This window comes from Ambystoma mexicanum, chromosome 4p, assembly GCF_040938575.1.
Source record: "Ambystoma mexicanum isolate Mex_15411 chromosome 4p, UKY_AmexF1_1, whole genome shotgun sequence".
In the NCBI taxonomy this organism is placed as follows: Eukaryota; Metazoa; Chordata; class Amphibia; order Caudata; family Ambystomatidae; genus Ambystoma; species Ambystoma mexicanum.
In genome coordinates, this window is record NC_090927.1 from 784628808 (window position 1) to 784700896 (window position 72089).

The following is a 72089-nucleotide window of genomic DNA, read 5'->3' on the forward strand; positions in this document are numbered from 1 at the left end:
AAATTTGTTACAGGGAATGCCACCAGTGATTATGTCATTAATTTTTATAAGACTGACTTCCATGAATGCAATCTAGAGTTGCATAGAAATATGTTCCTTGAACTTATACAGAGGGCTAAGACTCTGGTTATGTGTTTTCAGGATGTCCTTGACTTGTTCCAAGGTGAAAGGGGTCGTCCTATGCGCAATTTGTTCCCAGAACTGGCACGACTGCTTCAGATTGCAGTAACCATCCCTGTATCCTCTTGTTCTTCGGAGCTTTCATTTTCATGCCTTCGGCGCATCAAACCATACCTGAGAGCTACAATGGGCCAAGCTCGATTAAATGCTGTTGCTTTGCTACATGGACACAAATATGAAGCTGCACATTTGGATGTTGAGGCCATTGCAGATGAATTTATTGTCCGTAAAAATACATTTAGCCTGGGGAAGGTGCTGCAATGAAAACAGTTCGCCTGTTCTCCTCTACAGCAGCACTATTGTAAGTTTGAATTGTTGATGCTTTGCTGAACTATGGGACCACACACGTCTTGCTTGGTAGTTTCTAATCGGTAAACGTCTTTACTTCTCGTTGCTCTTGAATTGGGAACTTTTTTTTGGTGGAGGTGGTGGTACTCCACCTTGCAGCTGTACCTTCTGTTTAGCAATCATTTCATTCTCCCATGTTGCTCTGCCTTTTGAGAGAGGGCTACTACAACCTGGATGATTATAGAGGGGTGGAGTAGGGGCAGTGATGGCTAACTGGAATGCAACTTGAAGGCTTAAATCTCCTTCATTCTTGACTTTAGTATATGCAGTACATGCTAGCCAATGACCCTACCCCCGCGTGCCGTTGCATTAAGTTGGCGACTATATGCACATTTTCGGTCATGTAACTGCCAGTGATGTCACTTCCTGTATTTGGGCCCCTCCCCCCCCCGGGAAATTCATAAGTCGGCTCCCCTGTGAGTACCTGCATACAAATTCTTTCCATGTGCTAATGTCTTACTGGCCTCCCTAAAACAAGGCTGTGCCCAAGCCCTACGCTCTTGGGTACATAGGCAGAGGCCTATGGCCTCCGCCCATACGCCCAATAGCCTACTCCTTCATCACACCCACTAAAATGCAATATAGACATGCATGCTACCATTTGGCCAGATACCTTTCCCGACTACCAGTACGTATGGGTACACTAACAAACTCACACAACACTACATTCTCCAACCTACTTCCAACCAGTGGCCAAACTGTTACATGCAATAGCCCTAGCCATGCACACAATCCAGTACACCTTTACAGGCAAAACACCATCATACATCAACTGCAAATACCCTCATATTTTCCAATTCACACCCCATCCCCAATGCACTCTACCTGTACTCAATGCACTCTTTCTACATATGTGTGCAATTCACACACCATTATCACAGTCCTCTCATACATGCCTACATGGCATTTCAGGTATTGTGCCGAACACCTATGCTACTCTTTGTACATGTGTGCAATCCACATACCAATATCACAGTACTCCCATACATTACAGCATTTCGTTGTGGTTTTATTGCCAACAGCCCACTCCTTCGCCACACCCACTGCAAAGCAATGGAGCCATTCATGGAAACATGTGAGCACTTATCTTTCCTACTTCCAACCAGTAGCCACCCTGTTATGTCCAAGGGCCCCAGCCATGCACACAAGCCATTAGGGGTTTTGCAGGCACAACACAACATAGCACTCTGACTGCAAATATCCTCATTATCTCCAGTGCACTCCCCATCCCCAATGGAGGCTGCCTGCACTCACCGAAAAATTATAGTGACCACTACAACTGCCAACCGATACAGTATATGTGAGTACCTCTATACAAATTCCTTCCATGTGCAAATGTCGGACTGCCCTTCCTACACCAAGGCTGTGCCCAAGGCCTAGACTCTTGGGTACATAGGCGGAGTCCTACAGCCTCCACCCATGCACCCAAAAATCCACACCTTCAACACACTCAGTAAAATGCAATCGAGGCATGCATGGTACCATCTGGCCACATACCTTTCCTGACTACCGGAACGTATGGGTACACCAACGACCTCACACAACGCTGCAAGCAAGCAAACATCTTGCCACAAAACCACCGCCGCAAAACAACGTAAACACACTAAGTCAACATAGCCACTGGCAGCCGTGTGCTACAGCAGAAAGCATTGCCACTAGCTTTTCTTCGCTCTCTTTAACCCAGCCAAACCTCGCCCAACTTTTCAGGGGAGCAGCCAGTCAGCCAGCCTGACAACAGAGGAGGAGACGGGGGACACTGTCCTTGCGCTGCATTGCCCCTGCCGGCCACGAACGGCCAAGCCTTATCTAAGGGGTGCACTCGGGGGGATCCTACCCCGAGAGCAGTTCGGGGTGACATTCGGCCCTGGCGCCGTTGGAAATGTGGGGGCGGAGCCATGCAAAAATGTACCTACCCTACCGCTGGGCCTGCTAGTCTCATGCAAACGCTAGGCCCGGCCAAGGAGTCTGCAGCAGAGCGTGGCTGAGTCAGCAGGAGAGCTGATCAGTGGTCTTCCAGCGGACCCTTTCGGGGCATCGCTTCTCGGCCTTTGGGCAAAGAGAGTGCAGGGACTCCCTTCGTAGTCTGGCTTGTCCAGTCCGGAGAGACTCTTTGCAGCTGAACCCCACAGGCCCACGGATCTGGGGGTGGGCTACTGATCCTGCTTTGAAAGGTCTGGAACTTTCGTTACTCGGCTTGGGACCTTGTTCCGCATAGAGGTGGAAGCAGTCACCCCCTCTCCCTGAGGAGGGGGTTGGCTAGCACCATCATTTGGATTTCGTTTGGGAGGATTGGAGCAGTGCGCTTCAGGCCTTTCCGTCATTATGGCTGCACCACCACGGACCATACAGTTCAGCAGGAAGTTCTCGAGGTGAAGGATTTTGACTATGTTCTCAAGAATGTTCGTTTTGATGCTCTACAAGTGGAGAAGAACACGGTTTATTGCATGCAGGAGCACAGGTATGCCAATACCTATGATTTCACCTTTGTAGATGCGGCCTCTTCCATCAGTGCTCATGAAACCTACAAGGTGGAAAAAAAGAAGAATAATGTTTTGAAGGGTATACTGGTTGAACTTTATGTTCGTCAGACGGTGCCTTTGACAGTCCACATGTATAACCCGTTTGTGTCTGCAGATAAGATCAGCAACTGTCTAATAACATATTGTGATGAGGTGAAAGGTGGTCATGAACAAAAAAAATATGTTTGGCTACTTTAATGGCAATAGAAGGTTTGTAGTTGTGTTGAAGAAAAACACAGCAGGAATATGAGGACTGTTACCCCCAGGGGTTTTCAAGATAAATGATCAAAATGGGTACCTTAATTACCCCAATCAGAGTTTTTTGCAGGAAATTTGGACATGTGAAGCAAAATTGTCCAAAGGATAAATGTCGGAATTGCGGTAGCACTGAGCATAAGTTTGCGAATTGTGATAAGCCTTTGCGATGTAGCCATTGCTATGGACTATCCGACTACTCCCCGTACATATGCACAAGCGGCAGGTGGGGATGATGTTTACAAGGAGTATCACGAAAGATCCGCACGTCTGACTGACACATTGGAGAAATTGAGAGAAAGGGAGGATACGGTTGAAGAGGCAGTAGATGTGTCACCTGATCTGAGGAAAGAGGAAGTCTTAGAAATAGTACGAGAAATGGTGAAGTGATGGCCGAGAGGCCCTGAGAAGGGTGGTAAAGGTGTGTCGTGTTTATCTGAGAATGATGAGGTTGGCTGAGCGTTTTATACATCTTTGTGAAACAAGAGATGTCCTTGGTACGCCAGCAGAGTTGGCTTTAGAATATCATGATTTTCGGCAGTCTTCAGCCAGCACTGTTATTTCAGAGGCAGGTGTTGTGTTGCAAGAGGATGTTACACCTGTTGGAATGGATTTGGAATCTGGAATGTCTCTGGAAGGTGAGATTCCATCTATATTGTCCTCTGGTGACAGGGATGTGAAAGAGAATATGGAGTTCATGAAGAGTGAGAGTACATCTTCTTTGGGAATTGATGTATTATTATTACCGGCTCAGATTTCAGTTCCTTCTCTTCCGTTGCCACCACGAGTCAAGGAACAATCAGAGCGGGACAGAGTTACTGTTTTGCAGACCAATAAATGTATGGGTAAAGCAGAGGTGGCCTGAAGTACCATTGTGAGTTCCAAGAAGGGTAAGATTAAAGGTGTTAGTTCGGATTTGGCTGAACCACGTGTCCTCATTAGTACACAGGATGTAGATACTTCGAACATTTATATTTTGCAGAGTGATTCTTTGGACCCTGTGGATTCACAAGTTCTTGTGAAAAATAGTCCTCTTACAGATTCTTCATCAGAACCAGAGAGTGAGGAAGAGGAGGTTCGGCCTTTTCAAAGAGGCTCAAGGCGTCAGCGGAGGAAACCAAAAGCAGACCGGAGTCGGTCCGTGCTCAGAGAAGCAAGGTTATCTTTAAAACCAAACCAATGATGGAGCCTCTTAAAGCTGCTACCTTGAGAGTTGCGACCCTCAATGTGCGAGGGATTACCTTGTGATGAGTTTTGTTTGCAGGAATGTGCTATGTCTTGGGATGTTTCTAATGCTAAGTAGAGTGCGGACTGGACGAGAGTCTATCTTTCCGGTCGGGCTCCAACGTGAACAGAAACGCAGGCACTGCTGTGTTGCTGAATTCTCACTTGATGTCTGATGTTAGACTTGTGGAGTTGATTTCAGGTTGAGTCCTCCGAGTGTCTTTTAATTGGCATAATATTCACCACCGGCTGATTAGTGTGTATGATGATGTACACAAACAGGACCAGATTTCTTTGTTCCAGTCGTTGCAGACTTTTTGTGCAGGAGGTGCTCCTTTGATAGTCATGGGTGACTTCAATTGTATTTTGCAATCTGCAGGTAGGGTGCGGGGAGGTGTTCCGGTTGGTACAGGGAACCAGGATATCTCGTCCAAAGTCTTGAAGGAGTTGAAGATTTGTACCTTATAGACACTCATGCAGTTCACAATGCTCCAGGTTCTGTGTTCACTTATCGTGAAAATAATGGTTTGGTCCAATCTCAGATTGACTTTATTTTTGTATCTAAGGCGTTCACTACGAGCGTTACGGAGGTGGTGCCTACCCTTTATTCGGATCACCATCTGGCGATTTCCACTGTAATGTTGCCATCTTATTTACCGAGTGGTCGTAATTCATGGACGTTAAATGTTCAGTTGTTAAAAGATGAGGAAACGTACACCCGCTTTCACCTCCTGCTTCGGGAGTGGGTGTTGCAGCGCAATTTTTACCCTTCTGTCCAAGATTGGTGGGAAGATATTAAGAGGAGAACAAAAAGGTTTTTCATTAGCAGTGGTCAAGAGGCTGCGAGGAAACGCAACTCTGTATATAAAATGTTGGTGGGTTCCCAACAGACATTACATCAGTTGCAGGATATGGGGGTGGAAGTTCAGGATGAATTGGATGCTGTAAAAAGGGACATACAAGGATGGATACATAAGGGGAAGTCTATTTTTAATTCCAGAGTTAAGAATTTTGAAGAGGATGAAAAATGTTCAAAGCTGCGTATTATCAGAAGGTAGTGCCAACTGAGTTTTTTGACACACAGGGGGTGGTGCAGGACACAACACAGGGGATGTTGGCAGTCACGCATGCTTTTTATTCTGATTTGTATTTACCAAAGGTGTTGGATGAAGAGCAGGTGGAATCCTTTAGGGCCACCGAACAAGATAAATTGGAGGCAGTTCAAAAGGTCACAATACTGGAGCCTTTTACTTTAGAGGAAGTGCAAGTTGCGGTGATGGCTGCTGCACAAGTGAAGGCCCCGGGTAGCGATGGTCTCCCGTGTGAGTGGTATACCACTTTTTGGGATATTTTGGGTCCAGTGGTCTTGGAAGTTTTGGATGTTTATTTTGAATCAGGCAATTTGGTCTCCAGTATGCAACAAGGTATCCTTACCCTTTTATACAAAAAAGGTGACAAAACGGACATCAGGAATTGGCGGCCAATACTTTGTTAAATATGGATTATAAAATGTTGGCAAATGTTATTGCTAATCGCCTTAGGGCTGTAATTCAGAGCCTGGTGCATGCTAACCAGACTTGCGCAGTCCCGGGTGAAAGTTTATTGGTTGTCCGGGATTCAGTGCAGTCAGCTATTGACCGAGGGACATCCTTGGGGGTTCTTGGGTTAGATTTTGAGAAGGCTTATGACCAGTTTCTCATAAGTTCATGTTGAGTATTTTGAAGAAAATGGGTTGTCCTGTTCGTTTTTTGAGTATTGTTTCCACACTCTATGCAGGAGTTTTTAGTCAAATCCGGATTAATGGAGTATTGACGGGTAGAGTGCCGATTTTGTCAGGAGTGAGGCAAGGTTGTCCTTTGTCAGCCTTGTTATATGTTTGTGCGATAGAGCCCCTGCATATTAGACTTCATGACTATCCAGGGATAGTGGGAGCTCCAATCCCGGGGACACCAATCCAGGCAAAGACTATTGGGTATATGGATGACGTTACTGCTTTATGCAGAGATGCTCAATCAATCGGGTGTTGGTACAAACAGAATTGTTTTGTCGAGCTATAGGTTTTAAGTTAAACACTCGCAAGTGTGAGTTACTGACTGTAGGCTCATGGGATAACTTGCTTCTTTGCCCCGTTTGCAGAGCTGTAGAAGGGATGAAAGTGCTAGGTGTAGTCTTTAATGAACGTATGGATGGGGCGGAGCAGTGGTTGGCTGCAACAAAAAGAGTGGAAAAAAAGGTTGGTTTGTGGGCTCTACGGAGTCTGTCAATTGAAGGGAAGATACTGCTGATGAAAGCAGTGCTCCTGCCTATTTTACTTTTTTTGGCTTTAGTTTCTCCCCCCCCCCATGGTACGACAAACCCAGCAGTTACAAAGACTTTTCTTTTTTTTATGGTGCTCGAAAATGGATCGAGTGAAAAGGAGTACCATGTATAAACCTAAGACATTTGGGGGTAGAGGGGTTCCAAACTTGGAACTTTTTCTTAAAGGGCATTATGTTGGTTTTTGTGTAAATACTTTAAAGCATTCAGCATCGTTGGCAGCACCCTTGGTAAGGTACGCATCGGCAAATATACTGGAAAGATTTCTTGTTATTTCACGCAGCAATGTGTTGCCAAAAGCATTGATATTACCAACCTTTCATCACTGTTTTGATCCATTCTTGCCCTTGGTGTCTCCTATAGAGTTGTTGCACACAAAATGGATGGTCCCCAAAGATATTTTGATGGCGCTCCATTTGAAAGATATGCCTGAACCGGTGGGTAATCTGGGGGGGGGGGGCAAGGTTGTTGAGGGTGTGGGAGAGTTTTTCATCTGCTAAAGTGACTAACGTGCAAAAGGATATCAATTGGTTGATTTTGGTGGACGCATTGGCACTGAAAGCTTTTATGCATCAGAGGCAGTTGGTCAGGTCAGCAGTGTGTCCAAGGGAGGGTTGCTCACATGATGAGACGACCTTCCATTTCATGTGGCAGTGTGGTTTTTTAGCACAAGTGTATGATTTGTTCCAGCCCTTGATTTTTGCCGTAACAGGGGCGCAGTTTTGAAATGGCGCTCATTGGGTTTCAGTGGAGGAGGAAAAAGTTAAATAGACTTTTCGACCAGATTACCTCATCCATAAAGGAAGCCTTACTGAAGACTATATCGTTTCTGGTTTGGCAGCATAAATCCATTTCCCCGCAGGAGTGTGCTAAATTGGCGTTGTGTTTTTTGTATAAGTATTTTTTCATAGATGCCAAGCGCAGCAGCTTTGGCAGCAGGGCAATTGGCAAGCATTGACATCCTAGAATCTGGGATAGTGTGAGTTTATGCACATATTTTTTCACAGTTTTTTTCTACAAATGTATTTTTGATTAGTGAACATTTTAGCGTTTGATTGGCTTTTTTTGATTTGTTGTTGGTTTTGTAATTTTTTTTTCAAAATTGGAGGATTGGGACAGGTAAAGGGGTGATGTGGAGACCGTAAAAAAAAAGAAAACAAAAACACTTATTATTGTCTTGATGCCAAAGACAAGGGAAAGGAGGAGGCACAAATACTTTGGCAACAAGACAATTGGAGAACGCTAACCATTTGAATAATCTGGGTTCGATTTTTATTCCAGTTTACCAATTTTTCTTTTTCCGATGATGGAAGATTGCCACCTTACAATACTTTAATTTTTTTTATTTTTATTTTATTTCTTTATACGGTTTATGCAAACCTTTAGACGAAAACAAACAAACGCACAGTGATAGCCCCCCTGCACATCTTAATGTTCGCCTTTAAGGATGGTCCTTCTCACTGCGTATACTTTAAGCTTTGAAACAAACTTTAAAATGGAGAAAATACCAAGAACAATCCCACCAGCAACTGAATTGAGACACTCAATCAGAATAACAGTAGATCATAATATAAGTCAAGAAAAAGACTGACTACATAGTCAAAACCGTCTTAATTGAAACCTTGAAAATAGAAAAAAGTAAGTTAGTCTGCATTCAGGAGCATATGAATGCCAATACATATGACATTACATTCATAGATAAAGCTGCAGCCATAACGGCGCATGAAAACTCAAAATTACCAAACCCCACACTAAATGGGGTTAAAGTAGAACTTTGCCATGTGAGACAGGACACACCACTAACTGTACATATGTACAACCCTTTTGTTTCTGTAGAGGCAATAACTACCTGGTTAAGCATATACTGTGAGGAAGTAAAAGTAGGTTTTTCCATTGAAAAATAAATACAACTTCTTCAATGGGAACAGCAGATTCACAGTAATATTAAGAAAAGATGCCAACGGCATAGAAGGACTAAAACACCCTCCCGCCATGTTTAAGTTTAATAAACATAAAGGGTATTTATATTACCCCAGTCAACCCTTATTCTGTAGATTTTACAGACATTTTTGACACGTCAAGCAATATTGCCCCAAAGATGCATGTCAAAACTGCGCAAGCAGCGAGCACAAAGTGGCTTCATGTGACAAAACTTTACACTGCAATGATTGTAACCAGGATGGGAACTATATGGACATCTGCCCAAAACGAAAATTGCCCTACGTCCTACGCACAAACAGTCCAAAAAAATGGGCGAGCTCAGCGCAGATGAATTGGAAAATATGCATGTGGATATAGACATCAGTGAAATCATAAACAGTGGCAGAGATCCACAAGATTACTTACAACCAGAAGCAGATATGAAAGAGGAACAAGCGGGTCCGTCAACGCGGGACCACAAGATGCTGGGGCCAAGAAAAATCATGGAGCTAATAAACACGGACAAAGCAGCCGCGAATAAAAGAATGGAGAAGAATGCTGAGGCAGAGCACACGATGGTTGCGAGTGCACACCAATGCTCATATCCTCCCAGCACGCCACCTGGGGACGGAAATGAGAATGCACTTGCCGGCACAGGACAGAGAGCCACAATGAGTGCAGATGAACAAGGGGGACACAGCAATATGCCCTCTACAGGTGAAAGCACTCAAATCAGGAGCGAAAACTTTTCAAATGCGAAAATGTCCGCATTTGTCATAAAAAACATATGGAGCATGAGCGGAACACAGAAAGGAGAAATAAACCTGCAAAGCAGCACACCGCAACTCATGGTGTCCCCGTTTGACACGCAGAGTGGGAACAGTGCAAGCAGTGAGCACGTAATATCTGACACACAAGAGGAACTACAAAAACACGCTTTAAGCAGTGACGTGATTTTAAATCACCTAACGAACAGAAATAGCTCAAGCACACAAAGGGGCATTGTCCACTGCAGTACCACATCCTAGTGCACAACCGTTCCTAACACCACAGGACTTTGGATACAATGCACCAGGGAGCGACAGGACACCACCTTTACCCAGACTAGGAGGGAAAACAGGTGGAAGAAACTGTTGTCACGCAAGAGTTTTAACAAACAAGCTTGTAAACCACACCAGGCTTGTCTGACCTACAGCAAGTTGTGGAAGCTGGAGAAGCTTTAGCCATAAAGACAAAACAAATATTAGTGGAGAACAAAGATGAAGAGGGCTGGACAGTACTAGCAAGAAAAAAAACACAAAGAAAATGATAGCAGCAAGAAGAACACACCCACATACACAGAGAGCACCACAGTCAGCTCACTTGATAAAGAAGCATCCAACATGTCATGAACACCTGTAGAATGCCTCAGTGACTCAGAGAACTCAGAGGAAATAGAACAAACAGGCAGTTTACATAGAACACCTACAGTGTTCAGAAAAATGGAAAAGTTAGCAACAAGAGTCAGAAGCCGATCCAGAACAAGAGAGGCTAGAGCAACACTCCAAAAAATAATAATGGGGGTACAGAAAATACCAACACTAAATGTAAGAGGAATAAATAATATCACTAAGCAACTAGCTTAATTTGCTTACCTAACCACAATTCCTTGTTATATCATTTGTTTACAGGAATGTGGTTTAAACTGGGATGTAACTAACAAAGGATGGAGCAAAGATTGGATGTGCAGACCATCTATCTGCTCTGGCTCCAATATAAACAAGAATGCAGGCACAGCAGTCTTGTTCAATTTACGCGCGGCCACTGATATTAGACATGCAGAATTAACTCCAGGCCGGATACTGCAAGTAAACTTCTCATGGGTAAACTTCTCATGGTACGGTATCCAACATACTCATAAGTGTATATGCAGATGCAAAAAAAACAAGAACGCTTAACCCTGTTACAAGGATTACGCAATTTCTGTACTGGAAATTCCCCTTCGATTTTTGCTGGGGATTTCAATTGCACAATAAATAGGATAGAGTATGAAAAGGCACCCCAGCTGTTTCAGCAAACTGGGACCCATCGTCCAAAATCCTGAAAAGTATTGTTGAAGATCTCAATCTAACCAATAGACACGCATCTCGCAACGTACCAGGGTCGGCCCTAACATATAGGGCAGACAACGGTTTGGTACAATCTCAAATAGATTTCATCTTTACATCCAAAAACTTTGAAATAGTCAAAACTGAAGTGAAAGCAAACCTTTTTTCAGACCACCACTTAATAACAACGGAAGTAACTTTAAAAGAGTACCCTCCAAAACAACAAAACGCTTGGTCACTAAACGTAAACCTATTACAAGACAAAACAATGACAGGTTTAGACCACTGCTTAAAGACTGGGTATCACAGCACATTACTCTCGAATAGACAAGAGTGGTGGGAGGATATTAAGGAAAGAAGTAGAGAGTTTTTTTTTTTTTTAAAAGTGGCAGTATAGCTGTGAGACAGCGAAATGAAGCATACAAAGCTTTGCTAGGCAAACAAACACTACACCTACTCCAGGAAATGGGAGTAGATGTCCTAAATGAACTAGAAAAAGTAAAAAACGAAATTCAGGCATGGATGCATAAGAAAGGGAGAACCATCATCTTCAACTCAAGAGTGAAAGATTTTGAAGAAAACGAGAAATGCACTCACTTTTTCTTCAAAGCAGCACAACATCAGAAGGTTTTACCTACTGAGTTTAGAAACTCACAAGAAGTAACAAGGGACACAGTATCAGGAATGCTTGAAATAGTGCAAACCTTTTACTCACCAAAGCCATTGGACGAACAGCTGATAAAATAGCCAACTGGCTTCTCACTTATTGTGATAAAATTAGGAGGTGATCAAGAACTGAAAAAATCAATTCGGAATCTTTAAATGGCTATAGGTTTAATGTCATGCTAAAGAAAAATCCTTCAGGGATTGGAGCTTATGTCACCCTCCTAGTGTATTCACAATTAATGAGCAGAATGGATATTTATATTGTCCTAACCAGCCCATGTTTTGCTGCAATTTTGGACATGTAAAACAAAACTACCCCAAGGACAAATGTAGAAATTGCAGCAAGAAAGACCACAAGGAAGCTCGATGTGACAAACCATTCAGATGCAAAAATTGCAATTAAGAGGGTCATATCACTATGGAGTGTCCTGAAACTCACCAGACGTATGCTCAAAAAGCAGCTGGGGCTGCTAATATGTTTGCCGATGCAAACACTGATAAAAGGCCTTCTTACAGCACTCCCAGCAATTTTCGTGCAAGTTCCAGCACAGAAAATGGTCCTAGGAAATTGAAAAAGAAAAACTAAAACATGAGGCTTTACTCAAGGCACAGGAAATACTAAACAGATGGCCAACAGGCCCTGCATCAAAAAACACCTCACCTGTTCAAAACAGGAAGAAGCTGCAATGTTCAGTAAGGAAACAAACAGGAAATAGAGCAGTGCATACCTTTTGCATCCGATTATGCAAATTCGCCTGCACTACCCAAAAATCATGGGGAAAAATGGGAAAAGCAGACACTTTTCAGGAGGGTTTCTCTCTAGGAAAGATACTGCAAATTATGTACAACCATAACTACTTATCTTAATTCCTCTATTGCACGTAATCTTTTGCTTTCACAGGTGTTGTATTTTTACCCAGATTTTATGCACATTTCTACAACAATGGAAGGCAGAGTCCTTTTTTGGTTTTTGAAAGGGTAGATAGCTTAGACACAAATGGAGAATGTACAAAGGACAATACCTCCTGCTACTGAACTACGGAATTCCATAAGAATTACTGTTGAGCTCAAATACAGTAAAGAAAAAGATTTTGACTACGTAGTCAAAACTATTCTTTTTGAAGTGTTAAAAGTCCAAAGAGACACTTTATTCTGTATTCAAGAACACAGAAGCGCTAATACATATGATTTCACCTTTACTGAAGAGCCAGCTGCAATCACAGCACATGAAAACTCGAAAAATGCACATCCAGCCCTGACCGATGTAAAGGTTGAGTTATGTCATGTGCGCCAAGAAACCCCATTAACTATGCACATGTATAATCCCTTTGTCACAGCAGAGGCAATAGCAAATTGGTTAGGTTTGTACTGTGAGCAGGTTAAAGGAGGCACCCCATTTAAAAATTAATATTTTTAATGGGAGCAGACGTTTTACAGTAGTCTTAAAGAAAGACCCAAATAGTATTGGGGGGTCTGAAACATCCACCAGCAATGGTGGACTTCAACAAACATAAGGGATATTTGTACTACCCGAACCAACCTCTTTTTTGTAGGTTCAGTAGGAGTTTTGGCCACCTAAAGCAATAGTGCCCCAAGGACGCTTGCAGGAATTGTGCAAGCAGAGAGCATCAGACCAACATGTGTGACAAGCCCTTTCTGTGCGAGGACTGCGGTCTGTGTGGTCACAAGACATTTGCCCGAACAGGAAACCCACATATGCACAAAAAGTGCGAAAACCGAGTGAAATCATCGCGGACGATTTAAATATTAGCAACAATGAGATGGATCTGGGAGAAGCGGCTAATCGAGCCAATGAGCAGCAGGGAGAAGATCAGGACAAAGACATCTCAAACGGAGATGAGGGAACCTCAGCCCGTGATCCAGTAGGCCCCAAACGACTGGAGGAGGTGCGTCACGCAAAGAAAAACAAAATGACGGCCGCGTCGAATAAAAATGCACAAATACCGGTAGAAATGAGAGAAGACACCACACTTATTGACATCATAAAGCGGGCAGCAGAGTAGACTGTCCAAGTTCTCAATATCGAGGCACAAGCACAGGAAGACACACGCTGTGTAAGTGCGCCCCTAAGATATGATGAAAGTAGTGCAGCGGATGCAGCTTTGCCCAGTTTTTTAACAAAGGGGAAAAGCGTACATACGCCAAGCGTGGACACAGGAAAAGGGAGCATTGGACACTCAAAGGAGGCGCACCCTACAGGCGAAACCATACATGAAAAAAAAGTAAAACAAAACAATGCGGATGCGAGTCAAAAACACGGCAAAATGCAAGATTTGCAGAGTGGGCAAGAAAAAAATAGTAAGATGCAAAAAATCAAAAGACTCAGCAAACTGACTCGCAGAGCAGAGAAAAGGTCTCACCAATCACACCGCTGCTCATGGTATAACCATTTGATACCATCACTGCCAAAAGCATGCAGAACTCGCTAATAGTGGTGGAGACACAGCTTGATTCCCAGGAAATGGAACAAGAGTCTTGCACAGGAGGAGCAGAGGTGGAGTACGCTTACGCAGACCCAGAGTCATATTCCACTCCTGTTTTATCCACTGTAGAAGACATGATCCAAGAGACAACGCCAGAGGAGCAATCAGTAGAAGCCCTCAGGTTGTCTCTCACACCAGAAAAACTAACGTACAGAAAGCTGTGCAGGCCGCAAACTAACAATCACAGAGTACAGACACAAAAACACGGGGGCTGAGAGGTGGTCGGAGGTCTCCAAATCCAAAAAACTTAAGAAAAAAAGTGTAAAGGCCAAATCCAATACACTTATGGGGGGGTAAAAACTAGTTCGCTGTGTTACAAACACAAACCACAGAGGGGGCAGAGGACACATCCTTTTCTCAGAGCGAAAGGCTAAGCGACTCATCCTCTTTATCTTCTGACGAAGATGGTACAGATAGTTTACATAGGACTCCTATTCCCTTGAGAAAATGGAAAAGGAAGCCAATAGAGTGAGAAGCCGCTCTAGACCAAAAGACAGGAAGGAAAAGAGAACAACATCCATCAAGAAATTCTAATGGGGGTCTTAAAAATAGCGACTATCAATACAAGAGGCATTAATAGCATATCAAAACGCTTAGCCTTATTTGCCTATTTGGCAGCACTGCCGTATGACATCCTTTGCCTGCAGGAATGCGGACTGGAATAGGATGTAACAAATGCAAAATGGTGCAAAGACTGGACTAAAGGACCTTCCATCTGGCCAGGGTCCAATATAAACAAGAATGCGGGCACGGCAGTCTTGTTTAACTCCCAAAAAAATGTCAGACATAGGACATGTGGAATTGATTCCTGTAAGGATCCTCCAAGTGTCATTTAAATGGCACGATATCCAGCATCGAATTCTAAGTGTATATGCAGAGGCAAAAAAACCAGAGCGCGTGTCTCCGTTTAAAAACCTGCGCATATTTTTCACAGGGATCAATCCTCTTATCATTTTAGGAGATTTCAACTGCACTTTGTGTCCAGAAGACAGTAAGAAGTGGAACCCCAGCTGCAGCAGCAAACCGGGACCCTTCATCTAAAATTTTAAAATGAATCATTGAAGATTTCAAATTGACGGATACACACACAGTAAATAATGCACCATGGACAGTGCTAACTTACAGAGATAAAACAGGTTCAGTACAATCCAGAATAGACTTTATCCTGGCGCCAAACCATTTTAAAGTCAGCAAAACTGAGGTCATAGGAACTTTGTTGTCAGACCACAGCTTAATATTGGCAGAATTGTCCTTAGAGAATTATCCACCAAGGATTAAACACTCTTGGTCGCTAAATGTCAATTTGTTGCAAGATGAGGACTTATGTAATAAATGTAGGCCTTTGTTGCAGGAGTGGGTCTCGCAACAAGCCTTGTACCCTACCACACAGGAATGGTGGGAGGATATAAAAGAAAGGACTAAAGAGTGCTTCACAAAAAGCAGGCAAATAGCAGCTAGGCAAAAGAATAAAGACTATAGAATGTTGCTGGGAAGACAGCAAAACCTATATAGGCTCCAGGAAATCGGTATAGATATAGAAGAAGACTTGGACAGTCAAAAACGAGATCCAAAAATGGATGCATGAAAAAGGAAAAACTATCATTTTTAACTCCAGGGTGAAAGACTTTGAAGAGAATGAAAAATGCATCAGATTTTTCTTCAAAGCAGCACAGAATCGGAGGGTTATACCCACTGAGTTCAGAGACTCCAAAGAGGTGTTGCAAAACACAACACAGGGAATGTTGAATGTCACACATGACTTCTACAAAGACCTGTACACACCAAAACAGTTGGATGAGGAACAAGTAGAGGCTTTCAGGAGCCCCGTTCAAGACAACCTAGACGCAGATCAAAAAGAGGACATGACTGCACCGTTCACTCTTGAAGATGTGCGCAAAGCAACATACGCAGCGGCGAAGGGTAAGACACCGGGTAGCAATGGGTTACCTAGTGAGTGGTACACCACCTTCTGGGATACGCTGGGGCCAGCAATTCCAGAAGTGATTAACGCTTGTTTCCAAACACAGGACTTGACACCTACTATGAAGCAAGGGGTCATCACTCTATTGCACAAAAAGGGTGACAAAGCAGATGTAATGAACTGGAGACCCATCACACTGCTCAATGCGGATTACAAAATATTAGCAAAAATCATAGCTAATTGCTTAAGAGCAGTAGCACCAGTGTTTGTACATGCAGACCAGACGTGTGCAGTAGCTGGTCGTCGCATTCACGAAAGCCTGCTGATTGTAAGAGATGCCACACAATCAGCAAAGGACAGAGGAATTTCCTTGGGAGTCTTGGGGCTAGACTTTGGAAAGGTATATGATAGAGTCTCTCACCCGTTCAAGTTAAACATTCTGGAAAAAATGGGATCCCCGAAACCCTTTTTAGGGTTTAGAAGTATATTGTACTCCAGAGTCTTTAGTCAGGTCAGAATCAACAGTGAACTGACCGGTCATATACCAATACTCTCGGGTGTCAGACAAAGGTGCCCGTTGTCAGCTCTCCTGTACATTTGTGCGATCGAGCCGTTACACATACGCCTCAGAGCGCACAACGAAATAAAAGGGGCACCAGTCCCGGGCACGCCCATACAGGCCAAGACCGTCGGCTATATGGACGACGTCACGGCTTTGTGTACAAATGCCCGATCAGATTTAAGCTAAACACTCACAAATTTGAGTTAATGACAGTTGGAACATGGGACAACCTAGCACATTGCCCGGTTAACAAAACGACAGAAAAAAATCAAAGTCCTAGGCCTAGTATTCAATCAATAAATGGATGGGGCAGAACAGTGGGCCAACATAACACAGAAAGTGGATAAGAAAATAAACTTCTGGGCGATGAGGAGCTTTACATTAGAGGGGAAGGTTCTGCTGATGAAAGCAGTAATTTTAGCTCTTTTACTATTCTTAGCGTTAATGTTTCCCCCGAACCACAGACCGATTCAGAAGGTCCAGAGAACATTTTTCAACTTCTTGTGGAGATCGAAAATGGACCGAGTACTAAAGTCCACAATGTACAAACTAAAGACTCTGGGGGCGAAGAGGCGTCCCAAATTTGGATCAATTTCTCACCGGCCATTATGTGGGATTTCTAATAAACACAATGGCCCTCATTACGACCCTGGTGGAAAGTAACTGACCTGACCGCCATAGCGTAAATAGCGTTTCCGCCATTGCACGATGGAGTAAAGTGCGGCTAATTCTGACCCATCGGGCACGAGCATTACGCCATGGCGGAAGTGCAAAGTCCGCGATGGCGGAAATGTCCCCAAAACGCCCCTCACCGCCGTCGTACGGCGCCCTAGGTGCAATTCCGCCACCCATCATAGCGGTCACCGTAATGAGCGGTAATCGCAAAATACGGTGACCGTAAATATACGGAAACGGAAGTAAAAACATGGGGCCGGAACGGGAAACAGCACGCCGTACACCTATAAAATCAGAATCCCAACAAAACCATTAAAAATCCGACCCTGAGACACATCCCAACCCGTTAGCCACCCTAGTTAAAACAATCAAAATGGGAAAAGTTGCTAAAAAAGCGTGCAACCGCAAGCGGCAGGTCCACTTCTCCCATGAGGAACTCACCGTGCTCACAGAGACCCTCCAGGAGAATGCTGCCGTCGTCTTCGACGCAAATGACCAGGACGGCACTTGCGAACAAGAAGGCCATATGGGCCCTGGTGGCACAGCGGGTAAGTGTGGTGGGGACCGCACCCCGCAACCCACAGCAATGCAGAAAGCGATGGGACGACTTGCGCATACGGAGCATACTATCAGCCAACCGTAACATTGCCACAGCTACCGGGGGAGGATCGGAATCACCCATCAAGTTGACCCCCTGGGAAGAAATCTGTGCCTCCACCATTGGAATGGAGAGTATAGAGGGAGTCGGAGGGATGGAGAAAGGAGTGCAGACATCCGAAGAATCAGGTAGGTGGGCCAAATAAAACAATGCTAAATCCACAATGTCCAATCATGTGAAGTACCATGTGTCCACATAGTGCAACAGAAACACATGTCCAGGAGAACGTCCACATACATTGGCCTGATAGCGCACTTTAAAAGTCACATTAAATACATAAATAATTAAAAATCCTAAAAACACCCTCTACACGTGCAGCATGCACACCCTAACTGCAGGCTGCAAAACAACTGCATCCTCAATCCACACAAAAATGAAACCACCTCCAAGGCCCTGACCCAAATCACCCTCAGGTACCACCCCAATGCATGTGATACATTGCCATTCCAATTTCCACAGACCCATAAATAACGCTCGCCCTCCTTTACTCCACCACAGGGTCCGATTCAAACGACGAGCTTCAGGACACCCCTACCAGCACACCTGCAAAGAGGGCCAAGACCAACGGCCAAAGACCCTCCACCTCAGCTGCACGGATCAAGACACGGCAGCAGCACAAATCAAGTGGCAGCACACAGGAGGGGACTTCAACAGGCACCCCAGCAGCCAGCATGCCCACAACAGCAGCACCACAGGTCCCCCCAATGGATGCCACAGAAGGCACTGCTTCTGGTGGCAGCAGCACCATAGGTGACACTGCATTAATGCCAGCATGCTCCGACACAGAAAACGGTGCTGTCGATGTAGGACCCATCCATGACCTGTCTCAATCCCCCTGTTTGTTTCATCCCGTACACCATGAGGATACCACGCAGGGGCACCCACAAGACGACTGGCCATCCCCCACAAGCCCTGTGGCAAGGCAACATGAGGTGATCAGCCCCTCTGTGACACCACCGCAAATGGGCATGGCCCAGCAGAGGCAACAGTCCCTCGACCAGGTGATCGTGCAACAGCAGCAACTGGCCACGCTCCTCAAGGAGCATGCTGATGAATGTGGGGGTTCTAAGGCAGCCATAGAAACATCTACTGAGACACTTAGGGCACAAATGGAGCGAAGTACAGAGACACTAAGGGTACAAATGGAGAGAAGTACAGAGACACTAAGGGTACAAATGGAGAGAAGTACAGAGACACTAAGGGTACAAATGGAGAGAAGCACCGAGAGCCTGAGGGGGGAACTGCATGCGACGTCCAAAGACGTATGTGGTGAACTTGCCGCTATGCGCCGTGTGCTCACTGAGCTCTCACAAACCCTTAGGGACATGCATGGACGTGAGCAGGCAGAGACATCATCCGTTGCAAGTTCCGTCCAGGGCAGCCCCCAACTTAGATCTGGGAGGAACCTGCGCTCCACAGGCAGGGGTGCCCCCGATACCCGGAGAGGGGGCTTGCAATAGCGTCTGCCCACTGACAATGAACATCTTTGGACACTGGTGTTCGGGGGGGGGAGGTAGGAGGGTGGAGGGGGGGTGTTGGGCTTTCTTGGGTGGCGGGTCGATGGGGTGTGTAATATAATTTCACATATGCTATAAACATTTCATAATCATCCAATGAGATGTGTGGACATTGATCTTTGTGTACGAGGCCTTTATAGGCGTACAGTCCACATTGTGCATGTTCCAGACACACACAGTGCCACAAGTCCCGTGTCCATGTATCAGCCACCAGGCGTGAGTGCTAGAAGCATGAATCTATGATATTCTGACGAATTTCACGGGCCTCCTGTGCCTCGCGGACTCCTTGAGGTGCTGCCACATCCCCACCCTCATCATGACCATCTTCAGGTGCTTGCAGTTCTGCGTCAGGGGGCATGGGCACATTTCTACGTACGCACATGTTGTGTAGCATGACACATGCCATGACCATCTTTGCAACCTTCTCATGGCGGTACAGGAGTGCCCCGCCAGACCTGCTGAGGCAGCGGAAACGAGCCTTCAGTAGGCCGAATGCCTGTTCTATGACTACACGGGTACGTGAGTGGGCATGGTTGTAGTCCTCCTCATGCTGGTTCTGTGGGTTCCGGAGTGGTGTAAGGAGCCATCTCTTCAGTGGATACCCGGCATCACCTGTATGTGGACAATAAAGGATGTTTGTGGAATGACATTGCTACGTACGCACCCCCCTCCCCCTTCCTGCCATGTCATTGCCGCATCACATACCCCACATTATCATGCATGAAATGAGACTCACCGAGTAGCCAGGATCTGTTCCCTGCGTGTCGCTCCATGTAGCGTGGTATTGTAGAGTTCCTCAAGACCATAGAATCATGGGTTGATCCAGGAAATCGGGTACAACAATGTGTAAAGATCCTATTGGAGTCACACACCATTTGTACATTAAGAGAATGATATTGTTTCTGGTTGCGGTACTGGACCTCCATGGCATGTGGGACAACCAATTCCACATGGGTGCAGTTGATGGCACCAATGCAACCCGGTATGCCGGCAAGTGCATGGAATCCCACTTTTGTGTTTGTAATCTCCTGCTCCGAGCGTGGTAAAGAGATGTAGTCGTCTGCGTGCTTCAGGAGGGCATCGAGCACTTGCAATAGTGTCCGTGACAACAGTGGCTGTGAAATGCCATGCAACTGTACGACTGTGTGCTGGTATGTGCCTGTGGCCAGGAAGTGGAGTACAGACACCACCTTCAGTAGGGGTGGGATGGCGGTTGGGCTATCTATCATGCTGACAAGGTCAGCATGTGTCATGTTCACAATGGCGGTTATGGTGTCCCGGTCCAAACGGTAGAGGGTGTGGATCTGCTCAGCAGTGAGGTTGAACGGATGAGCTCGGAGGCGTGGGATTGCGGGCTGCCTGTGTGGTGGTAGTGGCTGTGCTGGTGGGCCTTGCTGGCCCTGCCTTGCCCTCCTCCTCCTCCTGCGTCTCCTCTGTGCGGCCGGTTGTTGTAGTAGTTGGTGTTCGTCTTCTTCTTGAAGTTGGAGTACTTCCAGTGCTATCAGGTCCCCCAGGGCCAACATCGCTAGTCCTGCCGGTAGCATTTTGGAGTGGGTGTGGTTGTGGGAGGGGGTTGGGTGTGCAATTTATGTGTTTTCAGGCTGTATAGCCTCCACCTGTGGTGATTCATTCCACCTGTGCCAGCTGCAATCCCCTTTGGGCGAGCACGTCCCGCACACAACGCTGCAATTTGACGCATGGCATCTTGCTATTACAATCATGTATTTAATCCAGATGGCAGTGAAATATTGGTTTATATGTTCATTCTGCTATGGTCCCATTGTTTCACATACTATCTTTGCAGTCGCGAACAAACTTGTGAAGGGTCAGTGGAATGTAGTACTCGATTAACGGTGGACCCTCATGCAGCACTGTACCGAGGTACACCGGACGGCGGGGCGTCCCATTTGTGAGTGAAGCCAGTTGCCATTTTCACACACTGCCGCACTACATGGATGAATTTGTGATTTCTAGCGGTCACAGATGCCTTTTCGACGTGATGTTGCAAATGAGGAATTCGAAGGACAGCGCTTTCGGTTTACAGCTAGCGGCGAGGAGACGCCCACAGGTCTGACTGCAAATATAACGTTCTATTGTTTAATGTCCTTGGGACAGGGGCCATGGCGAGAATGCAATGATTGATATGAATAGTATGGGATGCGCAATAGCGTAGTGGACGATAAGGCAGGACGTTCCCAAATACATGTTACTTCACAACACTAGAATTCCGGGCTGGAGCACAGTGGATTTTGCAGACTGCATTACGCACAGACTCAATGGAAATTTCAAATGTTATGTGAGTAAATAATCAGGCGTTTTTATACCGGGATGAGGGAATGATGTATGGATGCATGGACAGATGATTTAATTGAGAGTTTGCCATGTACATGGCTTTTTGGAATCTATCCCCTTCCCCTGCGCTATGTGATGCAGAGCTGCCATAGTGGGACCATCGTCTATCTGCCCTTGTTGAACCCTCCCTGTCTCGACGCGCCTTCAAACACTTGTGTCTATGCACGTTACTAATCCCATCTAATGGATTCTGTTTTAACAGACGCATGCACACAAACACTCGTTTGTAATAGTGTTTTCACCTCGATTTATATAGTTATGATTCGCAAGTGATTTTTGGGTGGAAATAATCCTTTTGAGTGGGCTAGCATGCATATGGCTGTAGATTTAGTGTGATCATTGAAGTGAGTAATACAAATGAAGTTCTGATGCCCATACTATTCTTTTTCATTTCATTTGGGTGACAGGTATCTCCTCCCCTTTTGCCGCTGCCATCTGTATGCCACTCCTGCAGATGGCTTTTACTCCCGACACCTGCTGCTTTGAGTTAATCAGTGGAGCACCATTACGATCTTATGGGATGATCGCCAATGGCCACATGCCCTTACGCAGTACTAGTGGCTAGGAGCAACATATTAACCTTTCAGCTGGACTAGTGCCTACCTAATGGGACGGCCCTGCGGTTCTAGGCGCTTCCATGTTGCCTTTTTGAACGTGAATGTAGCCCCTGTGTACCATGAAGGAACAGGGCGTCACACAAGAAGAAGCTGGTCATTTATTGCGGATGCAGCCCACAGTAATGAAAAATATTTTGGAGTTTATGACCTAATAGCTGTATGGGCTTGGTGAATTTGATGTGCATTAAATTTTTATTCTGCTATTAACCGTGTAGCGTTATTCTTTGCAAGTAATGTAGCATATTCCTATTTGTGGAGCGATGTATTGTGAGAAGATCTGCATTGGGTTCCGGCTTCTGAGTATAGTTGCGTGGTACTGTACTGGCCGCGTTTGCCTACGAAGCCCAGTAAGGTCAGGGATAGGGGCTGCCATTATGACTGTTTTAATGATGTCATGCTCAGGGGCGGGGGATTAGATTTTGTGTAACAGATGCCGGTCAGCCAGGTGGATTGGTGGAATGATGTGATTATCAGAAAATGGCTGGTCACAGGTGCCTGTGTTTGCGTGCGTTTCTTGGAGGGAGACTGAGGTCATGTCCATTGGAATAGCTTCTGTATTCGTGCCATCTGTGCCCTGCAGCTCCCATTGGCCCCTCTTGAGATGAGCCTGGCTGCTCAGTCACTCTGCCAACTTGTGTGGTACATGCTTATGCTGATGGTTGGTTTGTTTACTGGCAAGAGTACAGGGCTGGTGCAGTCTCCCTCAGGATACTGCTTTGAATGTTGCCTCACACTGGTGTCAAGCGATGGGGGCCTGTTGTTGTTTTGTCTCATATTTCAGTTCATATTGCTGTACTTGAACCTTCACATGCCTGTGCTGCATCAGTACGGCAATGGTGACATGCCAAATATGGATGGCCACTCACAAGGCACTTGGAGCCCCTACATTCATTTGTTCGTTGGCATGCATGGGTGACTTGTACATTTCACTGGTTGCATTGTGTAACTTCATTGCACCTACGAGGAGTTGTGCAATGTGGGCAGGGAGTGGTGTACAGGCACTCAGTAGGGCCATTTACGGTTGGTTCACGATGCCGTAATTCTCACCATGGCGGAATGGTACTTTCCGCCATGCTTGATGGCGTTAAGTAAATGTCCGCTAGGGTCAGAATTCGCGTACCGTTGCGCCATGGTGGTAATTACGGTTTTGCATGGCGCGCGTACTTGGTGCAGTTAGCGTTGGCTTTCACTACGGTGTCGCTAATGGCATCGTACTTTACGGTGACGGGTCATAATCGCACCGAGCGGTATTCGATGGCGGTATTACATTTCCGCCATCGTTTTTCGATTTCCGCCAGGGTCGTAATGAGGGCCAATGAATCATTCAAAGTCATTGGCAGCAGACATGATTAGATATGCAACGGCGAACATCCTCAAGAAATTCCAGATAATTCTGAGGAGCAATCGATTGCCCAAAGCTCTAGATTTACTGGTATTGTATAAAAGCCTCAAAAAATGTCTCCCACCAGTACAACCGGCAGAGCTCCTCACAAAAGGTATGGGTAGAACCCAAAGAGTTCATTAAAAATATCAGACTCGGGGAACTGCCCGAACCAGTGGGAAACTTGGGAGGGAGAAAACTAGACAAAGTTTGGAAAGTCTTTTCCACAGCAAAAATAACTAACACTCAGAGAAACTGGATGCTATTGTTAAATGCCCTCCCGCTAAAGGTTTTCATGCACAGAATGAGACTAGCCAGGTCAAAAGAAAGCCCTAGAGAAGGTTGTGCAGGGGACGAGAGCACTCTGCACTTCTTGAGGAATTGCTACTTTGCGAAAGAACTGTGGAACTCCTTATTGCCACTAGTACAAACACTTACAGGGACTAAGGATCTTACTTTCGAGTCAGTGCTGACCGGTATACAGGAGGGGGGAGGGAAGGATGAGAAAAAGATTTTTCACCAAATTGTGTCTTCGGCAAAAGAAGGCCTATGGAAAGCAAGATCTCTGTTAGTGCTACAGCACAAAGACATATCCACACAGGAATGTGTCGGTCTCATGTTATGTTATCTTTATACATATTATTGCCTTGATGCCAATGAGCAAGGTGTAGAGGATGCAAAAACTCGCTGGCAACAAGGCAACTGGAGAACGCTGACCTCGTAGTCAATCTGGGTTAGGGCAAGACAGTTTTTAAATCAAATTCACTTTTAATTTGTGAACATTATTTAATTGGCAAACTAATTGGCGTATAGTTGGTATTGGATAATTCCAATTAGCTGGAGGAAAGGGACGGTTGTAAGGGGAGATGTGGGACTGTTTAAAAAAAAAAAAGGGTCTGCCCTCTAGTGGCGAAAATGTGAAAGACACCATTTCTGATAAGGAAATGGAAAAAAATGGATGTCTCCACATCATAAAATGGAAGTGAAATATCAGGTTTCACCTACTATACAAGCAGAAAAATCTGTTCTACCAAAACAAACAAATACTCCAAAACTAAATTTGAACAAAGAAAGTACTAAACAAAACACAAAGAAAAGATCACAAAATACAAATCGCCGAAACACCCGTCCCAATTTCCTGCCTCTTCCAAAATCATAACCCCTTTGCATAAAAATACAACAGAAAGAGAGAGCAACCCTCCTCCAAGTCTGCAAAACCAATAATGATGCACAAACAGCATAGAGTACCATTGTTAATAACAAAAAACAAAAAAACAAGAATGAAAAAGCAAAGACCTCACAGGCAAATACCTCGTCGATCCAAGCAATTGAAATGTGCACATCTAATTTATATTATGTGTTATTATGTGGCGTCTTAAACCCAATTGAGACACCAAGTCAAGATAGAAGCAGAGCACTCACAGATTCATCACCTGAATCAGAGGATGAAGGAACTAATACATCGCAAAGATGTTCCAAAAAACATAGAAAAAGAACAATATCAGACCGGAGCAGATCTGTAGTTAGGCAACACAAAGCAACCCGAAAATAGAACTTATAATGGATCCACTACAAAATATAACTTTCAACGGAATAGGGATAAATGACATTGTTAAAGAACCACCTTATTGGCCTTTTTAGCAACATTAACTGCAGATATCATTTGCCTGCAAGAGTGTGGATTAAATTGGACATTAACTGCAGATATCATTTGCCTGCAAGAGTGTGGATTAAATTGGGACCCAAGACTGGCCTATAGGTCCTTTTCTATGGTCAGGGAGTACAGTCAATAAAAACGCAGGGACGGCGGTGTTATTTAAGTCTCAAAACATCACCTTGAAATCAAGCAAAGACATAGCAGGAAGAATCCTACAAGTTGATTTTCTTTTCCAAGACACGGAACATAGACAGTGTCTACGCTGATTCTATCAAAAAAGACAGAATTAAGACACTTGAAAATCTTTTCAACTGGGACAATACCGAACATAATTGCTTGAGATTTCAACTGCATTTTGCATCCAGCAGACCAAAAATCAGAAGACAACCATTGTGAACAACAAAAACTAGATACTTCATCCAAAAAACTACAGGAAATCATTGAAGACTGTTAACTCAAAGACACCCATGCTGAAAATAGATGCCACTGGACAAACTGAATCCTGCATGGACTACATATTAACGACTAAGCATTTCTGTACACATACAACTGAAACTTTTTTAAACTTATTCTCGGATCACAAAATCATAGCATCCTATCTGACAAAATCAGATTACCTACCACAAACGAGAACGACATGGGCTTTGAATACACTTCTTGAAGATGAAGACTTAGTACAATGCTTCAAAACTCTATTACGACAATGGATAAATGCAAAAGCTCCAGCACAAACCATCTCAGACTGGTGGGAAGAGGGGAAAACGAAACCAAAATTCTTCTTCATTAAAGAAGGGAAAAATCAAGCATACAAAAAAACGGAAGATTATGAACTCTTGGTGGGATGTCCACAAACATGTCAACTTCAAGACATGGGCATAGACGTCAAACAAGAAAAAACTAATATCCAAAACAGAATTCAGAAATGGCTAAAGGACAAATGTAAGACCATCTTTAACTCTAAAAAGACTACGAAGAAAAGAAAAAAAAAAATGTGATTTTTTTAAAAAAAAAAACGTTTAAAAAAAAACACCAAAAGCGTTCATAGACCAGGAAGGCATAAGGCAAGCATCGCAACACTGTATGGAACATGTCGCAGAACTCTTCTACAAAGAATTATATACACCCAAGGAACTGAACGAAGAACAAATCCAGCACTTTGAATCCCTAATTGAAGAACCTTTCACTAGATCAGAAAACAAGCCTGCAAGAAGAACTATCACCCAGAGTTACTGGAAGCCACTAAACACCTGTCCAAAAGGAAAACACCTGGCAGCGATGGTCTACCAGCAGAATGGTATATCACTTTCTGGGACGATCTTAACCCTCATCTTCTTCAAGTCTACAACGAAAATTTAGACAAGGAATCGTTGCCAAAAACAATGTTACAAAGTATTATCACTCTCCTTCATAAGAAAGGCTGCAAGGAAGATATTAAAAATTGGAGACCTATATCTCTTTAAAACGTGGATTACAAAATTCTTGCGAAAGTCACAGCAAACAGAATGAAAAGAGGTATTTTGTCGCTTATTCAAGACCACCAAACATGCGCTGTTCCACACAGGCGCATACATGAAAGCCTTTTAACTCTTAGAGACTATCGACCAAATGCTGCAAAGAAAAAAATTTTTAGGCATAATGTCTTTAGATTTTGAAAAAGCCTACGACAGAGTGTCACATATTTTCATCAAAAGGATACTATTAAAAATGGGGTGTCCACAAAAACTCATCGACTATCTCTCTACGTTATACCAGAATGCTTTTTAGTCAAGTCAGAGTGAATGGCCACCTTTCAGGCAGAATATCGATACGGTCAGGGGTAAGACAGAGATGTCCTCTCTCAGCCATCCTATGCTCAATCGAACCTCTACACAGGAAAATCAAAAAAGATCAGAACATTCAAAGAGCTTTTATACCAGGACTACCAAATGAACAGGCCAAATGCATGGGGTATATGGACGACGTTACAGTGCTTTGTACAAATGCACAGTCCACCAACAGGGCCATCGACCACACAACTTTTTTGGAAAGCTGCAGGTTTTAAAATAAACAAGGAGAAAAGCAACCTATTGACCATAGGTACCTTGGACAACCTAGCTAAATGTGAGGTTACAAAAACAACAGACACTATAAAAGTGCTTGGCATCGACTTTCAAACCAGCCAACCTCGTATACTAGCGTGGAACAAATTACAAGAAAAAATAGAAAACAAAGTGCTTTTTTTGGAAAACAAGGCAACATTCAATAGAAGGAAATTTACTTTTGATTAAGGGGTTTTAATGCTTATGATACTGTTCATAGCATTGGTCTTCCTGCCTACAAGCAAAGAGACTTCAAAGATAATTTTTTAAGTTCATATGGAACTCAAATATGGATCGTTTACGTAGAGACATTCTACATAAAAAGCAAATCAATGGTGGTAGAGATATTCCAAATCGCCACATAGTTTTGCCGATACATTACATAAGTTTCTGCATAAATACGTTGAAACACTCTCAATCCAAAGCAGCCGTGTATATATATTAAATACGCAACTAGTCAGCTCCTACATAAATACAAATTCATTCAATCTGCAAATATCAGTCCTAGAATCCTGGATCCACCGAGATCATATGAAATTTTCTCAACCTTTTTACCACAAATACATTTAGAAGCTACGAAACAAGACAGTTTGTATCCAAAATTGATTTTAAAAGAGATGGTGGAAAACACCAGAACCAGTGAGAAACTTTTCAGGAAAAACATTGGGGAAAACCTGGACCTTGCTATCCAAGTCAAAAATCACCAATGATCAAAAAGACATTGCCTGGCTTGCCCACCACAATGCACTACCTTTAAAAGCTTTCATGCATATAAGACGGTTGGCATTATCAGCAGAATGCCCTAGAAACAGATGGAAGCACGAGGAGACAACTACACTTTTTATGGAATTGTCTTTTCACGGCACAAGTTTGGATCCTGATAAAACCGCTTCTTGCTGCGTTAACAGACCACCAACATGTATCCTTTGCTCAAGTTATTACGGGGATTGGAGGGGGAGGAGGGAAAGAAAAAGCTGCACGTTTTTATAAAATCATGGCCTCCACAAAACAAGCTTTATGGAAAGCAAGATGTCTGGTAGTGCTCCAGCATAAAGAGATAACCCCTCAAGAATGTGTACAACTGAGGTTGTGTCACTTTTACACATACTTTTGTGTTGATGTCAAGAAATCCAACAAAAGTACAGTTAACGATTATTGGCAACAAGACAAGTGGAGGACTCTCACCACTTAAATGATCCGGGGTAGAGTGACTTTTACTCAGTCTCTTTTTGACAGTCAGTTTTTTATCTAAATTCAAATTTCATTTGAAACACTTTTAATTGGCGTATAGTCGCAGATTGGATTTTTCCAATTTGCTGGAGGAATGGGACGGTTGTAAGGGGAGATGTGGAGACCGTTAAAAAAAAAACTTATAATTTGGACGGCAAAGAATGCTTTAGTGCTCAGACACTTTCTTCTGCTTGGGAAACTTTTACGATGGCTCAGGTGAAGTTAAAGAATTATGTGAAAGATTCGGCAAAGTTGAGTCAAGCAGATTTTCAGCTTAAATGGGTTTATAAACCTTCATGAGGGGTTAGTGCAGTTGTAGACTCCTGCCCCCAAGTATCTAGGGGCAGGTACACATATATGCTTAACAGGAATAGATCTTGAGATTTTTTTCGGAGAAAAGACTAAGAATGGACAACAGTCTAAGGTGCAGTTGTAGACTCCTGTCCTAAAGGGGGGCATTTGCAGACTCCTGATTTCCAGGAATTGATCTTAAGGCTTTGCAGGAGGTTTCAAGAATGGATGTCAGTCAGAGGTGGGCATTTGTAGAGTCCTTCCCAGTGAGTGGTTGTAGACTTCTGCTCATTTGGACAATTTGTGCTTCTGTTATCAAGGAAAGTGTTTTGTCTTTTAAGAAGCACTTGAAGACTTATCAAAATCTGTTAAAATGCATATATCAATTGTTATATTTGTATCTGTGCAAGAGTATTTGCATTCAGGCAGTGGTAGCCTTACAAAAAAGGCCTAAATCCCTGCTTGTGGTAATCGAAGCCATTACAAGGCATGCACCTGACCTTAAAGGGGGTTGCCTTTTTATTTAGGGGCCCTAGGAGATTGACATAATGAATATACGGGCCTACTAAAATCAATAAATAAACACTTGGTATAGGGGATTAGTGGACATGGAACTAGCAGGGAGCCAGTTATTACTTGATGGCTTTGAAAGAAAGTGTGTTCAGACTTCATTATTGCTCAGTTGCCAGAATACTGGTGAAAGCATGGAACTATAGAGTAAACTCAATATAAGGTTGGTCTTCTTGGGTGGGAAGTGATGGTGGACTCCCTATAAGGTTTATAGAGGCCTAATCATAAAATGTAATGGATATTTGAAAGGCACCCTTTCATATTGGTTCCTGGAATGGCGACATTTCAAGAGAATAACTACATAGAGAACACTAATGGCACTGAAGTGATGAAGGAGGTGGTGTTTTGTTTGGACGTATGGAACTCTCAAAGAGAGCAGTTAATATATAGGAAAGGTCAACTGATCTATATAAACAGTTTTTTCATTTTGAGGATAGATATAAGGCTTCCCTATACAGGAAGTTGGACATTGGGTTTGTTGGATATTTTTTAAAGGATTTTTATTTTTGGCCAGCGACCGCAGTCATATGGTTCTTTTTGTTATTAGGCATTACTTTGTGTTCACCACAGTTTGGTTCCTTGTCTCAGTTCCTGTGTAGAGTTTTGTTTTAAATAAGTTTTACCATGATTTCGGTGTTGTAAAAATATTGTTAACATGTGGAGTTTTAATAAATACACTTTTGATATAAAAAATGTGAGGATTTCTCTTTACAGATACTTTTCAGGGAAGCTACTTTCCAGAAAAGATAAAGAATTATGCACTAGCAGAAACACTTTTCTTAAACCCCTATTGCATTTTAGGGGTCCAGCAGAAGTGTTTCCCACCCCGCGCCGCGGGGTGGGCAGCGGTTTGGGCCATCCTGTCAAGAATCCTGTGCGTGTAGCCGGGGTACATACTAAATTTGTTTCCAAAATGCATAACAGATGTTCAGGACCCTCATTTGTCCTATGTGCAGGCAGAAGACTTTGGACCTGCTCCGTCAGCTTAGAGGCCCACAGAAGTACAAGAACGAGCAGACTACATTTCCCAGAGGCCCCGCTCGAACGCGAGCCTCAGAGAAGCTACGGGCCAAAACCCATCCAATCGCACATGCGCGCAGGACCCACGTGGATCCCCGCTCGCGCTACGAACTCCCGAACAGAGAAGACGTGTCTCCGCGGGCTCCTGCAGGCTGCTGTCAGTGGGGCCATTCCCCGCCTGCGAACTCTGCCCAGCAGAGATAAGTGCTTCTAACGAGCATTTCATTTGTTGGGAATGAGTGCATGGGGGAAGTTACCGAGTACTAACCCGCGTCAATACTGGGTACTGGAAACGTGGATTTGGAACCGGCACCATTAACGCTAGTCCACTTGTTCCGGACTCCAATACTGCAGTGCTGAACCGGCACCGGCACCATTAACGCTAGTCCCGCTTATGCCGGATTCCAATGTCGCCGTGCTGAAACGGGGCACTGGCACCATTAACCCTAGATTTGCAGGATTGCATGCCGCATACAGGCTCCAGAGTAGCCGAGCCTGTAGAGTTACAAATGCATAACAGCGTTAAACACCAAGCTCATTGATATTTTGTTTCTTGTAGTGGCAGCCCGCCGACTACACGGCTTGGCCAAAGAACGTTGGACAGCAATCTACCCAAGGCAGAGCCCGGACTTCATGAGACGAAGCTAAGTGCTTAAATCTTGTATTGTTTTGATACCTAGTATGTGTTAATAGCATATGTCAGTTGGCATACTCTAGGAATTGTCTATTTGAGGCTACACTGAATGCAAGGAAAGTATTCTGGAAACAGTCATTTATTCAAAGTGGGGTATGGTCTAATGCATCGGAACCCAGAGGAGTAATCTGGGTAAATTGACATTGTAGGCACGAGAAAGTGCCAAGGTGCGTGAGTCTGGCAGTCCCTCTGAGACCACAGATAAATCAGGAGTGTTTACCATATATTTCCCTATCCACAACCTCTCCCTATCCCTCAATCTGGTTTACCCAACTCCCCGAACCCATCCAAACCAGCAGACCCTAACCCTCTTTCCCCAGCGGGTCACGGATGCCTGAGTTGTGAATACCCCAGGCGCCAAGACCCAACGGGGAGGCAGGTGTACGTGCTACCTCCGCGCAAGACAACGCCTCTTGACACGTCCATAGACCAGGCGATCTGTGGACTTACCCCAAAGCAGATTAGATTTGGTTCACAGGTTTCAGATTTTGTTCGTTTATATATATTTTTCCAATGATGGAAGACTGCGGCAACGCCTCGTTTTGGAACTTGGAAGGTTAAAATAGCCTTCAAAATGGAGAACTTTCAAAGAACAATACCTCCAGCTACAGAGTTAAGAAACTCCATACGCATTACTGTTGATGCAAACCACAGTAAAGAAAAAGATTTTGATTATGTGGTGAAAACCATACCGTTTGAAGTTTTGAAAGTACAAAGAGTTAATCTCTTCTGCATACAAGAGCACAGAAGTGCAAACACCTACGACTTCACATTCACAGAAGAGCCAGCAGCTATTACAGCACATGAGAACTCAACAATTCCACACACAGTTGTGTCATGTAAGGCAAGAAACGCCAATAACAGTACATATGTACAACCCTTTTGTGACATCTGAAGCCATATCTAACTGGCTAGGTTTGTATTGTGAACACAAAGGTGGCTTTCCCTTGAAGAACAAATTTAATATTTTCAATGGAAGCAGAAGATTTAGTGTAGTCCTAAAAAAGCAATACCCTAATTGCATTGGAGCACTCAAAACACCCACCAGCAATTGTGATTTCAACAAACACAAAGGGTATTTATACTACCAAAACCAGCCACTGTTTTGCAGGTTTTGCCGGAATTTTGGTAATTTAAAACAATGTCCGAAAGATGTGTGTAGAACTGTTCGAGTCGAGAGCATCAAACAAATGTATGTGATAAGCCGTTCTAATGTGAGGATTGTGCCTTATGTGGGCATTATAAAGACATGCCCAAATAGAAAACCTACGTATGCACAAAGTGAGAAACACAAGAGAAATTACAGTTGATGAAATAGACATTAGCAATATTGAAATGGATTTGGGCGAGGCTGCAAATACAGTGCATAATCCCCAAAGTGAAGTAGAACATGAGGATTTCAACAGTGGAGAAGGAACACATCCTCACGTGCACCTGTGGGCCCAGCTAAACTGAAGGAGGCGGAGCACACTGAAAAGGCAAAAGAAAATGGCGGCCGTGCTTTAAAAGGCAAAGAAACTACAGCGGAACTGGTGCACGACAAGCATGTAACAGAAAACATAAAAATAGCTGCAGAGCAATCAGCGCACATGTTAAATATGGACGCAAGTGCACACAAAGGCTCACGTCCCAGAGGCACGCCCTTTAGGGGTCAAAAGTATATTACATCCCCAACAATACCACCGGCTTACCTACAGAAGGAAAAATAAACTGCCAGTGAATACGGGATGGAAACGCACATCAAGAAAGAGGCAAATTAACCTGCCAAAGCGCCCTCCAGAGGCAGAGAAGCACAAGACAACAAACAAAATGAAAATATTGGAAAAACAAGCAAAAAACAACGGGGATGAAAGCCAAGTGAAGAAAAGAGATAAACCAGAGCAAAAACAGACACAAATGGACTTACAAGACACGGGTAATAGTAATATTACCACTCCGTCCCTAATGGTTTCACTGTTCTACTCAGAGCGAACAGGACAAAAGCATCACACAAATAGTGATGGAAACGCGCAAGAAATTGAGTGCACGGCAGACCCACACTCAGGATGTGCGGCTCCTGCTTGCAGACTCCCAGAACTAAGACCATTGGACTTAAAAACACAAGGAACAGACTCCACACCCCTTCTATCTCCAATAGAGGATAGATAATACAAGAAGATTTCTCAGAGGGGCAACAAGTAGGAGTCCCTAGATTGTCAGCTACTCCAGACCTAGTAATTATACAGCAAGCTGCTCAGGCAGAAAGTGAAAAATCACAGGTCAGAGAATTGAGAAACACATGAGGGGAGGGATGGTCATAAGTCTCAAAACACAAGAAGTTAAAAAAAAGAAATGCTAAAAACAAAATAAAGTGCATCCGTAGGGGGGAAAAATCCTTTTGCTAGACTACAAGCACAAGGTACAGAGGGAACAATGGATACATTGTTCACCCAAAGTGAAAGACTAAGCAAATCGTCCTCACTATCATCATCAGATGAAGACACAAGTAGTCTCCCTAGGACACCCACACCCTTTAAAAAAATTGAAAAGGAGGCAAATGGGGTAAGAAGCCGCTCCAGGACAAGGGAAAGGATAGCAAACAGCAGCATCCACAAAATAACTATAATGGCGATGTTAAGGATAGCTACTCTTAATACAAGAGGTATAAGATTAAAACAAAACGCTTGGCTTTGTTTGCATACTTGGCAACAGTGCCTTGTGACATTTTCTGCTTACAAGAATGTGGCATGGAATGTGATGTAACGAACAATAAATGGTGTAAGGATTGGACGAAAGGACCTTCTATCTGGTCAGGGTCCAACATAAACAAGAACGCAGGCACAGCAGTCTTGTTTAATTCCAAAACAATGTCAGAAGTTGGACATGTCAAACTGGTCCCTGGAAGAATCCTTCAGGTGTCATTTAAATGGCACGACATACTACACAGAATCCTGAGTGTTTATGCAGATGCAAAAAAACAAGATCACCTTTCCCTGTTTCAGAATTTGCGCACCTTTTGCACAGGGAATAACCCTTCGATCTTATTGGGTGATTTCAACTGCATACTGTGTCCAGAGGATAGAGTGAGAAGAGGCACCCCAGCTGGATTAGCAAACCGGCACCCTTCCTCCAAAACTCTGCAAGGAATCATTGAAGATGTCAAACTAACTGGCACAAATGCAGTACATAATGAACCACGATCAGCCTTAGCCTTAACCTACCGAGACAACACCGGTTCAGTGCAATCCTGAATAGATTTTATTCTAGCATCAGAAAATGTTTAAGTGGGTAAAACAGAAGTTAAAGACACACCTCAGACCATAATTTAATAATATCAGAAATAACCCTAGAAGAATACCCACCAAAAAACCGCAATTTATGGTCCCTCAATGTACAATTGTTACAAGACGAAAACATATGTAGCAAATACCGACCCTTACTACAAGAGTGGGTATCACAACATGCTCTGTACCCAACACCACAAGAATGGTGGGAGGATATAAAAATAAGGACAAAAGAATTCTTTACAAAAAGTGGCCAAATAGCTGCTAGACAATACAAAGCTTACAGAATCCTTTTGGGTAGACAGCAGACACTGCACAAACTACAGGAAATGGGAGTAGATATCGAGGATGATTTAGACATGATTAAAAGCGAGATACAGGCATGGATGCATGAAAAAGGGAAAACCATCATATACAACTCTCGGGTGAAAGACTGAGGAAAACGAGAAATGTACTTGGTTTTTCTTCAAAGCAGCGCAAAATCAGAGGGTCATACCCACTGAATTTAGAGACTGAAGAGGTGTTACAAAACAAAGTACAAGGGATGTTGACAGTTGCACATGACTTCTACAAAGACTTGCACACACCGAAACAGTTGGACGAGGAACAAGTAGAGGCTTTCAAAAGTCACGTTCAAGACAACTTAGACGCAGAACAAAAGGAGGACATGATAGCACCCTTCACATTGGAGGATGTGCGCAAGGCAGCATACGCGGCGGCGAAAGGTAAAACCCTGAGTAGTGATGCGTTACCAAGCGAGTGGTATACCACCTTCTGGGAAATACTAGGACCAGCAACACTAAAGGTGGTCAATGCCTGCTTTAATTCACAGGACATAACACCAAGTATGAAACAAGACATTATCACACTGTTGCATAAAAAAGGTGCCAAAACGGATGTGAGGAATTGGGAGACCCATCACCCTGCTAAATGCAGACTATAAAATATTAGCGAAATGAATAGCTAATCGTTTAAGAGCAGTAGCCTGAGTGTTGTTGCATGCAGACCAGACAAGCACCGTCCCCGGACGCTGTATACATGAAAGCCTGCTGATTGTAAGATATGCAATACAATCAGCAAAAGACAGAGGAACATCCTTGGGAGTCTTGGGGCTAAATTTTGAAAAAGCGTATGACAGTCTCTCACCCTTTTATGTTGACAATTTTGGAAAAAATGGGGTGCCCAACACCTTTCCTAGGATTTATAAGTATGTTGTACTCGGGAATATGCAGTCAGGTACGCATAAATGGAGAACTGACTAACCAGTTACCAATATTATCAGGGGTAGGGCAGGGGTGCCCTCTATCAGCACAATTATATACATGTGCAAATGAGCCCCTACACATTAGACTCAGAGCACACACAGAAATGGAGTGAGCGCCGGTTACAGGTACACCAGTGCAAGTGAAAACAATCGGGTACATGGATAGCGTCACAGTATTATGCAGGGACGCTCAATCTGTGAACCAAGTGCTAACCCAAACAGACTTATTCTGCAAGTCAGCAGGCTTTAAACTAAACACCCACAAATTTGAGTTATTAACAGTGGGTGCATGGGATAATCTGACACCATGCCTGGTGAACAGATCAGAAGAAAAGATCTAAGTCTTAGGCCTAGTATTTAACAAACAAATGGATGGGTCAGAACAATGGTCCAACATATCACAAAAAGTAGATAAAAAGGTAAACTTCTGGGCAATGAGAAGCCTAACTATAGAAGGGAAAATATTGCCCAGGAAGGTAGTATTACTAACACTGCTTCCCTTTTTAGCATTGGTGTTCCCCCCAAACCACAGACAAACTCAGCGCCTACAGAGAACTTTTTTTAATTTTCTGTGGAGATCAAAAATGGATTGTGTACAGCGATCTACGATGTATAAAATAAAGACTTTTGGGGAAGAGGTGTTCCCAGCCTGGAGAAATTTATTATAGGACAGTATTTGGGGTTTTTAATAAATACTGTCAACCACTCAACATCATTGGCAGCTGCTATGATAAGATATGCAGCAGCGAGGACTATGGAAAGGTTCCACATAATTCCAAGAAGTAACCTACTACCCAAAGCTTTGGACCTACCAGGCTTTTACAAAAGTCTTAAGAAGTTTCTACCCATGGTGCACCCAGCAGAAGATTTGACAAAGTTATGGGTGGAGCCCAAAGACGTTATCAAAAATATAAGATTAAAAGTCTCCAGAACCAGTAGGGAACTTGGAAGGAAAAAAAATGGATAAAGTTTGGAAAGTGTTTTCAGACTCTAAAATAACAAACACTCACAAGGCCGTAAACTGGCTTTTGCTATTAAATGTACTCCCCTTAAAAGTATTCATGCATAGAAGAAGGTTGGCCAGATCCAAGGAATGCCCTAGAGGGGGTTGTGCAAGTGATGAAAGTACTCTGCATTTTTTGTGGCGGTGTAACTTTGCAGAACAGGTTTGGGAATCCCTTCAACCCTTAGTCCATGCTATCACAGGAGTACAGACACTCATATTTGAGGCAGTACTGACAGGCATACAAGAGGGGGGAGAGGGGAGGGGGAAGAGGAGAAAAAGAAATTTCACCAAATTGTTATCAGTAAAAGAAGCATTATGGAAGGCGAGGTCTTACTAGTGCTACAGCACAAGGACATATCTACATAGGAATGTGTCGTTTTAGCGTTGTGTTACCTTTACACATATTATTGCCTTGATGCCAAAGATCAGGGGGAGGAAGAGGCAAACACTTTGCCATCAAGGCAGATGGAAAACGCTAACTACTTAATCAATATGGGTTAGGGTGAGCTTTGCTCATCTTTTTCTCACAGTTTTTCATTCAAATTCACTTTTAATTCGAGAGCATCTTAAATTTAGCACACTAATTGGCGTATAGTCGCAATTCGATTTTTCCAATTAGCTGGAGGAATAGGACGGTTGTAAGGAGTCGTGTAGACCGTAAAAAAAAAAATTAAATAAATAAATTGGTTATTACTTTGGAAGGAACACCATTTGAAACATAAATCCGAGACCCCACACCCAACTGCACTACGGGAGAGGAAGCCGTCCCCTATGCTCCCTGAGGAAGGGGGGGGTGGCTAGTCCCACCACCAGGCTCTCACTTGAGAATAGACCCGAGTGGAAGCATAGATAGTTAAGGAAATCTTATCTTTTCACAGCGTATGCAAAGTCGCTGCCCAGGTAAGGCATTGTGGGTCTAAAGGCGCAATCCGAGACTTTACACCATCATGACTCTGCTACCACTGACCATACCCTCAACAACTCAGTTGCGCAACTCAATAAGGATCACTGTACTTCCTGAAGTACAAGAAGAAAATGACATTTATTATGTTGTCACAACTATTCTGCTTGACACATTATAGGTTGAGAAAGAGAAAATATATTGCATGCAAGAACATAAGTATGCAAACACTTATATCACCTTTTCAGATGAAGCAGCATGCATCACTGCTCATGAAAATTATAAAATTGCTAACATTGTAAATGAAGCCTTAAAAGGCATAGAAATTGAACTCTGCTATGTAAGGCAAGAAATTCCAATTATTATACACATGTACAACCCCTTTGTCTCTGCTGCCAAAACAGCCAACTGGCTCCTTACCTATTGTGATAAAATCAGAGGAGGACAAGAACTTAAAAATCTATTTGGGATTTTTAATGGTAACAGAAGATTTAATGTTACATTAAAGAATACTTTCGACGGGCTCCCGCGCCCTGCAAAGAAGGGTTCCTTAGCGGGCCCCCCCCCTTAGTGCCGATGCCCTCATGAGGCACGGCAGAAGGGGAATCAGGGGGGGGCAGTGACCACTCAGAAGGGGGCAGGAGGTGGTGCGCGACATCAGGGCGATGCAAGGCAAGCGCGCCCCAGCCGGGGCCACCTATAAAAGGCCTCCGCACGAGGACATGGGCCTCTTCTCTGCCAACTCTGAATTTTGCAGAGGAGCATTGAGTTGCTGTTGATGGGTTGGTGTTTAGTTCCTGTCGTGACAGAAGAGCTGCAGTAGCCTCGGTTGCCAGTGAAGGAGGGACAGGTTCGAGATCAGAAGGAGCGTTGTGGGGGTCGGGCTGAGAAATCAAGGTGAATAGGAAAGGGGCCGTATGTGGGTGTGCAGCTGTTAGAAGACCCTAATGGTCAGCTCAGGCGATAGAGGGAGGGAGGGAAGATTAGCAACGCGGGAAGGAAGCCCATCGTCTGGGTTGCGCGGAGAGCGTGCGGAATGGGGCAGAGGGGGTCTAGCAAGTGAATGGGCAAGGTACGGGCAGGGGAAAAAATTACGGGTGCGGCAAGCAGACACATGTTAATTAGCGGGGCACATCAGGGGTCAGGTGTCTGAAGCACCAATATTGCAATGTGGGTTTGGGCAGTTGCGGATCAACGACAAACGGGAGAAAGGGACGGGGGGGCGCGGTACGATAGGTGGCGGCAGGGTTACAGGGCATGCGGGACGTGGAAGCTTTGGGCTGGTTCGCCAGAAGCATTTGGGATTAAGAATGTCATTTGGAACCATGGGACCCAGGGCCGCACATCTGGTAAGTGCGGGTTTGAAGTTCAAGTTCACACATCAGCAGTGAAGGGACGACGACACAGGCATGTGTTAAAACTGGCAGGGCACATTGCTAAGGGTCATTTTGAATCTTGGGGGCCTAAGCTTTTCGTGCGAGGCTCCTGCCGGCGGGAAGACGAGCCATTGGAGGCTTGGTTGGGGCCAACACATTGTCCATGAATGAATGGGTGCAATAGTATTTGAATTGCATAGGAATGCGTGCTTGCTACGTTTTAACCACGAGGGGGGGGGGGAGATGGCAGCACAAGCAATGTGTTGAAAACCGTTTGGTATGCATTATATGGAATTTCGAACGGGTTGTAACATTAGGCAGCCACCACAGTCGAGGAGCGTGTTTGAGGTTAGCAGAGGGGCCACACAAGGGAATGGGCAAGGTTCGGACACTGGGGGTGCCTTATGGGTATTTCTGGGATGGGGTTTGAATAAGGCGCAGAGAGTAATGAGATTGAGACAATGGGATGGCGGTGCGGGCGTTGTGAGTTTTTCTTTTGTCGTGTGCACCCGCTACCTACTGGGACCGCATGTCACGAAATACAGTTGGTGCAATGGCTCCGATTTAGGAATCATTCTAAGTAGGTCGAAGTGCTGCAGTGGGGGCAAGTACCAGGCATAATTTGAAATGGGATACGATGCATAACACGCCTATCCACAAGTGTTTGGGAAACTGTCATATGTGCTGCAATGTTTTAGTTGAGGCTTGCTTGCGCTAGGCACAGTTTGGTGTTGCAGGTGCTTGGTGGTGTTTAATATGCGGTTAAGCGCGGGCAATGGAGGGCAAAGGAAAGGCAAGAAGTTTAGAAGGGAATAGGTGGAATATGGTTTGTAGATTTGCGACTGTGTTAATGATGTGCAGTGCGGGTGGGGGGGCAATCTTCAACGTGCACAGGTGTAATCGGATGGAATTTTATAATAGGGATGGTTTTATAGCGCCTATCCACAAGTGTTTGAGAATCTGTTATATACACTGCAATGCTTTAGCTAGGAATCGCTTGCTAGACACATTTTGAAGGGGCAGGTTCTGGGTAGTGTGTACAATGCAGTGCAGCGGAGGGAATGGGGGGCATTGCTGGCAATTGAAAGGCAACATTTTAGAAGGTATATAGCTTGAATATTGTTTGGCGATTTGTACGGTGCTAATGGTGTGAAGTGCGGGTGGTGGGGTTTCAATTTTACCATGCACAGTTTGTAATGTTTTGGAATTTTATAACGCAATTGGTGTTAGAACGCGCATATCCACAAGTGTTGAGAATCGGTCCTATGGGCTGCAAGGTTTAGTTGGGGATCGCTTGCTCCAGACACAGTTGGAAGGTGCAGGGGAGTGGTAGTTTTTACAAGGAGGTGCAGCGCGGGCAATGGGGGGCAATGCGGGTAATTGAAAGGTAAAGTGTTTAGAAGGTAGATAGGTTTAATATTGTTTGGTGATTTGCAACGGCTTTAATGGTGTGCAGTGCGGATGGGGGGTCAATTTTACTGTGCACACTTTGTAATGGGATGGTTTTATAGCGCGGTTGGGTTATAACGTGCCTACAATGCGGTGCAACGTTGAATTGGGAGCATTGCTTGCATGGAAAGGCAATGTTTTAGAATGCATTATAGGTCGATTATTGTTGGTTTTGCAACACCATTAATGGCGTGCAGTGATGGTGGAGGGTGGTGTCTATGTGACCGTGCACATTTGCAATGCGATGGTGTTACAACATGGACGGGGTTTTTATAACACACCTACCCCGTAACGTGTGATTCGGTCATATGTGCTGCATGGTTATTGTTAGTTGAAGATAGTCTGCTCTAGACACAGTTGTTAGGGACAGAGGCTTGGTAGTGTGTACAATGCAGGGCAGCGTGGGAAATGGGGGGCATGGCTGGCATTGTAAGGCAAGGTGTTATTTTATAGTTAGGTCGAACACGGTTGATGAGCTGCAACATTGGTAAGGGGGTAAAGGGCAGGTGAGGAGGGGGGAGCATATTACTGTGAACAGTTGGTAATGGGATGGGTTTTATAACGCGCCTATCCACAAGGGTCCGAGAAACTGTTGTAGGTGTGGCAAGGTTTTAGTTGGAGAAGGTTTACTCCAGTCACGGTTTGGGGGGACTGATGCGTGGTACTGTTTACAATGCTGAGCAGCGCGGGGAACAGGGGGCATTGCGGGCAACTGAAAGGCAAGGGGCTAGATTGCATGTGGGTCAGACATTGTTGGTGAATTGCAACGGCGGCATATTGATTATAGGTCGAGGTTTGTTTGGTGTTTGCTACGGCAATAATCATGTACAGCGCAGGTATGGGGGTGCGCCAATATACTGTGTATAATTTGCACAGGGATGGAATTTTATTACGCACCTATCCACAAGTGGTTGAGAAACGGTCTTACTGCTGCAAGGTTTCATTGGGGGAACGCTCGCTCTAGGCACGGGATGAAGGTGCAGGCTCTTGGTAGCGTTTATAATATGGTGCACTGAGGGGAAGGGGGGGCATTGCTGGCAATGGAAAGGCAATGGTTTAGAAAGTATATAGGGCAAGTACTGTTTTTGGTGCATTAAACGGGGTAAATGGCTTTCAGTGCAGGGCGGGGTGCAATACAAATAAGCACAGCATACTGGCAAACATGGAAAGGAATGAAACGCTGTGCGGGGGAGGCGTGGCAGGAAGGCGTAGTTGAAATGGAAACAAAACAGGGTTTGGTAAAATAGATGAAGCTCAAGGAATGGTTAGAAGCAATGGCCAGGCATCGAATCACGTGGGTAATGGGGTAGGGCATTGAAGATTAAGGAAAGGTATATGCCGTCAAGTGACAGGGGTAGTACAATGTCTTTCCTGAACACTTTCAGCTTTCTCATGCAATGCGGAGAGGATAGGGTGTTGATGCTTAGTAAGGGGAAGGAGCGTCGCGACTCGGAGAAGGGCGTGCTATTCGGCAATTGGAAAATGTTATGATCTGCATAATTTGTCCAGGCAACAGTAAATTGTTTTCATGATGGGTAGTGCCTTACAGTGACAACAGAGGCAAATACGGTGCAGGAGAAGGGCAGCTGAGAATCGTCCAGATCCCGCCCACCCCCGTTTGCAGGGGAAGGGTGAACTGGCTAGCGGGCCAGGGGAGGGGGGTGTCTCGGGTAAGGATCAGCAGGCAGGGCAGGGAATAGCATGCAGTGCAAGGGACACGAGAGCAGGTGGAGGGTATCCGGAGGGAGTGGGGGGTTACCTGGAAGCCCAGGGGCCTCCATGGAATGATGGCTATGGGGAGGGTAGTAGGCGGGTACAGCATAGACAGGTAGGTGGGAGCGACCATAAGTGAGCAGTGGTGGGGGCCGCTCAGTTTTGGGCTGCCAGGGCGGAGCCATGGGCGAACGGAACTAGGTTGGGGACAGCCCATCAACAGGGCGGGGTTACCAGGCTAAAGGGATGCAGGGGTAAGGGAGGGTGTTTTCCGTTCACCATGATTTCTTTCATCCCTTTGGATACAAAGGGTAGATACGGACAGCAGGGCCAAGGCCCAATCGCAGTCTACAGCAAAACAGACGGAAGTGGGAACAAAAGGTAACCAGGGTCACAAGAGCAGCATCAGGACCAGGCAGTCAGGCACAGCCATGGAAAGGGGGGCTGGGCTGAGGGGATTTAGCTCCGACGACACGTAGTGACAATTTATATTTCCTGCAGGTCGCCATGTTTCATTCACAAGGCCCGGATCTGGAGATAATCGTGGACACCCAATTGGAAGAAGGGACAGTAGAGGTGGAGACAGCCTTTTCCCCCCATCTCAGGGACAGACCATGAACGCGGAGGCATGGGCTACATTCTCAGTGCTCGCCAAGTCCATAAGTTGGGAAAAGGCGATGGTCAACATGGGGGCCCCTCAGCCAGCCGGCGAGACAATAACCACACAAGCAATTATCTCCCTTTCCCCTAACACCAGCTCCGACTCGCAGTCTTCATCCAGAGTGGGGGGGGGTCAATAAGCTTGCGCAAGAGACAAGCAAAAATTAGCGGTGGGGCCCCATGGGGAGAAGGACCAAGAAGGTGTTGGAAGAGGACTTGGCCGCATTGACAGCCTTGGTGGCCAAAGGAAGGGATAGGGAGGCATCTACATCACCGGCTGGCAATCGTTTTAACAGATCGGGGCCCCTGACCCCCATTTATGAGGCTCAGGAGGAGGCTGGGCCGAGCAGGCGGTTGGGGCTCCTCCGGCGAAGGGGCGTAGTTCGGATGGTGAGTTGGAGTGGGGCTCGAAAATGGCCATTATGATGGAATTACTGCGCGGGGGAATGCCCATGCGCAAGGAAAGGGCACACCGGTGGAGGAAGGGTTGACAGGCCCTAGCAGGGTGTGGGCAGCCGGGGGAAAGCAACAGAAAAGGGCGGAGGTGTCAGGGCAGCATTGAGTGAAGGGCTTAGGGCAGGGGGACAAGCAAAGGGCGAAAAGCCGGGAAATCCACTTGCTCCGCCATGTAGGGCAGTAGAGGGGCTCCCGGCAAACAGAGAATTATTTGTGTTGGCACATACCAGTTGGTGTGCAAAAGGAGGTGGTGAAAGGGAGGTTCATTGACACCTTTTCTTTATTGGAGCATGAGACCAAAGGATACGACACCCTGCAGGCTACTGGGAGCAGGGAGGTAGTAAAACCCAGGAAGAGGGTGAGGCCCAAGGAGAACCTGCAAAACTGGTTGGCGAGCTTCAGGATTATGGGGCAAATAAATAGTACAGAGCAAGCCAGACCAAGGGTCAGCGTTGTACAACTATAGCCAATGTGTAATTGAGGAGCAAAGGAAGTGGGGAAGCACAGACTGGCTTTTGAGGGACCAAAGATTGAGGAAAAGGATGCAGAATGACCCCAGCCTAAGATGGGAACACAAATTGGTGGAGGATTGGTTAGATCCCAGGCCAGTGTCAACAGACATCCTGATCACAAGGGGCGCTACCAATACAGGGCCAGCTATGGAGGTCATGCGCACGGTACAGCATGCATTATCAGTCACACCAAGAATAGAGCGGAAAGAGGGGTCGCGGACAGATCGCCGCAGGGACGGAGGGGGGGGGGGATGAAAAGCACACAGCCAAGCAATTTTAGATGAAGAGGGGGCTTAGGCAGTCAGGGGCCTGTGCGCTCCCCCTACCCGTGTAGAAACTTTAATGAGGGTCACTGCAATTGGTCGCCCAATTGTCGTTTTAATCATGATTGCTCAGCATGCGCACAGTTTTGCAGAATAGCGGGAACTGGGTCCAACCCTTGGCCTCCCAAAGATGGGGGAAGACCAAATATGTAACAAAGTCAGCGGCTATGAGATTTTGTATGTGAACTAATAAAATGTTCTCTCTTCAAGGTAGTACAATTCATGCATCGTTTGACTTGAGGGAGCACAACGCATACACAAACCCTGGCCCAAAGATGTCCCTGCAGCATGGTGATAAATGTCGACTGAGTTTAGGGGATAAGGGAGGGCGTGCGGGTATGGGGTGGGGGGCAGGGGAGGATGCCTGGACAAATTAAAAGGAAAATGCAGTCCCCAGGTTAAGGGGGACCTCGGTTATAAGGGACCATCGTCCATCAGAATTGAGAAGCTCCTGCCCTGGCTGGCCCGCTACCGCCTAGAGCAGGAGAGGAATATCTTGTTAAAAGGTTTCACCATGGGCTTTGTAATCCCGTCTGAAGGCCCCCTGTTGCCCCAAACTGGAGAAAATGTGAAATATACAAAAAGAATTGGGGAGGGTGGCAGGTCCCTACGCGGCCCCGCCGCTAGACAACCTCATAGTTTCCCTTCTGGGAGTGGTGCCAAAGAAAAAGACAAATACTGCTTAATACTTAACTTGTCACACCCGAGAGGCGACTTAGTGAATGACTGGCTGGATGAAAGGGTATGTGCTGTGTTGTACACTTCCTTCGACCAAACAGTAAATGGGGCCAGGAGGGTAGGGAGGGGCGCTCTGCTGGCAAAGGTGGACATTGAGGCGGCATTCGGTCAACATCTTCAAGAAGGGTAAATAGTCAGTCAAGACGTGACAGAGTGCAATGCTTCAAAGATACATTACTTCAATGGGTCAATACAAAATCCCCATCACAAACTAACTCGGATTGGTGGGAGGAAGTTAAAGTTAAAACAAAATGCTTTTTTTATCAAAGAAGGCAAAAACAAAGCACACAAAAAGATGGAAGAATACAGACTCTTGGTAGGGTGTTTACAAACACTACACCAATTGCAAACATGGATATAGAGGGCGAACAAGAAAAAACAAACATTCAAAATAAAATACAAAAATAGCTAGAAAACAAATGCAAGACCATAATTTTCAACTCAAAAGTCAAAGATTATCAAGAAATTGAAAAATGCTCCTGCTTCTTTTAAAAAAAAATTAATGTATCCAAATCGATGGCCAAAGCCTTCGTTGACCATTCAGTCTTAAGAAAAACCTCACAACATAGCATCCAAAAAGTAGCTGAACATTTCAATAAAGACTTGTACACCCCAAAAGAACTGAATGAAGAGCAAATGCAACCTTTTGAATCTTTAATCAGTGATAACCTTTCTCAAATGCAGAAAACAAGCCTACAATAAGAGCTATCATTGATAGATCTACTGGTAGCTACAAAACAACTATCTAGTGGTATATCAGCTTTTGGGACAACATCAGCCCACATCTCTTACAAGTATACAAAGAAAGCCTAGAAAAAGGCTCCTTCCAAAAACGATGACACAGTATCATCACGCTTCTCTATAAAAAAAGGTTACAAAGAGGACATAAAAAAAACGGAGACCTATTTCTCTACTAAACTCTGATTACAAAATGTTTGCAAAGGTTATAGCAAATTGCAAAGGTTATAGCAAATAGGATGAAAAGCATCATCTCATCCAAGACGACCAAGCATGTGCTCACCGAACAGACACATACACGAAAGTCTCCTAACCCTCAGGGACGAATCGATCGACCACACAGTACAAAGAAAGGCATCTTTAGGCATTATGTCCCTAGACTTCAAAATAGCCTACGACAGAGTGTTGCATGTCTTTATCAAGAGGATACTCTTAAAAATGTGATGCATCCAAAACCTCTTAAATTGCATCTCAACTTTACACCAAAATGCTTTCAGCCAAGTGAGAGTGAACGGTCACCTCTCAGGTAAAATACCAATACCTCCACGAGTAAGGCAGGGCTGTCCACTCTCCGCCATATTATATATCTGCGCAATTGAACAACTGCATAGCAGCAAAAAAAAATTCAAGGGGCCTTCAGCCCTGGCCTACCAGAAGAACATGCTAAATGCATGGGCTACATGGATGATGTCACAGTGCTGGGCAGATATGCACAATCCATAAACAGAGCAATAGCAATTGATCACACAACTTTTTTGTAAAGCTGCAGATTTCAAAATAAATAAAAACTAAAAGCGAATTATTAACCATAGGAGCTTGGGACAACCTAGCTAAATGTGAGGTCAAAAAAACTACAGATGCAATAAAAGTGCTAGGTATCCAGTTCCAAATCAACCAACCTGATGTGACATCTTGAAACAAACTTCAAGAAAAATTGGAAAACAAAGTACATTTCTGGAAAACTAGACAACTTTCTATAGATAAAAGCAGTTTTCATGCCCATGATACTTTTCCTGGCCTTAGTCTTCCCAACTTCAGACATTCAAATAAAAAAGGCTACAACGTTTATTCTTCGGTTTCATTTGGAAATCCAAAATGGATCATTTGCGCAGTGACATCCTACATAAGAAACAATGCAATGGTGGAAGAGAAATACCAAACCTTTACATAGTGTTAGCCATACATTACATATAGTTTTGCATCAATATGGCTACACACTCCCAAACCAAAGCAGCCGTATACATCAAATACGCAACTAGCCGCCTTTTGCAAAAACAGAAATTCCTTTCTGCATCTAATATCAGTCCCAGAGCTCTGGATCTACCAAAATCTTACAAAGTTTTCACAACTTTCTTACAGCAAATCCAACATTTAGACTCAGCACAACAATACATTTTATATCCAAAATGGATATTAAAAGAGATGGTTGAGAGAGAAACACCTGAACCGGTAGGAAATCTCTCAGGAACAGATTGGAGAAAACTTGGTCCTCTCTAACGACTTCAAAGATCACCAATGAACAAAAAGACATTGGCCCTCATTACGACCCTGGCGGAAATCGCGGTGCAAAATGCACCATGGAGCACGGCGGAAAGCTGCCGATAGCGCAATGGGGGTTGGCGGATTTTCCGCCCCATTCCGACCTTGGCGGGGCGGTAAATCCCCATCCCCCATTTTACCCTTCCCCATTCCCATTTTTGCCCCATAGGGTATAATGGGAGTGGGGAAGGCGTTAATTACGCCACCGTAAAATACGGTGGCGTAATTAACGACAAGGTCCCGTAGCGCCATGGATTTCTCCGCCCGGAAAAACCAGGCGGAAAACGCTCCATGGCGCTACGGAAACTCGTAGTAGGGCGGACGGGTCCGCCGCGAATAACGCTGGCGTAAACCCACTCCGCCAGGGTCGTAATGAGGCCCATTGCCTGGTAAGCCCTTCACAATGCGCTTCCCTTAAAAGCATTTATGCACAGAAGAAGTTTAGCAGTTGTTAGGGAGAATTCTCTCTTTAGGCTGAATTTCCTAACCTAGTGAGTCCCCCAGCAGCTTTGCTGGATTTCTGGAGTTTGTTTTTTTCTCCTGCCAAGAGGGAGACTCTTTCTCCCACTCTTGGACATGATTTATGGTGTTCCTTTGACTGTTAATGTGTTTTATGGGCTATGGGGTCCTTTACTCCATAGGGTCTCATGTGTTTTTACTATGTGTGTTACACAGCACCCTCCGTGCAGTAACACAGGGGTGTCATAGTGACACCCCACCATAGACTCCATACCCTGGGACTGACTACTGTCTTCCAGGGCATGTAAAGTCACCATTGGCTTTACTAGTCCCAAATTATTAACAGAAACCAGTACAAACCATAGTGTGGACGTACTGGTCGGGGCAATTAGATTGCCCTGGGGTCTGTTAGTCGAGGGGGCACGTCTCCGTCCCCCCTGATCGAGTTTTGGCTGGTGGCAGTGGATACTACTTTTTATATTCGACCGTGAATATATCCCTATGGGATTTTCCCAGTGTTCTAGTATACCAACTTTAATTATTTAATTCTCATAGCCTCGACCATACCGCCTGTTTAATTAATATTAATTCGCCGGTTGGTATTTTTTGCCAGGACTCTATTCTAAAATGGCGTTTGTGTTCTCTTCTGTGACTCCAACCCAAGTCGAGCCCTTTGTTCCACTTTTTGGCAGGCTTCTCCACAAAAGCCTGCAAAAGTGGTGCCACTCTGTCTGGGTACCACAGAAGGTGTGGGAGGGGGTTTAGGCACCCTGGACTGGGTTACCTTGGTAACTCACGTCGCACTCTTCTGTGATTGGCCCAAGTGGTGAGCCGACGGCTCACCACTTGGCATGTTTGATTGACAGCTAGGCTGAGTGAATGGGGGTGTGAGGCATAAAAGCAGGGCTTTGGGGACTGGAACTTCAGAAGTCGCCACAGGACCTGAGAATCCGACGCGGGAGTAGCTGAGCCGACCTACCACGACGACACCACCGGTGGAGCCATGCGGAACTGACTCACCACTTTCCGACGACAGAGAAGATCTCCCGGCTGGAGAGACTCCTTCCCCCGACTGGTGGGCACAACCAGTTTACCTTCTCTTCGCACCCCAGCCCGGCTTGTGGTCGAATTGCGGCTTGTGGTCGAATTGCCCTTGCCAAGCACCCCGGCAACCGGATAGCCACTTACCACTGGACCGTGAACTAAAGGACCGTTCCTTTTACCTGAGAACTCCGCGGCTGGTTTCTTCCCTGGCAGTGCAACAGACTCCTGTCTTCCTCCCCGACGAGATCCTCTTCCCCCGGACGAAGCACCGACTTACATCTGCTGCCAGGAACAACTGCCCCCGCTGGAGTATTCTCACCACTTTAAAGGTACTGTGTCCGCCAGGTCTCCCTTTCTAAACATTGCTACAAGGTAATAATAACCCCTTAACCTTCTGGACTGGGCTGGCCGCCTTGACCTTCTAACTGGTCCCTTTCTTTTGGTCCAACTCTTTTTGAACCTTTGCAAGACTCCTGTGCACTGCAACCGTGGGACCTTGGACACATTTCGTTTGATCCTCTTAAAGTGGATCCGGCCTATTGAACTCTAACTTCACGGTTTTACTTTGCCTATCTCTCTTGTTGTGTTCTTGTAAAAGTGTTGGGATCTGTTTGAATTTATTCTCTGCTTTTCTCTCCCTTATAAAACAAATTATTAGAGTGCCATCTGCGTTAAGCGCTCACCGCTGTCTGAAAATAAGTGGGGCTTTACTTAAGACTTGTCTAATATTCTTCTAAGGGAGTGTATATCTTTTAGTGACCGTGTTTTTGAATTGCTTACTATTAGTGGTTTTAAATAAATAATTATGTCTATTTTACACCAAGCCCTGGTCAGTGTTTACTTGTTCTACTGTGTTCTTTTGACCTATTGTGAATACTCTGTATACTGCCTAACTCTTCTTGAGGGAGGTCTGACTGCTCAGCCACAGCTACCAAGTGAATCTGTGTGGTACAGACTGCTAACAAGTGGGTTTACTGCCAAACACCTGTAGTCTTAAATCTTTTGCAGTGGACCCAGAGGGAACTGCACAGGTTTCTGCCTAACAGCAGTATCTGCTGAATGTCCAAGAAACAAATGCAAACATGACGTGCGACAAGGATACCCTTTGTCAGCCTTATTGTATAGATGCGCTATAGAGCCTCTTCATATAAGGCTCCAAGCGCACATGGGGATTGAAGGCGCGTCAGTACCAGGGATACCAATTCAGGCCAAAACCGTAGGCTATATGGAGGATGTAACCGCTTTGTGTAGAGATACCCAGTCAGTAAAGCAGGTACTAGAGCAGACAAGTTTTTTGTAAAGCAGCAGGCTTCAAATTAAATACTCACAAATGTGAGTCCCTCACCATAGGAGCTTGGGAAAACCTCACACACTGTCCAGTACACAGAACAGGTGTGACAATAAGAGTCCTGGGCTTAGGCTTTAACAGACAGATGGATGGGGCATAACAGTGAGAAAACACAACTCGGAAAGTAGAGGCTAAAATACATTTCTGGGTTTTGAGAAGTTTAACAATTGAAGGAAAGGTACTCCATGAAGGCAGTAATATTACCCATTTTATTGTTCTTGGCTTTAGTGTTTCCTCCCAATGATCGGCAGACACAACAAATCCAAAGAATTCTTTTTAAATTTGTATGGCGCTCAAAGATGGACCGCGTCTTAAGGACAACAATGTACAAATTGAAGACAATGGGGGCAGGGGAAGGGGGTGGTGAGAGGTGTCCCAAATGTAGAATGTTTCCTCACAGGACTTGATTTTGGATTTTGTATAAACACTCTGAAGCATTCTGCATCTTTAGCAGCCCCCCTTGGTCGGGTACGCCACAGAGAACATTTTACAGCGATTCCAAATAATTTCTAGGAGCAACTCGCTACCAAAGGCAATGGTAGTACCTTTCTTCTACAAATGCTTTAAAAAATACCTACCAAAAGTGGAACCACAAGAATTGCTACAGAGAGATTGGGTGGATACCAAATTCATTTTAAAATCAATGAGTAGTAAAGACACACCAGAGAGCCAGTAGGGAATCTGGGAGGACCAAGAATGGACAAAGTTTGGAGGGTGTTCTCCACAGCTAAAATAAATTAACAAAGAGGCACACGTTGGCTACTTCTTCTCAATGCACTTCCGTTGAAAGCCTTTATGCATAGAAGTTTAGCTAGATCAGCAGAGTGCCCCAGGGAAGGGTGTGGCAATGATTAAACAACATTGCATTTCTTGTGGAACTGCAGGTTTGCTGTGCAAGTATGGGAAGCTTGCGAGCCTTTGTTCTTTGCTCTCACAGGAGTACAAACACATTCCTTCGAGACAGTCCTCACTGGGATAAAAGAAGGAGGGGAAAAATATGGAAGATGGGATGTTGTGGAATATTTTTACCCATGCCACTGCACCCTTTGCCAATGGGGAAAGAAAACTGCCAAAAATGGAGGCAATAACCCACATGCGCGCCAAATCTGCAAAACTGTGCATGGTTCATAAACTGTGCATGGTTCATAGACCACAAAAGAGTTGCACACCGTGCCACACAGTCAAAATTGGTGTAAAAACAGGAACAATGTCACCTGTCACCTGAAGCAAGGCCACAGAAGGCTAAAATCCGAAAATGCCCCTAAATACAGCTTTCTGATCAATGGCAGCCTTCAAAGTGCTGTTTTGGCGCTAAAGTCAGTCATTTTCCCAGTGAATTATTGGAAGGAAAAGTGTGCTGAAATCAGATTCTCCAGGAAGTCAGAGGAATCCAGGCCTCACTGCCAGACAGCTGCTTAAGGAAATTAGCTGTCAAACCCAGTTTAAAGGTGTTTCTTTTTCTGGAAGAAATTGCAAAATGCGCATGTTTGTGAAGGGCTTAATTATTTTAAATGTCCAAATCCCTTATAAACTGTGCTTATTTTTATATGTGTTAAAGAAAAGGCTTTATTGTGAAGCTTACAGTAACCCAGTGGGATGAACTGCTTAATTCTGATTGGGCTGTGCCTGGCCTGGGAAAGTTGACATCTCAGCTTGACACTACCTTGAAAACAGGAAGCCTAATGGTTCCCGCATAATGACAACAAGGCGCACAATGAGACCACATCAGACATTCGTCTCTGGCTGAGCCAAGAACAAAGGACAGGCTGAGCATTGACCTCTGCTGGGAGGGGCGGGGAGCTTACCTCTCCAGGAAGGGGACACACTTCCCTGATCAAAGGACTGGACAGCTGTTGCTTGTGAAGGGGAGGTACAAAGAAATAAAAACTGCTGTGACTTTTTAAATCCTTATTTGAAACTCTTTACCTGAGCAACCTGAAGAGGGATAAATCTGAAAATTGGTAGACAACCTAATTTCAGGCTTTTGATTTGAAGACATTGATGAAACCTGTACCATGTAAAGACCAAAGTTGCAAAATAATTCTCATTGCAGCAGAACGATTTATGTTGCAAACCTAAGATTGTATGTACATGATCCACTGATAAGCGCACAGAGATGTACCGAATTAGAAATCATTAATCCAAACTGTTATGGTTAAAATTGATAAAAAAATCTGTAAAATGACAGACAGCTCGCCCCAAATATTGGGATTGAATGTTAATATAGACAATCAAATATGAAATGTATGTGTCCGATTTTATTAGGGTACATAATCTTAGAAATGTACATTTGTGAAGTTTTGGTAAAAATCAAGGTGGGAGTTCCTAAATCCCATCGTAAAGATAATATCTTTGTTCTGACTGCCAACCAAAACAAAGTGCATGCCTGCGGACACTCACAGCTGTGGGGGTGTGTTTTGAAATTCTGCCCACACCATAAACCTGGGGATGGCATTTAATAGTTTATATATAGGAACACAACACATTGGACGCACGGCTTCCAGAACCATCCAGATTTACATGCAGCAACTTGCTCCAGAACTCTTCATCTTGTAGCCGACTCCAGACTTCTTTGAAGATCCAGACTTCTTTGCAGAAGCCAGACTTTAGCATTGCTGAACTCTTGCGAGCAAGACCCAATTTCAGACATCCACAATTTATAAGAATAATTCTGATTCAGCTTGGTTTGCTACCATTAAGGCTTGCCCACTGAAACTTGCATCCTGTAATCTGCCGTGTCCAGTGATCAGAAGGGCCCATCCAAATCCAGTCTGAGGTGCAGTCCAAAATTGACCAGAACTGCGCCGCTGATCCAATCCCTCCAGAGGTGCTCTGCTGCTGGTACACCTGACCCATCCCTCCAGAGGTGCTCTGCTGCTGGTACACCTGACCCAAACCAATGACCAGAACCGTGACGGTCCAATTTAATTACAAAGGACTGTAAGTATTAATAGGAAGAACAGTGACCCATAGTATATCTGCATTGTATTATCCCAATCTCAACCCATCCCATCTTTAAATTCAGAACCCTAGTATTGTTAGAATCCTTCTTGCGCTGATTTTTCTCATCTGTGTTACACAACCATAACTCCTTAGTGATTTTGAGTAACTAAAGTAAATCCCAGAAAGAAATTTAGTATCCACCACGTGAATGGTTGCGCTGGCCACTTATCTCAGAACAGTGCATTTGACCCATTTTTATCAAATATCACATAGTAAAAGTTTGCCGCGAATTGACATTTTAGCAAAAGGTTTCCCACCCAAAGGTTTCTTCAATCCCATCCTGATCTAAAGTGTGTACTGTTTATATTATAGCTCATGTGTGTTAGGACCTGTTTAGTGTTGCTTTCCTCAGAATTTTTTGCCATTTAAGTATTTTTGCAATCTTTTGCATGATTTTACAAAGCAATTTTCACATGTCAGTTTGAAAGTGTAATTTTCCAAAAACGGTTTTCTCTCGTTTGGAGAGGGAATATTGCATTTAAACTCTAGACATTGGCCCTCATTAGGACCCTGGCGTTAAGGGGTTAATGGCACCGTAAAAAGGTGTCGGTGCCGTTAAACCCTTAACACCTGATTACGAGGTCCCTTTGCGGGACCCAACCTGAACAGCTGGTCTAGACCAGCTGTGAAAGTAGGGGCCCGCAAAGGGACTCTCGAGGTAAGTGCGGTACCGTACTGAACGCCTTCCCCATTCCCATTATGCCCTATGGGGCAAAAATGGGAATGGGGAAGGGCCATGGTGGCATGGGGAATTACCGCCCCGCCAACCTTGGATTGGGGTGGTAATTCCCCATTCCGCCATGGCGGACTCCGGCATCGACCATGGTGCTATTAGCACCATGGTTTTCCACCGGTGTCCTAATGAGGGCCATTGTCTTTTATTCCTGAATATCTGCTGATTACTTACATCTGCGTAGGATTGCTCATTTGTGTCTAAAAAAACTTTGCAGGGGGAATATTAACCTAAACGCTATCTGTTCCCAAACAGAAACTGTTCTTTTCTGTGTTTTCCATTCTGCCTCATAAGTTAATTCAATTGCTTTGCCTATTTTCTGAATTGTATTGTCACCATTAGGTGATATATATATTTTGGCTAAGATCAAGTGTAGTATGCTTTGTGAGGACCTTTCTTTGCATACTTACCAGGGACGCTGCTTTCCAGGGAAGATAGTGAAGAATTATGCCCACGCTGAAAAACATTTCTTAAACTCCTACTGCACACCTAGGGGTCCAGCAGAAGTGTGTTGCCCACCCCCACGCCGGGGGTGGGCAGCGGTAACGGGCAGCCTATAAACCTGCATCAAAAATAGCTAACTACCCCAGAGTTGGTTCACAGGTATTAGATTTTTGATCCGGTTTTATATTTTTGATCGAATGATGGAAGCCAACAGCAACGCCTTTTTTGGTATTTTGGGGTTTTAGAACAACTTTGAAATTGGAAAATATTCCAAGACCAATCCCACCAGCCACTGAGCTAAGACACTAATAGAATCTCAGTAGACTACAAAATTAGCAAGGAAAAAGACTGACTTGTCAAAACCATTTTAATTGAAGTCTTAAGAATGCAAACACTTACATCACCTTTATAGATTAAGCAGCAGCTATCACAGCTCATGAAAATTAAAAATTGCCTCACCCTGCCCTTGAGGGGGTAGAAGTGGAGCTTTGCCATGTAAGACAGTATATGCCCATAACTGTACACATGTATAATCCATTTGTGTCCGTTGAGGCCATAACAAGCTGACTAAGTTTATATTGTGAAGAAATCAAAGGAGGGTTTCCTCTAATACATAAATATAATATCTTCAATGGAAACAGAAGATTTACTGTGGTGTTAAGAAATGATCCTAATGGTATAGGGGGTCTAAAACACCCCGCTGCAATGTTTGAATTTAACAAGCATAAAGGCTACTTGTATTATCCCAGCCAACCACTTTTCTGCAGGTTTTGTAGACATTTTTGGACATGTAAAATATTGCCAAAAGACGCATGCAAAAATTGTCCCAGCCGTGATCACAAAGTAGCAACTTGTGACAAAACTCTGCATTGCAATGAATGCAATCAAGATGGACATTACACTGATATATGCCCAAACAGTAAAAAGAATGGGTGAAATGACAGTGGATGACCTAGTAAATATGGGCATAGCTATTGACATCAGTGACATTTTAGACACAGCCAGAAATCCAAATGACAATCTGCAGGCTGATGAAAGCACAAACGATCAAGCAGGCCCTTCAACTCGAGAACATGCAATTTTAGGACCCAAAAAAATTGCAGAACTCATACAAGCAAAGAAAACAGCTAAGGCAATAGGACGGCGGAAGAAACAGCAGAAACACACAACGCAATGGATGCTAGTGTGCAGGAAGATGCGCACCCATCGAGCACGCAACCTAGGGGTGTAAATAAGAATACAGCCTCAATAAAAAAAGAACAGCCAACACGGCAAGGATCTCATGGGCGTCAACATGCTCCTAATTACCACAACGAAGGGAACAGAGCAAGGAGGAACCTACAACACGCCCCCCCTTCAGGCAGCAATGCTCCAAACATAGGCAAAATGCATTAAAGCCCAAAAATCACAGCTTTTGTCATAAAAACCAAGCATGGGGGAAAAGAAAAAAGGAAAAAGACCTGTGAGCCCAAAAGACACTCAAATTAGTACGCCAACACTAATGGTGTCACCATTTGACACGCTAATTAGCCAAAGTGCAAATAGCCAGAGCCAGAGTGCACATGGTCCCAGATACACAAGGAGACCAGCCCAACTCAGCTTTAAGTAGCAATGTTATTTTGAACCACTTAAAAAACAGAAATCGCCCAAGTACACATAAAGGGGCCTTAGCTACAGCATTTCCTCACCCTAGTGCTTTACCCTTTTTAACACCACGCGATTTTGCGTATAAGAGCTCAGGAAGTGACAAGACACCCCCATTACCTAGGTTAGAGGGAGAAACAGAAGTAGAGAAGACGCAAACACAAAAACACAGAACAATCAAGGTTGTCAGCCTTACAACAGGGTGTTGAAGCTGGTGAGGTGCTAGCCACAAAAACACCACATTATGTCACAAAACAAAGAAGGGTGGTCAGTGTTGGCAAGGAAAAACACAGGAAGAAGATAGTAGCAGCGAGAAGCAAAATCAGCACACCTTCCTTTACAGAAAATAATGCTTCTAGCACGCTTGAAAAAGAGACGTCTGACTCGTCGTGTACACCAAGAGAATACCTCAGTGATTCTTCGGGCCACTCAGGAGAAACAGAACACACAGCAGTTTGCACAGAACACTTGCAGTGTTCAGAAAGATGGAAAAAGAGGTGATCCGAGCCGATCCAGAACAAGAGAGGCCAGAGCAACTTCCTTCAAAAAACTATAATGGGGTACTACGGATAGCAACACTAAACGTAAGAGGAATTAACAATATAACAAAACTATTAGCATTATTTGCCTACTTAGCAACAATACCGGTTGACATTTTTTGTCTACAAGAATGTGCATTAGATTGGATGTAACCAATAAAAGATGGAGCAAAGATTGGACATGAGGACCTTCCATCTGGTCAGGGTCCAATATAAACAAAAATGCTGGTACAGCAGTTTTGTTCAATTCCTGCATAGGCTCCGACATCCGGCATGCAGAACTGACTCCAGGTCGGATACTACAGGTAGCCTTTTCATGGTATCCAACACAGACTCCCGAGTGTGTACGTGGACACAAAAAAGCAAGGGCGCTTAACCCTGTTTCAGGGATTACACAATTTTTGTACATGGATCTCTCCACTGATTGTTATTGGCAACTTCAATTGCATACTACATCAAGCAGACAGAATACGAAGAGGAATCCCAGCTGTTTCAGCAAACCGGGACGCTTCGTCCAAAATCCTGAAAATTATCATTGAGGATTTCAATCTAACAGATACACATGTGTCGCACAATATACCAGGGTCGGCCTTAACATATAGGGCCAACAAAGGATTTGTACAATCCCAAATAGGTTTTATTTTCGCCTAAAAAAACTTTGTAGTAGGAAAACAGGAGGTAAGATCAACTCTCTTCTCTGACCACCACTTAATATCAACAGAAATAGCATTAAGAGAGTACCCACCAAAGCACTTGATATATGATATGATATGGCATTTGTAATGCGCCTATACACAAGTGTTTCAAGGAGCGACAAGGCGGGGGGGTGGGAACAAGGGGAGACAGACAACGATCCTACTAGGCCGGGTGTCATTCAGATCGCGCAAGTGCAAGGGTAGAGGGGAAGGGAAAAGTGCATGGGGAAAGGGAGAGGGGAAAGTGCAGTACAGAGTTATTAGCATGCAGCATACAGGATAAATAACAAGGGCCAGCTGGTGGCAAGTGCGAGGTAAGTGCAGACAAGTGCTGGGAAGGGGGGCTGTAGGGATACAGACACAGTCCCGCAGTGCAGGGGAGAGTAGCTGGGCCAAGGACCAAGAACGGTGAGTGGCCCAGTTGCAGATTCAGTGCAGTTTCAGTAGTATTAGCAGGGGGGAGGGGGAGAGAAAGCGGAGGCAAAGAGGAAGGTTTTGAGGTGCTTCCAGAACCGGAGATGATTCTCCTCAAGTTTCAGGGAGGCAGGAAGGCTGTTCCAGAGGGAGGCCCCTGCAGCGGAGAGAGATCTGCCCCCAACCCGTTGTTTGGAGAAGCGGCTGACCCTGAGGGAGTTGGAGGCGGATGAGCGAAGAGCTCGAGAAGGAAGATATTTAGGAAGAAGTTGAAGGTATTTTGGCCCAAGGCCCCAGACGGCCTTGTGGACAATGCAGAGGGTTTTGAACTTGATCCTCGCAGTCACTGGGAGCCAGTGTAGTGATTTCAGTCCTGGAGAGATACGGTCCCTGGGCTTGAGGCCAAGGGCAAGTCTTGCAGTCCTGTTCTGGATGAGTTGCAAAGGGCGGATAGTAGAGGCGGGCAGATTTAGATAGAGGCTGTTACAGTAGTCCAGCTTCGAGAGAACCAGGGCTCTAGAGACAGTGAGCTTTGGGGGAAGGAGAGGAAAGGAAGGATACCTCTGAGGAGGTGTAGCTGGTATTGTGACTTCTTAGAGACGTCTGATATGTGAGGAGAGAAGGAGAGTGTGGAGTCGAAGATGACCCCCGAGGTTTTTTGCCTTGCAGGTAGGAGCAGGAAGAGGGCCCAGAGAGGCCGGTCAGAGAGCAGCAGGGAAGGAGGGAGTGGGAGTGCCGATGAGTAGAATCTCAGTCTTACTGGCATTAAGGCAGAGGTCGTTGGCGGCACACCATTCCTGGATAGCAGAAAGACAGTCAGAGATGAGGGAAGGAGAAGAGGCCGAGGGTAGCCTGAAAATGAGCTGGGTATCATCCGCATAGCACTGAAAGTAGGGGCAGAGAGTGGCGATGTGGTGGGCGAGAAGTGCCCGATACTGGTTCAACAGCCAGGGAGAGAGGTTAGATCCTGGGGACACCACAGGTAGAGAAAAAGATGTCAGAGAGGAAAGACCCCAGTTGGACCTGGGAGGGTCGATTTGAGAGGAAAGAGGTCAGCCACTCCAGAGCCTGACCAGTGATACCCAGGTTATCACGGAGACGGTTGAGCAGGATGGTATGGTTGACAGTATCAAAGGCAGAAGAGAGATCAAGCAAAATGAGAACACAGGGTGTTAGAGTCAAGGTTCGAGAGCAGGTCCTCACGGATGTTCAGGAGAGCAGTTTCCGTGCTTCTGGCAGCTCTGATGCCAGACTTATGGTCATGAAGACTACCAACAGATTCAGCATGGAGATTAAGCTGGGAGATGGCGAGTTTCTCCAGGAGCTTGCCCAGGAAGGGAGTGATAGAGATTGGGCGATAGTTAGCTGGGCAGGAAGAGTCGGAATAGGATTTCTTAAGAAGGGGGTGCACAAGGGAGTGCTTGAGAGGGGATGGGAAGACTCCAGAGGCGAGGGAGTGATTGCAGAAGTCAGCAAGGGCAGGAGCCAAGGAGTCGATGTGGTCCTTGATAGTTGGAGGAACAGGGGTGGACCTGTTTTGACGAGACTTTCATAGATCGGACTTACCTTGAAACCTCATCAGCAGAATAAAGGGGAAGGTAGAGAAGGCGAGAGGAGGGGTGGCTGCAGAAGAGCCAGAGGAAGGGCAGGGAATAGAGGGGGGGTGATAGGAGAGTGAGGACAGGATGTACTGAGTTTTTGAAATGAAGTGAGAGGCCAGTGCCGTGCAGAGGGCCTGGGAGGGGACAGAAGAGGTAGAGACTGCAGCAGGGTTGGCCAGCTCCTTGCAGATTTTAAAGAGTTCAGCCGAAGATGTGGTCCCTCAATGTGCATCCATTACAAGATATGTAACATGTGACAAATTTAGACCCTTACTCAAGGAGTGGGTGTATCATCACATGTTGTACTCAAATAGACAAGAGTGGTGTGAGGATAGAAAAGAGAACAAATGAATTCTTTAAAAAATGTGGCCAGACAGCGGAAGAAGACAGAACACCTTATTAGGCAAACAGACACTACACTTGCTCCAGGAAATTGGTGTAGATGTTCAAAATGACATAGAAATTGTCAAAAGTGAGATCCAGGCCTGGGTGCACGAGAAGGGGAAAACCATATTCAACTCAAGGGTGAAAGACTGAGGAGAATGAGAAATGCACTTGTTTTTTCTTCAAAGCGGCTCAACATCAGAAGGTTTTACCTACCGAGTTGAGACACTCAGGAAGTAACAAGGGACACAATATCAGGAATGCTAGGAGTAGTGCATGCCTTTTACTCTGACTTGTACTCACCAAAGCCATTGGACGAGGAACAAGTAGCCGCTTTTAAAGGCCCTGTTCAAGACGATCTGGATACCGATCAAAAAGCTAGCATGATTGAGCCCTTCACCTTAGACGAAGTGCATAAAGCTTTGCCGGCTGCAGCAAAAGGTAAAACACTGTGGAGCGATGGTTTACCATGCGAGTGGTACACCGCTTTCTGGGACATCCTGGGACCAGTTGGAAATTGTCAACATCTGTTTTCTGACTGGGGAGTTGGTACCCAGTATTAAAACAGGGAATCATCACCCGGCTGCATAAAACAGGCGATAAAGCAGACGTGAAAAATTAGAGGCCAATCACACTGCTAAATGCCGATTACAAAATATTAGCCAAAGTCATAGCTAACCGATTACAAGCTGTAGTTTGGCGGTTGGTACATGCGGACCAAACGTGTGCAGTCCCCGGCCGGAGAAAACATGGGAGCCTGCTGATAGTACGAGATTTGATACAATCAGCGGGTGTTCCAAGCCTGGATTTCAAAAAGGCATACGATAGAGTCTCTCACCCATTTATGTTGGATATCATGGAAAAAAAATGGGGTGCCCTGCACCCTTTTTTCATTTTATTTCCACGCTATATGCAGGGATGTTTAGTCAAGTCCACATAAACAGGGAATTGACAGACAAAATACCAATTTTATCAGGAGTAAGACAGGGATGCCCGCTGTCAGCGCTATTATACATATGTGCAATAGAACCTTTACATATTAAACTCTGGTCACACACTACAATTGAGGGAGCATCGGTACCAGGTACACCCATACAGGCCAAAACCATAGGTACATGGACAATGTCACAGCGCTATGCAAAGATGAAAAGTCAGTAAACCAGGTCGTCGCACAGACAGAACCTTTCTGTAAAGCAGCGGGTTTCAAACAACACACACATGTGAACTTCTGACTGTAGGCAGATCGAACAATCTCACACCATGTCCAGTCAACAGATCAGAAGAGAAAATAAAAGTACTGGGACTAGTGTTCGACAAATGGATGGAGCGGACCAATGGGAAAACATCACCCAGAAAATAAAGAAAATAAACTTCTAGCCCCTGAAATCACTGACAATAGAGGGTAAAGTATTACTCATGAAGACAGTGGTCTTACCGATACTTTTGTTTTTGGCTTTAGTCTTCCCTACAAACATCAGGCAAATGCAGAGGGTACAGAGGACTATGCAACTTTTGTGGCGCTCAAAGATGGACAGAGTGTTGATAGCAGCGATGTATAAATTAAAAGCACGCAGGGGAAGAGGTGTACCCTACCTGGAACAGTTCCTCACAGGAAATTATGTGGGGTTCTGTATAAACACGTTAAAACACTTGGCATCCCTAGCAGCCCCCCTAATCGGCTATGCAATAGCCAATACTTTAGAAAGGTTCCAAATTATTCCAAGAAGCAACACAACCCACAACGATGAACTTACCTCACTTCTACAAAGGCCTAGTAAAGTTCCTGTCAAAAATAGAACCACAAGAGTTGCTAAAAAAAATATGGGTGGAGCCCAAAGACATTCTAAAACAAATAAGACTAAAAGAAACACCAGAACCAGTAGGCAACCTGGGTGGACAAAGACTCAAAGTATGGAAAGTATCCGCAGAGGCCAAAGTTACGAAATGCGCAAACGGAAATGGCAACTCCTAACAAACACACTACCCCTAAAAACATTCATACATAGGAGATTGGCAAGATCAGCAGACTGCCCAAGAGAGGATTGTGCACACGATGAGTCAACACTACATTTTGTTTGCAACTGCAATTTTGAAAGACAAGTGTGGGAAACATTCGAAACATTGTTTTTTGCTATAAGAGGAGCACAAACACTCATTAGAGACAATACTGACAGGGATACAAGATGGAGGAGGGAAAGTGGAAAATAGACTTTACCAAATAACATCTTCAATAAAAGCAGCCCTATGGAAGGCAAGATCCTTGCTAGTGCTACAGCACAAAGACATTTCTCCACAGGAGGGTGTCAGGTTAGCGTTGTGCCATTTATACACATTATTGTCTTGATGCCAAAGAACAGGGGGGGGGAGGAGGCACAAACACTTTGGCAACAAGACAACTGGACAACACAAACTTCTTAATCTGGCTAAACTAATTGGCGTATAGTCGCATTTGGATTTTTCCCAATTTGCTGGAGAAAGGGACGGTTGTAAGGGGAGATGTGGAGACCGTTCAAAAAAATAAAATAAAAAATCTGTTACCTTTTTTGATTTGGATAATACTATAGGCACTGGTTATGATTTCTGGCGCATAGGTGGATGCATGCTGGGGAATTTATTCTCCTAGCACTATACCCAGGACCCTTTCTGGATTCGGCCTTTGAGGTGGGGATTTATGCCTGGTTACTTGCAGCCATAACTCATTTTTAGCGCTTGGCAGGACAGAAAGTGACCCAGTTGTACTCTGAGTGCGATATCCGAATTCTCTGGCTTTTTGGCTACTTTTTCAGGGGGGCTGAAAAGATAAATTTGAGCTGGGCCATCCTAGACATGGCAGAGAGCCCAGGGAAGCAAGGTGAAGCGCTGGTCCAGGGGGGGGGGGGACAGGAACCCCAGGAGGAATCCATGGAATTGGGACCGGGGCTAGCAGGAAATACATCCAGCGGGGTGGACCCAGCGGAAGGGGCTGGAAACGCCTCAGACCCAGGGGCAGGGGGAAACCCAGCAACAGGGTCTGGAAGAGCTGGGAAGGGAAGCCCTGGTACCCAGGCGGGCCGGGCCGCCCCCGACAGCAGGAAATGGCAGCAGCAAGGCAATGCCGGGCAAGCCAGGCACCTAGGGCACGGCGACAGGGGCCAAGGCCGGGGGCAACAGCTCGGCCTGGACCAGCAAGCCCTACCCCCTGAACCACCGGATGGGACAGACCATCCGGATGCAGGTCAAGGAGGTCGACGGCAAGCAGGCAATGCTTGACCGTAAAATGTGCTGGGACAAGGTGGTTCTGGGAGCGTGGCAGAGCCCCAGCGAGGTCCTAAGCTTCCAGGACTACCTGTCATGCAGAGTCTTCCTCCTGACATTCGTCTCGCAGGCCCTGTGCGAGAAGTATTGGGAAATCTTCTAAGGGAAGAAAAAAGGAGGCCCTGTACAGCATGTTTGATATGGAAACACAGCGTGAGTCACGGGAGAGAAGGATAACAGTAGAGATGACCAACCTGCACGTTTCTCAATCAGCCATAGGCGCCCTGCTGTAACGGTCCGGCACCATCAAGGATGGATCTACCAAAATCCGGGACGCCAATGGGGTTTGGGACACCTCATGGAGGGCCATGCTGGAACTCAGGGTGGCCTGAGGCACCTGCCATCGGGGTTCTACCTCAGAGCAGATGAAGGGAGGATTAGGTATCAGGGACAACCCTTCACCTGCAGGAGGTGCAATGGCGAGGGCCATAAAAGTCGGAGCTCTCTGACCCCAAAGACCACAGGAACACCCGAGGAAAGGGGAAGAGAAAGTCTAAACTGAAAAGGGACAGGACAGGCAAAAAGGGAAAGTAAGGAAAGGCAGACCCAGGAATAGGAGCAGGACCGATCGAGAAGCTATGTCAGAACAAGCGGACGAGGAGAGGCTCTCCCGGTCCTCGAGGAATAGAGCCTTGCTCACCGAGGCAGACTTCCACACCGCCACCAAGAAGGCAGCCTGTGCAACAGAGGAGGTGGTGGTGATTCCTGACACCGACTCCGACGAGGACGATGACACACCCATCAGCGAAAACACAATCCTGTACCAACAGATTGCGTTAATGGAATTATTGAAGGCCAAGGTACCAACAAGGAGGTCAGAGAGGGGGGCTGAGGAAGGCCCAACACAGACGGAATGGAACTCGAGGAAGGTGACTGTTTGGAAGAGGTTTAAACAAGCACCCGAACAAGAAATCCCCCCGCCCCCAAAGAGTACCAGAACACGTAGCTTAAACATTGCAAGGATGGCCATATAACTGGTCACCTTCAATGTCAAAAGCTTCAATGATCGGACCAGACGGGCAAGCACAATTAGTTTTCTGGCAGCCCAGAACTGCGATGTGTGCTTCGCCCAAGAGTGTGAAAAACCGTATGACCGGTCGTACAAACAACTCGAGGAGGAGTGAAGTCACGGGCCATCCAAGTCCTCGGGTGCGGCCATCCTTGTGAAGGGAAGGCATTTCACGATTGAATCCGTCGACGGCTCATGGGCAGGCGAACCAGTATGACTGATCAATGTGTATGCCCCCTCGACCAAGAATGAATGGTTAGAAGTCTTCGAAAACCTGAAACTGCTGCTCTTTACCTCCAGGACCATCCTGATGGAGGGTGACTACTGCTCCATGGAGAGCGGACGCACGGGCCCCGGCTCTGCAGGAATGGACGCGATGTTCCGGCTGCTCCGGGAGGTTGTCAGGGAGTATTCCCTGAGAGATGTCATCGGGGACATTGGGACGAACACCAGGAACTACTCCTGGAGTTGCCCCGATGGCTCTTCACCTCTCAGACGGTAAAGCCAGTACAGAGCTCCATGGTTGCCGTACACTTCACTGACCACAGAGCAATCAGTTTCACAGGGGAACTGGAAGATCCTGGAAGATGAATTGCAGACTGCTGGAAAGTGAGGTGACAAAGGCAAACCTCAGAGAGGCCTACGCGGAGTGGAGGAGCATGAAGGACTACTTTCAATCCACAGGAGTGGTGGGAGCGGGTCACGACCCAGGTCCAGAGTTTCTTTCAGGATGTCAGCAGGGCTGTGGCACGGGAAAAGAAGAGGATGTTCAGAGCCCTGCACTCATGGTTGCAGGGACTGTTCGAACTTGAGCTCAGAGGCTGGGACATGAAAGAGGCTGGACGACCACTTGCTGGCGAAATCCAGGAAAGTCATGTTCCGTTTGAGGGTCGAGCGACTTGAGAAGGACGAAAAATGCAATGCATTTCTCTTCAAGAAGCTACACTCCGCTACCACACCTCTAGTGGAACTACGGACCCAGAAGGAATCCTCCGAGACAAGAAAGAGCTGGTCATGAAGATTGTCACAGACTTCTACGGCAGCCTCTACTCGCCTAAGGTGTCGGAGGGTGACCAGACAGACCTAGCTAGGATCTCACGGACACTGGGAACGGAGGAGAGAGCAGGCCTGAACGCACCCTTCACCCCGGGGGAGCTGCGCCAGGAGGCCAACACTTTCAAACGCGGCAAGACCCCGGGCTGTGACAGGCTCCCAGTGGAACTCTACACCGAACTCTGGGACCTGATCAGACCGGACCTGATCGCGCTGTACGAGGAAATGGCGGAGAAGGGCAGCATGTCACAGACTTTGAGAAGGCACGACTGCCCTCTTGTATAAACAAAAGGGATAAAGAGAGGACTTCAAGAATTGGAGACCCATCTCGCTCCTGAATGTGGACTACAAAATCCTTGCAAAAGTGATGGCAAACCGGCTCAAGATGGTTATCGGGAAGCTAGTCCACCCAGACCAATCCTGTGGGATACCCGGTCGCCAGATTGCAGATAGTTCGGCCCCGATCAGGGACACGATCCAGTACGTCAGGGACCGCAGGGTCGGAGCAGCCCTGGTAAGCCTCGATCAGGAAAAGGCTTTCGATAGTGTCCCTCGAGTTCATGGACCAGGCCCTGCGGGCAATGGGTCTGGGAGACATCTGCGACATGGTGCGGACCATGTAAACAAGACATCCTCAGCAGAGCGATGGTAAATGGGTGGAAGTCAGACTGCTTCCCAGTGGAGTCAGGTGTCAGACAGGGCTACCCACTTTCACCCCTGCTGTTAGTCTGCGTCATCGAGCTCCTAGCGGAATACATCCGACAGAACAGGGACATCCGAGGGGTCAAGGTGCCAGGAAGCGGCAGAGGGTAGGTTAAGTGCTCCCTGTACATGGATGACGCTACCGTCTTCTGCACAGACGGGTTCTCAGTCAACTCCCTCGCAAGGACCTGCGAGAACTTTGGCAAGGCATCAGGGACCAAGATAAACTGCACAAAGTCGGAGGCCATGCTCTTCGGGGACCAGAACCCAACCTATGACCCTCTGCCCTTCACCATCAGACTGGTCCACATGAAAATCCAGGGTGTGGGGTTCGGCTATGAAGGGGCTGTGTCAAGGTCGTGGGACGAGAGCGTGGCGAAAGCCAAGCAAAGGTTGGGGCTGTGGAGCCTGCGGAGGCTGACCATAGAGGAGAAGACTCTGGCCCTGGCGAACGACATCCTCCCGGTCCTGCAGTACCTTGCGCAGGTCTGGGCTGTGCCGAAAGCGACCGCAAAAACCATGAAAATTCCACTTCATCTGGAACTCCAAGATGGCTAGAGTAAAGAGTACAACCATGTACAAGACAGATGACAAAAGGTGGGAAGGGGGTGCCGGACATCCCTACCATGCTGAGAGGCTTCTTCATCTGCAACTGCTTGAGGCTGACGCTGAGGAGCACTGATTAAAGTCATGTGGGCTTCCTGATGTCCCGCTTCTTCCTACTCCCGGTATGGCGAAGGTTGGATGGGTGGTGTGGGATGCCAGGATCCCATACAACTGGACGGCCCCCTGGTACTATGCTGAAGCGGAGCGTTTTGTACGAGAATTCCAGCTGGAGGCAGCAGAGCCGGACAAGTGGAAGACTGGGGCTATCCATGAAAACATTTGTGACAGCGACGTTTGCGAGCAGATCGTCAGAGGCTGCAGAGCATGTGTGGGGCAATGTGGCATCAAGAAGTCTTACGAACAAGCACAAAGACGTCGCCTGGATGGCCATCCAGAGGGGTCTCCCGTGCGAGCCTTCATGCAGAGGTCTCAACCGCTTCAGAAACTGCCCCCGGGGCTGCACGACGGACGAGACAGTATCATCTCTTCTGGTATTGCCCCTATGCGAGAGACCTGATGAGGGACTTGGCCACAGAACTAGGGGGCATGATCCAGACAGCAAACATCACTGCCGATTCAGTGATGTACGGTTTGTGTCCGGGGACCCACGTGCAGGAAGACATCCAGGCCTGCTGGAGAATCCTGTGCTGCGTAACAGAGGTGCTCCTTTTTTCCAGAAACCGCCTGGTGATAGCAAAGCAAGAGGCGACAATCCTGCCGACGGATGATCCACAGCCTCCTGAGGGACTGCGCAATCATCGATGGGCCGGAAGACTAGGAGTGAGTAAGGTACATTTGCATAACCTGTTTTTGTGCTTTCTCTTCCAGGACCCGCGTCAGAGCGGAGAAATAGATGGAATCATCGACCGCACTGAAGGTGGTAAAACGAGGATTTGTAAGTAATTTGCACCTAACCTAACATTACCTTTTTCCTTTCACAGCGAAACAGGTCAGAGTCAGGCTTGTGCACATGTTGTCAAGACTATTCTTGAAGACTGATGAGTAAAAGGGCAATTCTGAAAGTGATGATTTACCCATATCTGAATGGATGACGACTCAGACAAAAAAAAAAAATGTGCTTATTACTTTGGAAGGAACACCATTTGAAACATAGATCTGAGACCCCACTGCACTACGGGGGAGGAAGCTGTCACCCACTCTCCCTGAGAAGGGAGGGGGGGGTGTGGCTAGTCCCATCAACGGTCTCTCACGTGAGAATAAGCCTGGGTGGAAGAATAGATTGTTAAAGAAATCTTATCTTTTAAGCGGTATGCAAAGTGGCTGCACAGGCAGGGGTCATCATGTCTTTACCACCACGGACCATACCCTCAGCAACCCAGTTGCGAAATTCAATAAGGATTACTGTGCACCCTGCTGTCCAGCAAGAAAAAGACATATGTGGTCACAATACTGTTTGACACATTGAAATTTGCAAAAGAAAAAATATACTGCATGCAAGAACATAAGTATGACAATACTTATGACATCACTTTCTCAGAAGAAGCAGTTTGTATCACTGCACATGAAAATTACAAAATTGCAAACATTGCTAATGACACTTTAAAAAGGTGTGTAAATTGAACTTTGTCATGTAAGACAAGAAGTCCCAATCACTGTACATATGTACAACCCTTTTGGTTCTGCAGACAAAATTGCCAAATGGTTTCTTAGCTATTGTGAAAAAAATCAGGAGGACATGAACTTAAAAATCAATTTGGCATTTTCAATGCAAAAAGAAGAAGATTTAATGTAGCCATTAAAAAATACACTAATGGCATTGAAGGATTTGGTCACCCTCCAGGAGTGCTCCAAATTAATCAACAAAATGGTTATTCATATTATCCCAACCAACCTATCTTTTGCAGATTTTGCCGAAATTTTGGACATGTCGAAAAGATAAATGCAGGAATTGTGGAAAAAAAAGATTGCAAAGAAGCCAAGTGTGATGATCAGCCACTACACTGCATTAATTGCAATAAAGGGCATTTTTCCATGGAGTGCCCTGAAATACCACAAACCTATGCCCAAAAAACAGCAAGTGGATCACATATGCAAGTGGATCACATATGTACCAAGATACAAATGCAAGTAATTCACCTTTCCAAAGCACTCCAGAAAACACTAGTGCTAAACATAGCAGAGTCAATGAAACTGCATAGAACGAAAAATAACTTGACAAACACGAAGCACTGCATAAAGCACAAGAAATACTAACAGATGGCCATCGGGATCAGCATCCAAAAACATCTCTACAGTTCCTACTTCAAAGAAAAAAAAATGCCAGGATGGAAAGCAAGAGGAAGCCAAGCAGTGCATAAAATCTGCATCCCATTATGCAAATGTCCCAGAATTACCCAGAAGCGAGGAAGACTTTGAAAAAGGCACCACAAGTGATGCAGGAATGTCCACAGACACAGTCGACATTGAAAACAACTCATTCGAAAGAGAGAAGGAGACACCCATGGAAGAGGAAACTCCAGTGGAGCAGCCCGCTAGTGGCAGAAATGGGGATATTACCATTTCTGATAAAGAAATGCAAGAAATTGAAGTTTTGCCAGTAGCAAATTAAAGTGATACTTCAGATCTCTCGCCATCCTTACAACAAGTGCAAAAACCAGTAGTGTCTAAACAAATAGTTTTGGGCTAAGCTTACACAAAGAAAGTGGATAACAAAATATAAATAAACCTAATACTATAACACCTCCTTCCCAACAACATACCGCTTCCAAAATAATAACACCCCCTTAAAAATACAATCAGAAAGAGACAGAAATGCTCCTACAAATTTACAAAACTAATAATGACGTACAAACATCCTGGAACACCATTGTCAATAACAAAATCAGATTGTAGCCGATCAGTAGTTGGACAGCAAAAGCCAACCTCAAAACAGAACCTATAATGCATAGTCTTAAAAATCTACATTTAATGTCAGAGGTATAAATGACATAATTAAACTACATTGTTCGCTTTTTTAACTACACTAACAGCAGACATCATTTACATGCAAGAGTGGCATAGGATGGGATCTAAACTTAAGTAAATGGCAAAAAGAATGGACAATGGGTCCTTAGTTATGGTCAGGGAGTGCCTTAAACAAAAACGCAGGGACCGCAGTACTTTGGAAATCCCAAAACACGACCATAACATTTTATAAAGAAATAATTCCGGGGAGAGTCCTCCAAGTGGACTTTCTATACGATGATATAGAGCACAAACTGTTCAGCGTTTATGCCGATGCTATCAAAAAAGATAGAATACAAACACTTGAAACACTTAAAATCTTTTTAACAGGTCCACCACCCACCATAGTAGCATGTGATTTTAATTGCATCCTGCAGATCTCAAATCTAAAGGGAAGCAATACCAACAATAAAAATTAGATATCATCTAAAAAACTGATTGAAATAATAGAGGACTGCCAGCTCAATGATAAGCACGCAGACAAAAAACCACCATGCACCATGTTGTAATGGTAAGTTTTCATGGTAAGTTTCATGGCGAGACTAGACAAACTGAATCTCGTATTGACTTTATTATTAACGTCAAAACATTTCAAACTGCAAAAAGTAGAAACCACTTTAAACCTATTCTCAGACCACAAAATAATCACATCCCATTTACTTAAATCTGACTATTTACCAAAAACTAAATCAACATGGGCTCTTAATACCACGCTTCTTGATGATGTTGACGGAATACAACGTGTCAAAGCTGTATTACTCCAATAGGTTAATGCAAAATCTCCTGCTCAAACTAGCGGACTGGTGGAAGAGTTTAAAGTTAAAACAAAATACTTCTTTATCAAGGAAGGCAAAGACGAAATCCATAAAAAAACAAATATAGACTTTTAGTGGGGTATTTAACATTACACCAATTACAAGACATGGGCATAGAGGTCAAACAAGAGAAATATTCAAAATAGAATCCAAAAATGGTTGGCAAATGCAAAACCATCATCTTTAACTCAAAAGTCAAAGATCACGAGGAAAATGAAAAATTCTCCTGCTTCTTTTTAAAAAGAAAACAAAAAAGTTTAAAATCCATGCCCAAAGCCTTCATTTACCACACCGGCATAAGGCAAACATCCCCAACAAGGAATACAAAAGGTAGCTGAACACTTCTACAAAGATTTGTACACTCCAAAGGAATTGAATGATTAACAAATGCACCATCTTGAGTCATTAATAGAAGACAACCTCTCTCCAATGCAGAAAACAGGTCTACAGGAAGAGCTATCACTGATAGACCTGCTTGTAGCAACTAAACAGCTATCGAAAGGGAAAACACCCGGCAGTGATTGTCTACCTGCAGAGTGGCACATCACTTTCTGGGATGACATCAGTCCTCACCTCTTACAAGTGTACCAAGAAAGCCTAGAAAAAGGCTCCCTTCCAAAAATAAATGACAGAGCATCATAAAAAAGGCAACAAAGAGGATATAAAAAACTGGAGACCCATATCTCTTTTAAACAGTTTGCAAAAGTCATAGCAAATAGGATGAAAAGTGTGATCTTGTCACTCATTCAAGAGGAACAAACATGTGTGGTTCCGCACAGACACATACGTGAAAGCCTATTAACTCAGACTATTGATCACGCAGTACAGAGAAAGACATCTTTAGGCATTCTGTCTCTGGACTTCGAAAACGCATATGACGGAGTGTCGCATGTATTCATCAAGAGGATACTTTTAAAAATAGAATGTCCTCAAAATCGTATCGACTGCATTTCAACCTTATATTAAAATGCATTCAGTCAAGTGAGAGTAAATGGTCAACTCTCGAGGAAAATACCAATACTTTCAGCGGTAAAACAAGGCTGTCCACTATCGGCCATCCTATACATCTGTTCTGTTGAACCACTACATAGAAAAATCAAGGGAGATCAACAAATGCAAGGGGCTTTCATCCCAGGCCTACCGAAGGACAAGCTAAATGCATGGGCTACATGGATGATGTTAGTGTTGTGCACAGACGCACAATCGATAAACAAAGCATTGGATCACACTGAACTTGTTTGCAAAGCTGCTGGTTTCAAAATAAATATTTAAAAAAGCAAACTACTGACCATAGGAGCATGGGACAATCTAGCAAAATATGAGGTCAACAAAACAGATACAATAAAAGTACTAGGTTTCATGTTCCAAATCAACCAGGTATAACATCTTGGAACCAACTACAAGAGAAAATAGAAAAGAAAGTCATTTTTTGGGGAACCAGACAACGTTCTATCGAAGGGAAGCTACTTCGGAAAAAAGCCGTCTTAATGCCCATGATACTTTTTCTAGCCTTTGGCTTTCCACCCTCAAACAGCCAAATAAAAAGACTAAAGAATATTCTTCAAGTTCATATGGAACTCCAAAATGGATCGTTTGCAAAGAGATATCCTATATAATAAACCAACAAATGGGGGATGACAAATTCCAAACCTACAGATAGTGTTACCCATACACTACATATGTTTTTGCATCAACACAGCTAGACACTCCCTATCCAAAGCAGCAGTATACAAATACGCAACATGCCGCCTGCTACACAGACAAGTTCATCACTGCTTCAAATAACATTCCAAGAGCTCTGGACCCACCAACAACCTACAGAGTATTCAAAAGCTTTTTGCCACTAATCCAACACTTGGACTCGGCACAACAAGACATTTTGTCACCGAAATGGTTATTACAAGAAATAGTCGAAAGAGACCAGAACCAGTGGGGAATCTCTGGAACACAGATGGAGAAAACGTGGTCCTCTCTAACTACTTCAAGAATTACAAATGAACAAAAAGACATTGCCTGGCTAGCCCTCCATAACACAGCATTCATGCACAGAAGGCGTCTGGCAGTATCAGCAGAATGCCAGAGAAACAACTGCAAACATGAAGAGACAACCTTACATTTTTTGTGGAATTGCCCGTTTGCTGCACAAGTCTGGATCCTA